A 72089-nucleotide genomic window follows, 5' to 3' on the forward strand; every position below is an offset into this window, starting at 1 on the left:
ATTGGTCTGAGGAGTGTCTCTTTGGGAATGTTCTGACTGGAAATAATCTGATGGAGGAATGTTATTGAATGGAATAGCCTGGAAAGCAATGTTCTGAATTGAAACAGATTCCTCCAAATATGGCAAAAACAATAGCATTTTAGCTCAGAAAAGAGAAGTTAACTTCCACCACTCAAAAAATGCAAAGTCACAAGTAAAATCCAGAGTTTTTTTGTCAGCAGTAAAATGTTGCCTTGACTTTTGATAAAAGGATGCACCCATTTAGAGAAAATGGTCTGGATCCCACCACGAATGTGAAGGCAAACATTTATGATTCAAAATAACCCTCTGAGGTCATTGAAATGCAAACATGGACAATGAAAACCATCTGATCCTAAATACAAATTGAGCAAGGTATTGTTCATGATGTTTAGTAGAATGATGCTACAAATGTAAAGTTTACCAGATGACTCCATGTCAGGAAGGGAATGATCCAGCCAATTCTAATTTAGTAATCGTTTTCCACAAAGGAAACCATCTGGACTAAAGTAGCAGATTGCTGTGTTTTAAATAAAAGTGCACTCGTATAGAGCAGTTTTCCTGGTGACATGTAGTCATCTGTTAGTCTAAATAAGAGCAGAGGCATGAGAAGTCCTAAAGAAGAATACACAGTAGAGTAAGGAGTTATAAACATTTTCTTGAAGAAACTGCTCAGGGTAGGAGACTGAAGGGACTGGTTAAGAGAACTATATTTTAAAATAGTGAACACAACTTTCCAAAAAACATTACACAGCTCTTACTGGTAAATTCGCAGTAAAAAATCTCAAACAGTTAGAGAGAATATTATCACTGTCCATGGACGCATTCTCTGTTGAGAGGGTATAAGGAAATTTTCAGCACATTGGGAGACTCCTCTGGTGGTTCCCATAGTGAATAACCACTTTTAGTCAGTCTAGGTAAACTTAGAACCATCTCTGTAAATCCTTAAAATTCTGCTGTGTCCCTGGAGCTTTTGCTTTTTTTGATCCAAATTCAACCTCTGACGGTCTTCAATACTATTACATATGGACCAAAGCAAAATGATTTCTATTGCAATAGTATTCTGTATCACTTTACACCGTCTACTGACTAAGGTAACAGGTAGGAAAGGGGTAATGGAGAGAGGGGTTGAGACACAGAGGTCTTAGAGGGGATTCAGGAAGAAGGGAAAGGGCAAGACAAGATATAGAGAAATGGTGAATTAGGTTTAAAGGGGATGGGGAAAGTAGTCAAAGGAAGGTCATAAATATACAAGGTGGAAAAAGAAGGGCTAAGAGGAAGGAGGAAAGAGGCAAGCGCCAGAGGCTAAAGGAAGAAGGAGGTAGAAAAGAAAAGAGGAGAAGTGGTGCAAGAATTTAAGGGGCATATTCACAAGGAGCTATTGCTGAACCACCGTCACTTCATCACAGCCAAAGTCGTGATAAAAATACCTCCCCATTCACAAGCTGGTGTAAACAGCCCACAGCACCAGTTTACCCTCGATAGCAGCCACAAAAAAACATCGCCACAGAGGCCCCTGCAACTATCTCCAATGAGATGCAGAGTGGGTGTTCCCATGCCAAAAGCTGCGACAACATCACACCTCAACATTCTCAACGACCAGACAGAACTTGGACCACCACAGACACAGCGCAGACAAAGACAGCGGTCCCCCATGACACGTACCATCCGCACAGACCCAACCTCTGACAATGTCACTGTCCCCCACAGGCTGAAACGGACAACCACCCCATACATCCCGACTATCATCGCCCAACAGGCCTACGGCACCAACACAGCGGACAACCAACATCCCACATAACACCAAGCTGCTTGCTTGACTGCACCTGTTGGCCCCTGGCATTCCCCAACCAACACCAGCCAGAGTTGGAGGAATCTCACTGCCAGCCACATCCAAGTCCCTCACACCTGTCCTGGACATCACCATCACCCTGGTACCCCAGTCCCCATACATCCAACACAATGCGCAGGTCACGCTGGAGACCAAGCAAGGATCATACACCATAGCAGGATACACGCACGTGTTGGGGGCATTCCACAGCACACAGGTCCCACCGGTGCCCCCTGGTGACACAGCACACAATCACCGCAACAGAAAGCACACATCCCACCCCAATGTACAAGCATCAACAGAACACTGTGGAACCTCCAACAATGTCGCCTTCAAATACACAGCCAGTGTGTATGATTCCTCCATCCTCCGACATTCCATCAGCAACCAGCGTTCCCAGGATGGCACCAAGGGAAATGCACAGCCCCTTGGCAAGTTCCAAATGAACACCCCACTCACCTCAACTCCACAACCATGCAAATCACAACTCTGGCAATGCACACGTCACAAAATCACAAGCAGCATGCTCAACAACATGCCCACCCACCAGATACAACAGAACAACTCACAATGGTTACCTGGCCAAACCGTGAACATGAGCCATCAACAGCATGGCACCTCAGCAACACAACAGCCGAATGTGGGGAGAGGTGGCAAACAGGCATGTGGGAAGGATGCATTAGTACCATGATTACCGTGTCACACCTCGGCTGCCCCTATTAACTTCTGGTGGGGACCCTCCTTTGTAAGCGCCAGGATACCCGTCGGGTGATAGAGCGCTATATAAGCACCTCATTACATTTCATTACATAACATTACATTAGGAAAGTACACAATGCCAAGAGTGGCGGATATGTGCTGGACAGACCGCAGTATGCAGCACACACCGAAACCCATGGCGACATATACCTCTGGTGTATGGAGTGTAGTGAACAGTTGACGCAACCATGTCACCACAGCCAGTGGGGGACCTCACGGAAATCTTGCCTGTTACATCCCCCGCTAAGCGTGACCAGAGTGGGATGGCCTGGCATATGTCATGCCAGCGAAGGGGTGTAAATAAGTAGCACGTAGCCCTGGCCGTGGTCCTCTTCTGGAAAGCCCAACGTCTCTGCCAGGGCGGTGCCTCTCATCCTGCCATGAGGCCGAAGCCGTCCTCTAGAGCAGAGTTGCCTGCGACGCTGTGTGCCTGCCGGACCACGAACCCGTCAGGCCCACCCCTGTGAAGCCAGGCCTCACTGATCACCTGCCGACACCGGCGTGTGTTAAGGAGGGCCCACCACGTTCCAGCTCAAGCTCCAGGTCTGAGTCCTGCGACCTTGGCAGCCTCCTCAGACCATCACGGCCTCCACGCCATGGGCCCGCTTTAGTCCTTTTTCATTGATGTACTTTACTGCCGCCTCAGGCGTACTCCTCGGCCCAGTACACCCCATGTCTGAAACTGTGTCCTGAGTCATGAATGGCAGTGACCCCAAATCGGGGCCACCGGCAACAGCACCAGACTCCCTTAGATCAGTGAGGCATAGTTTTATATAGGCTTCTTGCGACACGTGGTGCCACTAACCCTGTTCAATGCCAGCCTGTGACACGTGGTGCCACTAACCCTGTTCAATTCCAGCTGGCGACACGTGGTGCCACTAACCCTGTTCAATATCAGGCAGGCTTAAAATGTCAGCAAATGTGCCACCAGAATTATGGAAAAATACATAGAAAATAAATCTTATCCCCAGGGAAAAAAGTATAATTGCTGGATCTTTGTGCAGGGATCCCTCAAAACATCCTGACCACCTCACCTCAAGGAATCAGTGCCATTTCCTGGAAGTCATGCCATTAACTAAACATTCTAGAAATAAGGATCACTGAAAAGTACCCCCAAAATTAACAGACATTTGAGATATGACAATTCCCTAACATCAAGGTCTGAAATCTAAACATTACAAATAGAATACGACACTTCAACCACAGAGGAGCACAGGGGCCTTAAACTGCATTCAGAATCCACCCTCACCCAGAAAAAAGTTTCACTGATTAAGGTAGACTTTGCGAGATGATTAGAAGTCACCGACACATGATCAATACTGGTTACCATTAGCAGTGGGTAAACATAGAAATTCTCCTTTTAGGTTTGACAAAGTTTTCAAAAGTGGCACTTCACAAAGACTCGATTTGTACATTTTATATTACTTTACTTGCAAACAAATTATAAAAGAGATTTGATGCAAAACGTTTTTAAGAGAACATGTTTCCACTCGATGTGTGAATTTGCTAATATTTTATTATGTAAGAACTAGTTTTGAAAGTGAGACTCAACAACATTCTTGACTTGATGGTTGCAAAGCATGCAGGTTTCAAAAACCTCCATTGTCTGACTATACTGTTCACTTGATTAGCCCTTCACTCCTTCTTTTATTTCTTCTGTCTCTTCCTCCACGCCGAATGGCAAGCCATAGATTATCAGTGTACAAATAAATGGTAAAAGACAGTAGCATAAAAAGAAAAGGTTTTAATCAAGCAGCGAAAAATCAAGGTACAGTTCATCAAGTTTATCTAATAAATGATTTCCAATTAACTTTACTTTCCTCGTGTTTGTAAGAGCTTCTAATTTAGTATTCAGTACAGTTAACCCAGAGGTCACAGCAACACAGCATTTTTCTCTTCCTTTCAATTTACACTGCCAATAAAGTTTAAATTAAGCATCTCTTACTCTTTAGAAACAATGTGATTCATTGCCTAAGAAGATGTAATTGAAAATAATTGTTTAATTCACATCACGAGAGGAAGGTCAATGTAACAGCTTTTTAAAAGAATGAACGAGAAGACATGTTCCGAAAAATATTCAACTTTAAACCAAAAGTGATTCAATAATAATGGAATTCCTTTTTCAATGTAGGTGTTAAGGCATTGGGGTCGATTTCGATTTAAAATAAAAAGAAGTGATTTTTTTATTATTAATCTGTATTGAATTACGCAAGAATCATGAATACATATAATTCAATTTCGTTCTGGCAATGAACAGTTATCAGGAGGATTTGTAATCCATTTTTCAAAAAAAGGTTCAGTAGCCCTGTAGAGCCACCCAATAAACATATTTAAAGTCACGCAGTTTCAAACGTCCTTTTGAAACTGTTGGTCATTCCTATTTTTTGCCATTGCAAACTCTTTTACTAGAGTAGACGAAATACGAATTTGGTTATTTTCTTTTTCTCACGACCGTAACATATTTCTCACAAAACTATGAAAAATACTCACATGTCATGAAGTTCTTTGCGAGGCAGTCTTTTGAGTTACAAACATCTACCCTCAGTCGTGATGTGAAGCAAAAGAAAACTATGCAAAGTAAAGAAATCAAGCACCACACACAGGTGCATAGGTACAAGCCCCTATCGCCACCACAATGTCACCTATAGTGATGTTGTGGTGGCGATAGGGGCTGCCCCTTATGTACAAGGCAGCATTAAGCCACTTAATGTTGCTGAATGCTGCCTTGTACATAAGGCCCCCTTTCACGCTATGCTTAGTTTGAAAGGGGTGGGTAGTGGGTGTTGCGGTGGGCGTTCCACCTCAGCACCCATTGTTTTTGATGCTGCCACCTATGTACAAGGGTGTACATAGGAGGCAGCGCCAAAAATAAGACCAGGTAAAAACTACTCTTAAGATGGCGAAACGAGGAGAAATGCAGTATTTCTCATTTTCCCTTTTTCAATGTGTGCTGCCTTGTGTAGCAAACATGGAAAAAGCAAAATGCCATTGTTTGTTTATGTGTAGGAAGGTGTCCCTTCCTGTACATAAACAAACTTTTTTTTAAAATCACATTTTATGACATTTCTAGGATTGTTTATGTGCAGGACATGTACACATAAACAAACAATGGCATTTTGCTTTTTTCATGTGTTCAATTTGTGAATGCAGTACTCTTTCACGCAGGTGTCTGCATGAAAGGGGCGTGCATTGGGTATTGCTGTGGGCGTTCCACCGCAACACCCACTGCTTTTTTACGCTGTCCGCTGGATGTGTAAATCTGAGGCAGCGCCAAAACTAATGCGGGTGTTAGAATGGCACAATGAAGAGCAATATTTTTATTTCTCCTTGTTTTTCCTTTTTCTATGTGTGCTGCATTCTGCAGCACACATAGAAAGAGCAACATGCCATTAATAATTGTTAATGTGCAGGAAGGTGTCCCTGTCACATCAACAATCATTGCAGCACACATAGAAGCAAAAAATCACCAATATTTATGGGACACCTTCCTGCACATGAACAACAATTCCTAGCTAAGCAGGCACCCTTGCACTATGGTGCAAGGGTGTCTGCATTGGCGCTAGGCAGCTGTTTTTAAGGCCATAGCTAGGGAAAACACAGGGGTGTTCCATATTGTTGTAAATACAGCACATCCCTGTGTTTTGGAAATGGTGGAGCGTGGCGCTGTAAAATTTGCAGCAGATCTACCCTCCATCATTTCCTTATGAATATGGCCCTTAGTAACTCTAAAGGCACTTAAAACTGTGTGTATGAATACACCTCAGTAGTACCCAAAATCAGTTAAAAAAATTGCCTTACAGTTGAAATGTTCATCATAATAATCCTTTCAAATACTTATTTATACCTTTCCAGTCTCCCTCAGATAGAGGTTTGTATCACATAAGGGGCAGTCATAATTTAAGGCCAATATAACCTGATAGTAGGCACTAATCTTAATTTATAAATAATATGTAAACAAAACAAATGTTCATTGTTCATTAGCAAGGTTACTATATGCGGTATGTGTCTTGTCCTTATTTAGCGTATAGCTTTATTGGTGCTAAAGTATTTTACTGCTGTAAAACAACCTCACATGATATTGATAAACACTATACAACTGTCCTCTTTATATTACAAATAATAATATGAGAAAGTATAGATCACCCTCAAGCAGTGTTTTCTAACCTTTTGACTTCTGTGAACCCCCACTTAATCATTAATGAAAACAGAGAATGCACACTGAATTATCTGAAAGTCAGAAACCCCCAGTCATTACTCGAAATTGAGAACCCCAGCCTAAACATTTTTGATTATTTAAACTGCAAAACAATACAAATAAAACACAGAAATAAGCATTCATTTAACCAATACACACATGAAGAAATATTTTAGTTAATTATGTTAGAAATGGGGCGTCTGGTTGGAAGTGGGTTGCACCCTTTCCAAGTAGGAACCCTTATTCTAGACAGGATAAGGGAGTCACACAGCTACGATAACCCCAGCTCACCCCTTGGTAGCTTGGCACGAGCAGTCAGGCTTTTCTCAGAGGCAATGTGTAAAGTATTTGTACATACACACACACAGTAACAGTGAAAACACTACAAAAGGAGTCCACACCAGTTTAGAAAAATAGTCAAAATTTATCTGAATAAAACAAGACCAAAATGACAAAAATCATACACAAGGCAAAATATCACTGTTAAAAGATTAAGCAAGTTTAGTCCAAAGAAATCAATAGATGTGATTGTTTAGCACAAAGTACCTTGGATGTATCAAAAATCAAAGATGATGCAAAGCGCAGAGGAAGTGAGGTGCTGGAAAAGCAAAGTGTTGCAATAGTTCATTACTACACAGGGGAGGTGATGCATTAGTTCCTTACTGGCAGAGGAGGTTATGCATCAGTTCCTTACTGCTAGGAAAGAGGAGGCGATGCGTCGGTTCCTTACTGGCAGTGGAGGTGATGTGTGGGGGATGCTCCCTCAGTTCCTTACTGCTGTGTGATGAGCAATCGGCACCCAGGGACGATGTGTTGAAAATCCAGTGGCAATGCAGGTGCTGCGTCCATTTCTCAGCCATAAAGCAGGTACTGCATCGGAGTCGGAGTGGATGCTAAGGACATCAGTTAAATGGTGATCGAGACTCACGCTGAGGTGATTTTTAATGACAAGCAGCGACAGCGAGCTGGGACCTGTGATGAAAGATGTGGTCAATGAATTGAGTGGGAACCACGCATCGGGGCAAGCAGGAGCGATGTGTTGATCTTTTACAGTGGTGCATCGAAAAAAACAGTCGCTGGGAGTTGATGTGTGGATTTTCTCCTTAAGATCACCAGGTTACACTTCCAAGGGCCCAGAATTAGGATTTGGCACCACTTGGCAAGTCAGGACTCTAAGTAGAAGAGCACTGGAAGGGAAAGTGGTTGATGGCCCTGAGACTTCTCAACAGGAAGCAAGCACACAGAAGTCCTTGGAGAACCTTGGAAGCAAGGTACAGAAAGCCAACTGCAGTCCTTTCACCACTCTCAGGCAGAAGCATGAAGTAGCAGGCCAGCACAACAAAGCAACAGGATGAGTGGCAGTGCCCTCTACAGCATCCAGCTATTCTTCCTGGCAGAATGTCCTCAGTCCAGAAGTGTTCTGATTTTGTAGGGGTTTAGAGGTCCAATACTTATACCCCTTTCTGAAATTGAAGTAGGTCAACTTCAAATGAAAGCCTTTGTAGTGCAGAAGACCCTGCCTATCCCTGACCTGGCTCCAGACACACTACAGGGGTGTTGAGACAGCTTTGTGTGAGGACAGGCAAGGCTTCATTCAGGTGCCAGTTTCACTCCTCCCACCACTCTAACTGAGGAATGCCCATCAGCCTGGTCATGGGCCATCAAGATATGCAAGGCACACCTCACCTCCCTTTGTGTGACTGTCTAGAGTGAATACACAAGAGCCCGACTGTCAGCCAACCCAGATGTACATTTTTACAGATTTTTAAACATGCAATTTAAAAACCAACTTCCCTAAAATATGTATTTTTAAATTCTGAGTTCAGAGATCCCAAACTCCAAATCTATATCTGCTCCCAATGGGAAATTACACTTGAAAGATATTTCAAGGCAATCCCAATGTTACCCTATGGGAAACATACGCCTTGCGGTAGTGAAGAACAAAATTAGCAGGATTTCAATATTGGGACATCTAAAGCACACCAGTACATGTCCTACATTTTAAATATACTGTACCCTTCCCATGAGGCTGCCTTCGATCTACCTTAGGGGTGCCTTACACATACTAAAAGGGAAATGCTGGGCGTGGCAAGTGGGTGTATTTGGCAGGTGAAAAAGGCACTATAAAACTGCACTCACAAACACTGCAGTGGCAGGCCTGAGACATATCGACCTACTCATGAGGGTGGCACTCTCAGTGCTACAGGCCCACTAGTAGCATTTGATTTACAGGCCTTGGGCACACCTGGTGCAATTAACTAGGGACTTATTAGTAAATAAAATATACCAATCACCAATACAATTACTTTAGCACTGGTTAGCGGTGGTGAAGTGCCCAGAATCCTAAAGCCAACAAAAAAAAGTTAGAAAAATAGGAGGAAGTCAAAAATTCTTGGAATAACTGTGCAAAAAGGGCCAGGTCCTACACAACTCCCTTTCATCCCAAATCCAGGGGAGACTAATGAATACCTCGATGGGCTTCCTTGCTGAGGGCAATAGATCATGGACCCTGGCCAGCAAAATTAGCGGTACATTCCAGTTCTACACCTTTCTGAACGCTGTTGGATCCTTTTGTCCATACTGGCCCATTAAGCTACCCCATGGGGAATCCTTCTCCTCACCTGTGGGTCCCATCTGTGCAGTACCTAACCATTCTCTGCTCACAGAAGTATCCCAGTAGGCAGACAGTTCCACCATGGCCAACACAGTGGTGTGGCCCATTCCACCCCTGGGGTGTGACTCCAAGCCCCAACCCAAGGGCAACTCTGTCCACAATGAAGCAACCCAGAGTGGCTACTGACAGCTGTCAGTGGCAAGAGCCAGGCCTGAAGATGTCTAGGGCTTTCTAACCTCAGGTGACTTGCACCCTTTGTCCACTCTCCCGCCCACCAGTTCAGGGATGGGATCCTGAGACTGGTTCACCAGCTAGGGTCTTTACCCTTAAGCTGGGCAGGGATGAGCCCTTCCTCCACCTCCCCTCATTCTCAGGGTTCTGTATCCTCCTTTTGGGAGTGGTACCACCTAGAAATAATAGTGGAAGCTAAAATCTCTGATTTATTTGTCAGAGATTGGGATTTCATCCATGAACAGAGACAGGTATTGAGGAAACCAGCATGCTGTTTACCAAATTAGCGGCAGATTTACAAGTTCCTTGCAACACTTTAGCGCTGCTGTTGTGTCACTTTTGTGATGCAGTGGCAGCGTAAACAATGCAGCCACTTTACAACATGATGCATCTAGGGAGATGCGTCACGTTGTAAAGCCCTGCGTCACTTTATACCTGCATCAGGTATAATGTATGCAGGGTGGACGTTCCCGTGCAGGAAAGTCTCGTAAAAGTGACGCAGTGAAATTTACAAGATATCACTACACCACTTCTAGGACACCACTGCATCAACACCTTACGCTTACTTTACTGCTTAAAGCAGGTGTAAGGAGTGATGCAGTACAATAAATATAGGCCTCAACATGCACTGCTGGAGATGCGTTGTGCTTGCGACGTGACTCCAGCAATGCATGACTTTTGGGCCAACAGATGCATCAGAATTTCTGACGCATCTGTCAACCATTGCATAATGGCTCGCCGTATTGTGATACAGTGGATTCATAGTGGCGCAAAGGTATCGCAGGCAAGCGCAGGGAAACTGACGCCTCTCTACAGATGCATCAGTTTATTGTAAATCTGCTCCTCAGAATCTAGTTTTTGAGAAGAAGTAGTGTATTACACTATATGAAAAAATCAATTACTGGTCGTTGCACTCTACAGAGTGCATTATCGACTGTTAATTGCCTATTTTGCAATTAAGTACATTTGAAGAAGGAGAGGATGCATTTTCAGAAGGAAGGTGAATTACCATCTGTTAGAGAGAACCCAGAATTTTTCTTGCAAGCAACTGGAAGATTATTTCAGCTCTGAATCTTTTCCCACAAATATAGAACACACATTTCTCAGTGAAATGCCTTTTATTCATATATCTAATGTTTTTTACATGTTCCTTTGTCGTAAATACAGTTATTAGCAAGCGAGGTATATTTTACACAAACAAAGGAAACACTAGAAAGTGCCACTTCTCTTTAAACTAAGCCTGTCCTTAAAACAATTGCGTGCACACAGTATCCGGGAGTCCATTTTAAGCGTCCTGATTATATGTGTCAGAATAAATTGTTAGTCTTAGTTTTCCGTTTTCTGTGCATTTAAGAAAGGCCTGCTGTTTCCTTTTCATTCTTGTATATCATCTCCCAACAGTTGGCAGACCAAAGGCCACGGTGTCAAATGCTGTGAAATGATTACCCTTGGAAGTTTTGAATACAATTACTAAAGTCACTGTTTGTCAAGGTAACCGCGCAGCCACTGCAGGAGAAAACAAGATACAGGGAGCCAAAAAACACCACTTTCGAAAGCAGAGCTGAAAACATGGCTTAGGAAAGAATTTGTTTAACACAATTTTGTAGTTTTTCCATGCGGTGTTACATTTATAACTATTTAAAATTAAATGTTTTTTGTCTCTTGCACATAAATGAATTAAGAAAGTTTACTTTGATTAGACATTGGACCAGATGCTGCCTCATGTACAGTGAAACCATGCATGCCTTTACCATGCAGACTTTACAATGCATATACTGTCCACCTAAGTCTTTACCATGCATGCCTTTACCATGAACATACATAGGATGAAATTAAAGTAGCTATTACAACGCATGCCTTTCCCACGCATACCTTTACCAAGCAAACCTGTACCACACTTTATATAAATGGTAAAAATGACAATTTATTGGATAAAAAATAATGTTATGTATTTAGCCAAATGTATTTAAATATACAGAAAAATATTTTACATACATAAAAAGTGCTGTTGTGCTTTACTAATGTGTGCATCAGGAAACAACACAATCCAAAACAAAGCAAAACATCACAACAGTACGCAAATAAAAGTAGTATGTTTTTTATTTCTACACAGTGTGTAGCTCTGTCGCCAGCCAAGGCGGTGGACAAAGTCTCTGAAGATAGTCAAATACATATTTTAAAAAAAACTTACAAAATATTTATACTTTTTAGTCATCTATATGTTCACCAAAAATCGCAGATTACAACAATTATTTTCCTGAAAATAGTAGCGAAGCCTTACTAAACATATAAAACTGGCGTCCACCATTTTGTGATCAGTGGTACACTGCCTTCTGAAGGGACCCCATGCACGGGAAAAAGCAAGACTACTACAGAATCACTATTCAAAACACTGCCATCCAGCTGTCATAGTAAGTATAATTATACTAGTACACGTTAAAGCACAAATACATATTAAAGCTAATGATTTTTTTTGGGGCCATTTTCTGAATTTATTAGCTATGAAGTTCATCACCCGTAAGAACATTTTGATTTGTCAATGTGTAGAAATTTGTTATAAATAAGTTAAAATAGTTTTTTAAATTAGATTTGAAATAGCAAAATGAAAACTTCCAATGTACTTAAAATAAAAAATAAAAATTTCTATTATTTTTTCACAAACATACTGTATTAAAAAAGAAACCATGTAGGAATTGTGTGAACCAATTACGTGTTACCTCAGGAAAGGTGCTGGACAGTGTCTGGGCAGATTTACTATTGTAACGCTACCAGCTACTTACCTCTGAGAAGCTGCTGTACAGTGTCTGGGGGGCTGATTAACCTTTCTAAATCCGCCAAGTACTTACCTCAGGGAAGGTGCTGGACTGTGTCTGGGGGCATATTTACTATTGCAACACCACCAACTACTTACTTCTTAGAAGCTGATGTACAGTGTCTTGGGGCAAATTTACTATTCTAATTCCACCAAGTACTTACCTCAGGGACGGTGCTGGACAGTGTTTGGGGGCAGATTGACTATTCTAACTCTGCCAGGTACTTACCTTATGGAAGGTGATGGATAGTGTCTGTGGGTCAGATTTACTATTCTAACTCCACCAAGTACTTACATAAGGGAAGGTGCTGAACAGTGTCTGGGGTAGATTTGCTATTCTAACTCCACCAAATACAAACCTCAGGAAAGGTGCTGGACAGTGACTTGGGGGCAGACTTGCTATTCTAGCTCCATCAAGTACTTACCTCGGGCAAGTTGCTAGACAGTGCAAACACAAGGAGATGATGGACGAAGCGCTGAAAGTTTTCAGACTTTCACTCCCAGACACAGATCTGGGTTGAATCCATCATCGTTCTTTAGCTCACTTCGCCACCCCAGTTCAGACCCAGCTATATGCAAATCAGTCTTGACCCTGTGCCTCATAGGAACAGTCCAGCCCAAACTTCCAAGCCAATTTGCTAGGCAGTGCCTGTGACCAGATTTACTACTAACTCCACTGAGTACTGGGAAGGTGCTGGACAGTGTCTCGGGGGTAGATTTGTAATTCTAATTCCACCAAGTTCTTTCCAAACGGAAGGTGCGGACAGTGTCTGTGGCAGATTTGCAATTCTAACCCTGCCAAGTACTTACCTCAGGGAAGGCGCTCAACAGGGCCTGGGGCAAATGTACTATTCTAACTCTGCCAAGTACTTACTTGTGGGAAGGTGCTCAACAGTGTCTGGGGCAGAGTTATGTGCTTTCCAACAAGCATAAAATATAAATAAAAACGAGGTAGTTTTAGCTGGGACCTAGTTTCCATAGGAAAAGCGTTTTTTCTTTTGCCAATATCTTTGGCGCCGTTTGACGAATCTTTGCGAAATTTTCAAAACTAATGGTTCACTCAGATCAGCTCCGGTCTTAAAAGTTTTGGGGTTATTTATCAAGCAGGGGCCAAGAAAAAAGGGGTGTCCCAAAATGTGTTTTCTCCATGTCTAATTTCAATAGGAAACTTTAGACACGGCTGCAGACCAAACTGCTGATCAGGATTACACCAAATTTGGCAGAGAAATAGCTGTTGGTCCAGAAAGCAGGCTTTTCTTTAAATGGTGTAAATCCATTCAGTAGTTTTACAGATATTTAAAGATTTACAGAAATGGATATTTGAGAATTGTGAAATTTGATTGGCTGAGCCGTTCCGAGCATCAGCTTGCCTCTGATTGGCTGCCAACAGTTCAAACTAGGAAATCTTGGCAGCCATCTTGTTACTCGGTTGAAAAGAGTAGGGGGAAAAAGTATAAGAGGGCAGGGTAGGAACGCTATGACCTCCCTTGGGTGCTCATTTAACTAAGCCCCCGGGTGGGGCAGTTCCCGGGAGCAATTTTTAGTTAGATATGATGCGGGGTTTACTTCTATCATGGTTACAGCCACTTCCTCACAGCAAATATTAGGATATGGGGGTATGCGTTTTCCCTCCCCCTCCGCTCCGAAGAGCAGCACGTTTTAGGAGGTATACGTAAAATGCAGGTGTCATACATGAATTAAAATGCGGGGGTCCATTGTAGACTGCTGGCCCCAGGGAAGACAATGTTCACGGGCCTTTAAATTGGATGGAGGCATAGTGTCCAATTTCCCTTGAAGAGCTTTCCATGGTCCTGGGTATTGTTATCGCCTAGGGCCGGTTTCAACAATGACCCATGGTGGTTACCTCTGGGACATTGTAGTTTGGTATTGCAGGGTGGGATCTATGCAGAGTTGCCGCTCTATCTTAGCAAACCTCTGCTTCGCTTCATGGAAGTGAGAGGAGGAGCGAAGAAGATTTGCTTTTGGACAAAGGGAGTTTGCATGGAGCAGCTGGCTTTGTCTAAAAGGAATTCCGGCCACTGCAGGAGGCGGGGAGGTGGCAGGGAGTGTGGGGGATTGGGGCTCCTTGACCGGTTCCCAAACATTGTGGCCAGGATCATAGGGACACGGTTCCCTGGGCCTAAAATGACGTGGCAGAGTTTTGAGTTATAGGGTGATTCTAAAAAGAGCCCTTGTTTTCATTATGAGTTTGTTGGAGCTAAATGTAAGTGCAGATGAACAGCTTCAGGTTGTTGAGAAAAACTATGTTTCCTTGATCTGTGAATTGAACTCCATCACCTCTGTATATGTCACCCATATCAAAACGTAGATTGTTGTTGTAGATGGACCCCATTCTATGATCTATGAGGTATGCAGACACAGGTTTATTGACATTCTTCCTAGCTTTCTCAATCTGAGGACAGAATTGATTTGACCATTTCCACTTCTGGCTTTGTCATATATTGGAGTATACAAAGACAGCTTGGGGCAAAAGAAACATCAATTGTGCAAAGGTATACTTCATGAGCATTTCCAGGCCCACCCCAGTCAATGTGCCTAGATCATTGCCACCACAGTGCACAATCATGAGGTCAGGTTGTTGGAGATGCAAAGATGTTTTAACCAAAGGCAACAATTGGTGCCACTTTAATCCTCTCTGTGGAAACCATTTAACGTCCACATTTTGTAAACCTAGGTCCTTGTCATAAAGTCTGTGTTTAGCATACCTTTTGCACCAGAAAACATAGCTGTGTCCTACGATCCATACTAACATTTTGAAGGTATGGATGGAGAGATTTAAAAGATGTCTGTAGCTCATGTAGTCCATTGGTAGAATGAGAGATATGTTGAAAGGTGGAGAAAAAGCTTTTTTTTTAGAAAACGATAACTGATTGTCTGATGAAGAACATGGTGCAGTGAAAACTAGGATGCATGTTAGTTTCCTGAAAAAGTATGTTTCTGATTGGTTAATAAAAAATTTTGAAACATACACTACATAGGATACGATCAGACGTGCAGAACTCAACCACACCTGCTACTTGCATTTGGAAGGTACTGTTCTGAACTTTAAAGTTGCAAAAACTGCTGGGAATGATGTATGGTGAACTTGCGATTTGCACCTGCCGTTGAATGTGGCAGAACCTGTTGAGATGAAATACGGTAAACGTTTGACCTGCACCTGCCGTTGAATGTTGCAGAAACTGTTGGTATGGCAACAAGGTGATTGTGGGAGGAGTAGAAATAACTGTGGTATTAAAATATGAAATGCAAATTTATTACAACTGATAAGCTATTAAGGTTAGTTTTTCACAAATGAGTAGTAGGTCTAGAAGAAGTGTGTTGTTCAAAATTTGCAGTACTATTTTTAGAAATAGGCTTCTGAATTGTTGTAAGGGTTCAGGGCTGTATGGCGATGCAGCAGTGTGGGGGAGTCTCCAAACCACAAAATAAGAGAACCAGTTTGGGTCGTTTTAGAAGAGAGTTAGAAAGGGTTAATATGAGTAACCAATAGAAATTTGTTTTGCAATTTGAAATGATAAAGGTAGGATTTTGATTTGCTATTTACATCTATTTCTGTGCGGAAAGAGAGGGACATTTTGCCATTACTGGTTCTATTCTTGATGAGAGTCTTGAATTACATTTACTGTGTGAGAAAGAAAATATTGCTTGCGTTTGTGAAATTTGAAATCTGCATACCAAGAACAGAGGTGAGTTACAAATTAATAAGGTGTGTTATACATTGTGTAGCAGTGGTTAAATCTTTGAGGCGATATTTTTAAGTTAGAACAAATATATATTTTTTAAATAACATAGTGTTACCGAAGGGCCCTGTTTCACATTTGTTTCAAAATGTGCCTAGAGTGTGAGTAGTTGCTGAATAACTACCCCATATACATTTAGGTGTCTTTCAGAAAGAAGAAGTGTAGTTTGTCATGTTCAAAGGAGTGTATGGTTTTGAAAGTGAGGTACAGGGTTAATTTGGGTTCTAAAATCGACCTGGGCAACATAAAGGAAATGTCCCGCGTTTGCAGATTGTGTCTTGTCAAAAAATTACTGGGGGGGGGGGGTTTAGATGAGGCATGTTTTATTAACTTGAGGGAGAATAAAAAAAATTGAAATGTTGCATCCAGACATTGTGCTTGGACTCTCGACACTAATGAGCTATGTTTGAATATAAGTGAAGGGAACTGTGAGACTCCCTGGCCATGCAGAATGTGCAGACATTAAAAGACCGGCAGATCGAGAGACTAAGAATGACACATCCATTTCTACATGTATTTTTACATGTGTTATGCATCGGAAGATGCCATACCTATAAAACACTGATATATATCTATTTGTATGTTTCTTTTAAGTATGTGCTAGTAGGAAAAGGCACAACCAGATGTACGCATGCTTTCGGTAATATGGTGAGACATTCAACTGTGATATGGAAAGGGTTGCTGCTTTGCATTTGGGTAGAGTCAACACTGTTAGTAGTTGCTGAGTAGTGAAGATGCAAAAGACTGATGTGGTCAAAGACATGCTGGTAAAGAGTTTAGTGATTATGATACTCCGTATGAGACTTTGAGAGGTATTGTTAAAGTTGTCGTATATATTTAAATGTCTTCGTGAAATGAGGAATGCAGTCTTTTGTGGTGAAAGGACTGCATGGTGTTGTGACTAAGGTACAGGGTTTAATTAAGATCGAACATCGACCCGGTAAATGTAAGAGATTGTGGATTGTGCCTTGTCAGAAAATACAGGGGGGGCGTTTCTATAGAAGAGATATGTTTTATGAACGTCTGGGAGATAAAAAAGTAATGGAAATGTACCCTGCATATTTTGTGTACGGATTTGTTCACACTGGTGAAGTACATGTGAAGATAAGTCTGTGGTTCCCAAACTGTGCGCCATGGCTCCTGGGGAGCCGTCAAATCTAGCATGGGGAGCCACGCACCAAGCACTTTAATGCATTTAACGTTGAAGGGTCTGTTGGTTTCAGTTAAACAAATTAGACTTAAACGCATGATGTTGAAGATTTGTAAGTGACATGCCTAAAGCTGTAAATGTAGTGATTAATTGATGGCATGTCGAAGATGACCTCCATATTTCACTGGATCCCATGTTGACACATTGACTCTCCAAAGTGGCACTGAAAACGCTCTCACTACCACTATGGAGAGTCAATGTGTCAATTTTCAACAAAGTGGATATCCAGTTTTTATCTTGACTAAAGCTGCGGTAGGAATCAACAAACCTGCGAAGGGAGGACCTTCTTTTAACCAATCCTAAGTCATCTCAGAGCCACATGGTCTTCGTTTCTAAATATTCCACCAGATCTGTGGCAATAAAGAAAATTATCAAGTAAAGATGGGAGATTTTAAACACAGAACCTGACTTCAATGGGTTGTTTGCGCATCAACTATTGTTTGCCCACATGAGGAATCGTAACCTCAAAGAGATGTTGACCCAGGTCAAATCAGCCAATAATAACACAGAAACTGGAATGCATAGATGTCATAATTGTGTCAATTGCAACAACGTGATGCTAGGAATACAATCAATTATCTGCATTCTGGCAAACAGATTCACCTCAGGTATTCTGGTGATTGTAACTGTGGCTCACCTTACGTAGGGAAAGCTGAGCGAAAAAAATAAATCAGAATCACAGAACACAAGAGTACAATAAGAACCAAAAGCATGAAATCTCACTTGGTAACACATTGGTTAGACAATCAGCACACCATTGCACAGTTTTTTTTTTTAACCTTTTATTTAGTAATTTTCACTTGGAACACCACATGACAGTTTACAATCACCATACAGTAATTTACATTTCTCGAACATTGTACCCTCCCATACCTCTTCACAACATCAGCACAGTGAATGGTACATCCTTATCAAATATTTAGGCATAGCCAAGTACATAATCAAATCTTAGATAATGATGGCACCTGTGGAACATTATTGGTACAGTATAGCACATATATAACAACATCCCGGTCGTACGACCCCAGATATGGCAGTTCTCAGAGAAGCAACAAACATTGTGTCTTTCCGTTTTCTCTGTTGTTCTGTTTCTCATAAGCAGCAGTGATCATAGGGAGCACCTCTCCAGTAGTCTTTACCCGTCAGTGCATGGCGGGACACAGTTCTACAGTATACAAGTGGTATAATTTCGTGACAGAGATAGCTATCAGGTGTCATGTCACAATGGGGGTGCCTCCGGCTCATCTGTGTTACGGCTGAGTACGTATGTCTAAAGTGGCCCCCATATATCCTTCGGCCGAGAGGCCCGGGGAAGTGTCTCAGCATAAGCAGTTAGCTGTTCTTGGCAATAAAGTAAGTCTGCCAACCAATCCTTGATCTTCGGGGCCCTCCCCCTACCCCACCTGCAAGCCACCTGTCGCTTAGCCAACAGAAGTGAAAGTGCGACCAATTTCCGATAGGTTTTAGGTACCTGTGCTGTATAGCCCAGAAGTGCAACTAGAGGGGTCTCCTCCAGTGTGCCATTTATCATTGCTTTGAGCGCCCCAAATGTTTTTTCCCAAAACTCCTGTACTTTTGGGCAGTCCCATGCTAAATGTAAGAATCCTGCTCCCGCCCTCCCACATCTCTCACAGCTATCATTGTCAGATAGCTTAAATCTATATTTTTTGACAGGCGTGTAGTACAACCGATGAAGAAATTTGTAGTGGAGAACCTGTAATCTACAACTGGCAGAGACTTGCGAAGTTTGAAGGCAACAATATGTCCATTGTTCATCAGTTAACTCCCACCCCAAATCCCCATTCCATTGTGTGTGAGCTGGACTACTAACATCTACTAGTTGCGCCAAATGCACCGGTAGAGTCCTGATACTAAGTGCTTCCCGTCTTTGGAATTCAGCATCTGATGCAGCGGGGCTAGTTTTACGGGTTCCCTCGGGAATTCAGGGAGACTCGCCCGAAGCCCCTGTCGCAAGCGAACATACAGAAAAATATCTAGATGTGAAGTTTGTATACCCTGAAAGAGGTGGTCCGATGAACAAAATGAACCTTCATGGAAGAGGTCCCCCCATGTGACAACATGAATGCGTTGACACAACTCATGAAAGCCCCGCTCTTGCAGTAGCGGCATGGCTGGGTGATATGATGAGGGAAGCTGCGGAGCATATTAAAACGAATAATTAAGCTGGCCCGCAATGCAATTCCAGGTGTCAACCGTACTTGTGACCGTGGTAGGCGGGGTCGCCCGCGGTCTGATTGGGCCATGTATAATACCATTCAACGGTATTGGATCCGCGAGCCAATCCTCCGTTGCCACCTGTGGCATATATTTAGGTGGCTTGATCCAATAGTAGGCATAATGTGCCTGCACGCTGAGATAATAGAGTTTGAAATCGGGTATATCCAGCCCGCCCTGAGGATATGGTCTTGTGAGCATTGACCACCGGAGCCTCGGTTGTTTTCCTCCCCATAACAACCTAGTTAGTTCAGCGCGCAATGTTTAAAAAAAAAAAGAACCAGGATTATAGGGGATATTAAGGGACAGGTAAAGAAACTGTGGAAGAATGACCATTTTTATGAGTGATGCCCGACCAGCAAATGAGAGAGGCAGGGATATCCACCGTGTGATATTACTGGTTAGCCTGGTCATAGCCGTGCCATAATTAAGCCGTAGGGTGTGTTCCCTGTTTCCGGTCACTTGTATTCCCAGATAGCGCAGATCCCCGTCACACCATTCAAGTGGAAAGTCAAGGGCATATTTAGAAACCGCAGGCGTAAGAGGAAACACCTGAGACTTCCCCCAATTGATGACAACTCTGGATAATCTTCCAAACACTATAAACTCCCACAGCAACGGGTTGATATTCTGCTGCGGGTCCTGAACATATAAAGTCATATCATCTGCGTATAATGAAATCAGAACTTGCCGTAGGCAACAGCGAAACGCCTTGTCTTGATGGTGTTGACACAGTCGAGAGGCTAATTGCTCAAGAGCTATAGCGAAGAGTAGCGGGGAGAGCGGACATCCCTGCCGCGTGCTTCTTGAGATGGAGAACCCGGGGGAAATGTGACCATTAATTACCACCCTGGCGGTGGGTTGTTGGTACAATAGGCTGATCCAGAACAAGAATAACGGAGGAAATCCCATTTGCCGCAGCACACCAAAAAGCTAATCCCACTCCACTGAATCAAATGCCTTTGTGGCATCCAAGAAGACTGCAGCCAGCGGGAATTCAGGTGCTACATTTTCGAGCAGCGAAAACAGGGTGCGGAGGTTGTGAGTGGTGGCTCGCCCAGGAATAAATCCCGATTGAGCTTTTCCATTAAGAGAGTAAGCCTATTAGCAAGCACTTTAGCCAATATTTTCATGTCACAATTTATAAGCGACAACGGTCTGAAGGAGTCACAGGAACTAGCATCCTTGCCAGGCTTTAGAAGGGACGTGATCAATGCCTCCCTCATCGAGGGTGGAAGTGTCCCAACCTCTAAGGACTCCTCATATACTTCCTTAAGAACGGGTACCATGATGTCTATATAGCTCTTATAGAATTCAGCGGGAAGGCCGTCCAATCCTGTCGCCTTTCTGTTTTGCAGTTGCATTATTGCCTCTCTAATTTCATCTAAATCGAACGGCAAGCATAAAAAAACCCTCTGAGTATCGCTGAGCCACCCTAGGACCACATCCCCCAGAAAGCTGTCCAGATCCACCTGCCCAGACTGCTGTGTAGTGTATAGCGCTTTGTAATGCGTAATGAAGGTGTCCATTGTAGTGGCCGTATCTCGCTGCCTTGTCCCGTCTGATCCCATAATTTCTAATATCTGAGTAGAAAAGCGAGGGCAGCGGGCTACCTCAGCTAACGCCCTTCCAGGCCTCTCCCCCTCCCCATACCTGCGGGCTATCCAATATCGTCCCTTAAACTTTACCTCCCTTGCCGCTCTTTCTTCGTATTCTGTCAACTTCCCCCTGAACTCCTGTTGCAGCCGACCCGTGTCCCCTCGACTCATCTGTATCTCAAGCCCTTTCAGCTCTTGTTCCAACTTCCTGAGCGTTCTCTGGATATCTCGCAACACACCAAAACTTTTGGAAATACAGAACCCTCTAATAGTAGCTTTAAATGCCTCCCAGATCACCTCCACGCTGTCCACAGACCCCTTATTCCTCAGAAAGAAGTCCCTTATCTCCTCCCCAAGTTCATGTTGAAACACCGTATCTAACAAAGCAGTAGGGTGCAACCTCCAAGTAGTTGCTTGTCATATCCCGGTGGTATAAGTGAGAGCTTCACAGGAGGACAATGATCAGAGAACGTTCCGGCAAGGTGCACCACATTCTGAATTGATACACCTAACCTCCTGGATAGCAAGACATAGTCTATACGGGCCCATGTCCCTGTGTATGATGTGAAATGGGTCCCCTCCGTATCCTGGGGATGTGTGTAGCACCAGCTGTCTATAGCCCCCCCTCTTCCATTATTCCCTGTAATTGCGTTATAATGAGACGCAGCCGTGTTAGATATATCCATAGCTGAGTTTAGAGCCACATTAAGATCACCTCCCCATATTATATGAGTGGATCCTACAGTCATGATTTTCCCCCATATGTTAGTACAAAATTCTGGTGCATCTATATTCGGCCCGTAACAGTTAGCCCAGTCGCCCCATATTATCACGTACCTTTCCTGGGGATCTTCCAGCGACCCCGCCATCACGAAGGGTGTCTGCTTTTTAATTAGTATAGCTGTCCCTCGAGCGTAGGAGGAATAAGAGGAAAAGACTCTGCGACTCACCCACCTACCTCTGCTTTTGTTTGACAGGAAGAAATTTGCGCCGCTCCTCCTGGACAGTGAAGTCGGAATACATGGTGAGGGGCAGCCCCTCAAAGTGAAGTTGCTTTTTCTCTCTCGCTACCCTTAGAGCCACGTCTCTGTCCCTATAATTCAATAAGCGTGCAATAATAGGTCGGGGCTCGCTCCCTGGAGGTGGTTTTGGCCCTAAGGAATGATGAGCCCTTTCAACAATGAAGTGAGGAGAGAGTAGTTCCGTCCCCACCACCTCTTTCAGCAGCCCTTCTATGTACGCCTCCATCTTACCTGTGTTGGCGCTCTCTGGTATTCCTAGGATGCGTATGTTATTACGACGGCTTCTCGCCTCCATGTCCTGGCTTTTTGCAGCTATAATCTTTAGTAACTTATCTATCCGTGTGACCGTGGCCTGAATTTGTGCTGAGTTATCCTCCGCCTCCGATATTCGCTGCTCAGTGTCCTTTATACGGGCCTCGTGTCCCTCAATTTTGCGGACTATGGAATCCATGCACGTGGTCAAGGTGTCCATTTTGTCTGCAATAGTCACAAAGCCCTGACGCACCTCCAGGAGGATTGATTTCATATCATCACCTGAGGAGGCTTGAGGTTCCAATTGCATCCCGTCCATGCCAGTATGCGACTCCGCCACCTGTTGCCCTGTCATTCTTCTTTGTGTCAAAGGTAAGGCGCGATTGACGCGCATCGGTTTTACCCATCGTATGTCGCACAGTGGGCCCCTAACCACAGTACGCGATAGAGAGCAGAAGCAATATTCAACTAATGATGCCTTTAATCACCCGCCCAAACGCTGCAGACCTTCCTGTACAGTGTACAGCCGCACCACTCTCATCTACTTAGTGCTTCCAATTGCGCTCTACTGCAGTTACCAATAAGTACTATGCAGCACACCTCCCCGCTTCAGAATGGGGCTCGTCTCATGTTTCCTGCCGCGTTAATACTAGGCCTGGGCTAAAAAAAAATTCCGTTCGCAGAAATTGCGGTAATTTGAAATTTTCGCGTTCCGCGGAAAGCGCGAAAATGTCAAAATTTCCGCATTCCACAGCTTTGCGATAATTTGGTTTTTGATCGCGCTGTAAAATAATACATTCTCGCGTGCGCGCGATCGCCTTACCTGAATCCCTGCGTTCGCCGACAAGTTTTCTTGATCCGGTCGCGTTCTCCATGAGATGTTGTATTGTTTTTAGCCATTTGCGCTGTCTCACGACAGTTCGCGCCCGCAGTGACGTCATGCGTCACGCGATCACGTCTTTCTTCTCGCGATCATGCACCGCGAGACAACTTAAAACAAGATGGCCGCGCCCGCGAGCAACCGCATGGGTAAGTTGGCAAGCCGCAACCATGCAGAAAATCTTGCGAACATGCAGGAAAAAAACTTCCGCATCTTCGCGATATTTCCGCGTGTTTGCGATAATTTTGAACATTTTCGCGATAATTTGCGAAAGTGGATTTCGCAAATTCCGCCCACCCCTAGTTAATACATAGTTCATGGCAAGCCGTTGGGCTGTGCACAACTCTCCTCCAGCCGAATCTTGCCAAGTGTTCAGGGGGCCCCAGCGCCTGTTCCTCTGCGCACCGCGCACTGGCCACGGGGTGCCCTTTCACTTTCCTTCTTCCTTGTTTTGGCTGGTCTTGGTGGTATATTAATGTATGCCTTTAATGTTCTGGGCGCTTCTTGCTGCTGCAGCCTAGCTTTGCTTGCTTTATGCCCATGCTAGGCGCCAGCCTCCACCATTTCTGCCGGGTCTCTGATGCTGCCCTACAGCCAGTCCGCCATGCACACCCGTAGCGTCGATGCAAACCCCTGCGCTCCTTTCACCATCCGATGTGGCTAGCACGGCCTCCAACGACCATTACCTGTTTCTTGCAGGTGGCGCCGCCAGTCGATGTGCAGCCTCCGTACTTCTAGGTCCGCCGCTCCTCGCCCGCCGCCATTGCGGGCCGCCGGCCCTTAAACCATGTGTGAGCCGCGGTGCTCGCGCAGGCACCTTGCCCCCGCCACAGCTCCAGGCCACGTCAGCGCTCAGCTCGGTCGGGTCCGCGTCTCAGCTGCAGCAGTCGCTCACGCCTTTATTCCTTTTAAAATTGGACAGGCGCGCTCCTCAGGTGTTGCGCTTCTTCATGCTTCAATATGTTGCCGTCATTCCTCGCCGGGACAGGATAATCGCAGGGTCTTTACGCCGGACAGCGGCAGCCTCACACAGTGGCGGCCATTCCGCTTGTGCACCACGTAGCGCCCCCACCATTGCACAGTTGAGATTCACCATCCTAGAAGTGTTGCAGCTTAAACCTAGTAGAGACAATGGGAAATTGCGATCTCAACGAGGAGTGTGCTGGATTAAGTCACTCCAGACCATGACTCCTGCAGGTTTAAATGATAACATTGACATCTCTTGCTTCCTATAATGAAATTGTTCACCACGCATGTCACTTCTGTACATGTTGTTATTTTGCAACAGGATGTTCTGCTCATGGCATTTCAGGGCTTATGTCATGGCACATTTTGTACAATGTGCCTACTCATGGCAATTTAATACAATTTCTTTCTTTACTTCATTCTTAATTTCTGGGATTCTATGTTTTTCTACATTCCACTCTATTCATGCTTTTTACTTACTGTTTGTCTTTTTACTTTCTTTCCAGTACTTTTTCAGGATGCAGGCCAGTATGGCATTGTTTTCTTTTTCTGTATTCAGTTCCAGGCCTTTATGGTGTATAGGTCATATTTTCAGTAACCGGATCATTTGGGGTCTTTGGTGTTTTTTACACCAGTCTCACATTTTTGCACTCTCGTCAGATTCTAGTGTCTGTTTTTATTGAGGGCTATTAAGAGTCGCACGTTGTGCGCTTGCATCATCACTTTGTTATAGTACCAAGGTCAATATGTTCTACTTGCCCGTTCCACCATGGCGCTTCTTTTGCATCAGTCGCGTTGAGTCCGTTTTTGATGTTCATAATTGTTCCGCATTCAAAACAGGCCGTCAGGCTTTACGTTGGTTGCTGAGTTCTTGGTTCAAGTTAGTTGACGTGAAATACGGTTCTTTCCGACATCGGTGAGTACTTGGCAGACGTTTGATCATTTTTTTCACAGTTTAGGTATTATGATATTTAGCATTTATGTTCTGCCTGTGTGTCTTTTTAGCACTTTGTTCACTTGGAGGCGATCAATATAACAGAGGTTGTTCCAGCGTTTTTTCCATTTGGGCTGCAAGTTTGAACTGTTTGCACCGAGGTTTCCACATAGACGCTTCCAGGTAACGAGTAGGCGTTTTCAGAGTGTTCATTTAGCCACACTTATGTGTATTTATCTTACGGTGTTCATTTGCTCAATTTTACATTATGGGCTTCATTTTCGCCACATCACGTGGTCGGAAGATTATTGTTCAACTGAGGGATTCAGTAACCAGTGCTGCGTTTGGTTTACACGCCCAGAGAGGTAAGGGTTTTCTTTTGTTAGAATTCCCTGTATCTGCATCAACCCATCTCAGTGCTTGAATAGAGAACTTAATTTGTCCTCTTCATAGATTGTGTTACTGGCTGTACATTGCCTATTGAGGATCATTTACCATTCTCACCATGTAAGTTACATATTAGAATTCTTGGGATATGTGAGGCATTTTTCTGGTAGTGTCCTGGTGTGTGGTGTAGCAGCATTTAATCACTTGTTTTTTAATCGGTGGGTGACCTGGATCCTGCTGTTCTATTTACTTAGGATGACTTCTGTGGTGTTGCACTTCAGTCTGCACATCTTTTTTCTCTAGGGAATTTTTGGGTGCACTATTTTTCATATTGCTTGGTTGTAACTCCTCATTGCCATGCGTTGGCGCATTATTGTTCCCTATATGTTGTACTACTGTTTATGGTTTGCTATCAACATTATCAGTTTTTCATGTAAGATTTAAATTTTTTAGTGTGGTCCCTAAAGATGGGATTCTTTAATCCCGAAATGCATTGGGCAAATCTTCAAATGAAGACTTCACATTTGTTGACCTCAATATAATTGTCATGTTCCTATGTTTTCTTGGTTATTGTAAATACTGACTGTGAGTTGTATCTTTAGATGTATTGGTAAAATGAGCCAAAAAGAGGCCATAACTTCAGTAGTGCAATCCATAGATTCCTGTGTGTAATCTTTTTGAGATTACTTACTGGTAATTGTGGATTTTCTTAATGGATTATGTGAAATATTGCCTTCAAAGCTGTGCATCCAGAATTCAAGTGAACAGTCACTTGGCATATTTTTGTCCCTTGACCCATTGGCCATTGCCCGTGGCTCCCCACTGTTACTTTTTTTGGAGGGTAGGGTGGATGTAAGGCCGGCCTCTGGAAACTTGCATTTTTCTCCCTGAAAATAATTGGGATGAAGCTGACGAAGGTAATATAATCATATATGCAGGGTGTTTTGTATTACTAAGGCGGTGCATTTAATAAACAAAACTCCTATTTATACTTCTTTCCCCATGCCTTTTTTAGAGTAACATCTCAAACTTTTTTATCACACTTACTATGCTAGATAACACCCCTATGCATGTAGGCCCCATTGCCAGTGTTTCTGCACTTGAAGAATATTTGCATGCACTTCCATTACTACCCATGTCATACGTGCCAACACACCTTTCTCAGCAGGGTGACTCACGATTTTTTAAACAACATACAGCTTTAATTTTGGGGTCTCCTCCCTAAAATTGGCTCCAAATCAATGCAAGTAAAATTAATTCCTCTGATTATTTTTTTTTATACGTCCCTCTTTCTTGCTTCCAAATCTTGCCATTATGCCGTATATGCTGTTTTACTTCCCTGTACTCAAGGAGAGAGCAGGCCTGTCTGGAAATGTGTGTGTACTGAAACAAATGTGTATTAGAAGTACCTATGATTCGAGTACAAATGTCAATACTTAATGATACTTAGTGTGTTTAATAGACAGGACAACTGTACTTTCCTGATAACTTACATTGGTGTAAAATGCATTTGGTAAAAACTCAAAACTATTAACGAGTCTAACAAAATAATTCAGGCATCTTCCGCTTAATTTGAGAGTGTTGAAACGTGGGTAACCAGTGAAATATGGAGGTCATCTTCTTCGACATGCCATCAATTAAGCACTACATTTACATCTTTAGGCATGTCGCTTACAAATCATCAAGATCATGCATTTAAGTCTAATTAGTTTAACTGAAACCAACAGAAACTTCAACATTAAATGCATTAAAGTGCTTGGTGGGTGGCTCCCCTGGCTAGATTTGACAGCTCCCCAGGGAGTCACAGCGCACAGTTTGGGAACCACAGATTTAAGTGAAGTTAATTGTCAGGCTCTCTCCCTATGCTGAATGTGCGTATATTAGAGGGCCTGCAGATCAAGAATATGAGACGTTCCTTGACTCCTCCCCCCATTTTCTCCCCCCAACAGTTTCTCCCTCTCCTCTTTCTAAAAATAAAGTAACAGAGGCCTATCTACTGTGAAAAATAGTATTTAGACCTTCACTGGCCCGTTGGTGGCATCTGTAGAGCACAAAGAAAGTCATCATCGGTTTCAATTCTACACGAGTGCAGTGTATCATGTTGGAAGGACTACATGGTGTTGTGACTAAGGTACAGGGATGAATTGGGGTCCAACGACAGCCAGAGAAATGTAAAAGGAATCACCTTCTGCAGATTTAACCTAGTGAGAAATACTGTGTGGGCCTTTAACAGGGATATGCTTTATTACCTTCACGGTGCTGAAAAAAATGAAATGCTACCTGCACACTTGGTGGATGGGTTTGCGCACACTCATGAAGCATACGTGAATATAAGTTAAGGTAATTGTGAGGCTTCCTGCTCATGGTGAAGCTGCGTACATCACAGCGGCAAATCGAGAGACTGGGGATGACACGTCCCTTAACCCCCCACCTTCCTCCCGCTCTCTAAGGGTTCATCTCCCGTTGTTTGTAAAAGGAAGGTAACAGAGGCCCATCTACCGTGAAAAATAGCACTTAGACCTTCACTGGCCTGTTGGTGGCATCTGTACAGCAGAGAAGAGTGCAGTGTGTCATTTTGCAAGGACTACATTGTCTTGTGACTAAGGTACAGGGATGAATTACGGCTTAAAGTCAGCTCGGGAAATGTAAAAAAATTGGCCTTCTGGAGATTGAACCTGGTGGGAAAATACTGGGGGGACTTTAACCGGGACATGCTTTATTAACTTCAGGGAGATGAAAAAGATAAGATGTTGCATGCACACTTAGTGCACGGGTTTGCTCACATAGGTGAAGCACATGTGAATATAAGATAAGGTATTTGTCAGGCTTCCTGCTTATGCTGAAGCTGCCTACTTTACAGGGGCGGCAGATCGAGAGACTGGGAGTGGCACGTCCCTTGACCTCCCCCTCCTTCCTCCCACTCTCTAACGGCTCCACTTCCCTCGTTTGTAACAGGAAGGTAACAGAGGCCCATCTGTGTTGACCCTTACTGGACTGCTGGGGGCATCTGACGAGCACAGAGAAAGTCGTAATTGACTTCTATGCTATACAAAGAAATGCACACAGTTGCAATGTACATATCGCCCCAATTTAGGTTACTCGTTGATTCGTCTCAATAGTTTAACTTTGCTGAGGTATGTCTATGCTTCACCATTTATTTTCACAGGAGTTATGTATCGGAAGATCTGATACCTATAAAACACAGGAATAGATCTATCTGTATGTTTGCTTTAAGTATGATGCCTCTAGGAAAAGGCAGAGGGAGATGCATGAATCCTTTCAGTAATATGGTGAGACTTTCAACTGTAACATGTAAAGGGTTTCTGGTTTGCATTTGGGTAGGCCCAACATTGTTAGTAGTTGCTGAGTAGTGAAGATGCAACAGGGGAATGAGGTTAATGACATGGTGGCAAAGGAATTAGTGATTTTGGTACTTTGTATGAGTGTTTAGGAAGGAATTGTTGAAGTACGCACTATATATATATAAGTGGAATGAGTAGTGTTTGATATTTGAAATCAAGAAAATAGTAATGTAAATAATGTCTTGGTAGTTAATATCAGTAATCATATGTAATTATTTTAAAATATTGAATAGATGTTAGAAACTATTGAAATTGTGCTTTTTTTTCAGAAAATTGTTTTTTTTGGATCACAAATTCAAGATGCGAGGAAAAGATGAAAAGAGAACGAAACAAACAAAGAGATCTACTTAAAGAAAAGTAAAAAAACTGTGTTACAAACAAATGAGAATATTGCTAAGGATAACGTTTGGTAGGTAGGAGCACCAAACACTTTCTTAAAAGAGTTGTGGAGAAATTACATGAACAGAATAGGAACAAAAAGAAAAAGAAGAGTTTTTCAACTAAGGAGAAGGAGAACGACACTTCAAATGGAAAAAAATTGTTTTTGGGAAAACAACACATGTTAAACAAAGACAAAAACAATTTCAACAGATTCAACAATGACTGTTTCGAAGTAGAGTAATTCAGAATTTATTGAATCATTGTAAGAAGTATAAAAGAAGATTACTAGCCTATAAACAAAATCAGCAAATTGAAACTGTAGTAGATACTACTTTTAATTTGAAACAAAAATTATTTATTTTAATATTGAAGGGGATGAAATCATTGGATACAATTATAAAGTTTCTGAAAGACAAAAGCAAAAAAAAAGGGTAAATAGCGTTTAGTTCGCAAGCGGAACAACGCATGCCATAATAACATGGTTGTTACAATGACCACGTTGTTATTTCGCATACTGTTACAACACAAGTTGGAAAAACGACTTGCGTTAAGGGGGAAGAAGGTGTTGGATTTAAAATCCAACACCTTCTCTAGTGTCCGCACAGACTGGAGTTGGAATAGTAAATGATACTATTCCAACATCCAGCACCCCCTACAGCATGTAAAGGTTCCGACTTGCATTGTAACTGTATGCAAAATAACAACGCGGTCATTGTAATGACCGCGTTATCATGGAATGCGTTGTAAACTCATGTGAAAAAAAGGTATATATTCAAGAAGAAGTCTTGTTAATAGAAGTAACTTTTGTAAAAGTTTCAGTGGTGAATGGAAACACACTTCTACTATTAATCCTTTCTTTAATGAAGAAAGCTACTTTCAACAGATTACATTAGTGTTTGCAGTTGATACTCGAGGTCACTGTTACAAATTTTGGAATGGTTGTCCCATTCCAAAAGAAGAAATAGTTGTTAGGAGTGCAGAAGAATTAATAGCTGAAGAAGTACAAGGGAATCACGCACAAGCTCCTGTATATAAGTGGGATTGTAGCAGTAGTTGCAGTATTCGACAGGAATCTATTGACATAATGCTAAATATTTTATGACAATACAAAAGGAAATTGTTAAAAAGAAGATTAGGTTGTTACAAGGACTAAATCCCTGTAAGGTAAGACAATATACTGGGTTGCACGTACATCCTCTGGCTTATCTTTCAGGAAAAGTGTGTAAAAATACTTTCCATCACTTAAGAATGTTAGCAGTACACCACTCAGGAATGCGGACATTTGTAAGGAAAGTGTAGTATGTAAAAACTCCTGCATTATGTTTAAGTGAATTGAACAGAGCTCTTTTATACGGTTGTTTATCAAATGTAGAAAAAATGTCTGAGGAAATTGAGTTTAATTTTTTGGGTTCAGAACAGCAGTGTGTAGAAAGTGAGAGCTTGACAAGTGCAGATGTTGAAGAATAAGGGAAAGAGATTAGCATTGATCAGTTTGTAGAAGAAATTAGAAAGTTTAAGACAGTGTGTTCTGAAAAACCAAACTATGTTTGTATTTGTTGTCGACGTACTCATTATAAAAGTCAAACTAGGAATGTTAATTTATATTTAAAAAGTGAAAAGGAGAACAATGATAGGTGGCAGCAATTTGGAGCTTACTTGTTGGTGGAAGGTCGATTTGAGTTGGGTACTGATCAACTTATTTGTAAATATTGTTACAACAAATTAGAAGAGAACAACATGCCAGTTAGTGTACATAATGACTTAGGATTAGTAGCTATTCCAGAGGAACTGGCAGATTTGAATACATATGTGTCAGTTCTTATTCAATCTGTTCACCCATTTCAAGCTATAATTCGTATGGAGGCTAAAACAGGTAAACTGCCACCAACATATTTACAAAGAGGTTTGAAAGAAGTGTTGTGTACTTACCTTTAGATTTTAAGAAAAATATTGAAACTGTTGGTGGAGACAGAGAGGAAAATGAGCCAGTATTTATTCTAGTAAAAGGTGTGCCAACAAAGAGTCAGAAAATATGGCAAGAGTTTGTAGATGTTAATAAACTTCAAAAGGCTACGTTATATCTTGTAGAGAATAATATTTATTATAAAACTGTAAATGTTGATGAACAGGTAATATGTTTAGAAGATGAATCAGAAATTTCAAGTGGTCAAATAGATAAAGTGGACAAGGAATGCTCCAAGATTTGGAATGGATACTGATGAAACAGTATTGTCTTTCATCAAACAGTATGTTACCTGTGAGATTCCAAGAGAAGGAAGAGAAAAGAGCTTGAGACAACAAGATTTACGTTTCCAAAGTCACTGTTGATGAAAATACAAGTCTAAAGGAAAATATTATACCAAGTGTCGGTTTGGATTCCCGAGTCCAGTAATTTCTAAATGAAGAGTAAATTCTTTTTTGTCTGCTGTAAGACATAAAATAACTCGAAGTCTTTGAAGAATAGGTACAACTTAAAAAGAACAGAACAGTCAAAGTATATGAATGACTACAATCCAGTTATTTTGAAACTGTGGAATGCAAACATGGGCATTCAATATGTAGCAGATAACTCAATTGCTGTTGCACGCTATGTTGTATCATTTATAATGTAATCAGAAAAGACAGAGATAAAAGAAATGTGGGAAGACATTTCACAAACAATTGTACAGCTTTAGCTTGAAAATGCTTTCCTACAGAGAAATTGGATCCTTTGAATGTTCGGATCGCTTGTGCTCTTCCAGTTTATATTCAAAGTCACGAGGAATCAAACATTAGAAGAAATTTAATACTTAGCAGTGAATGAAACAGAAAGTACAGAAATTCTTAAAACTAATATGTTGGATACATACTAATCCAAAAGGAGTTCTCATCTGGAAGAGATATGTCTGTATGAAATACATCAACATTACAGCTTTAAAAAAAAGTTACACCTAATATAAATCAAGGAAAATATGCAGTAATTGGATGTGATGGTTGCTTTGTAAAACAAGCCAAAGGAAATCTTATTAACCACAGAAAACACAGTTGCGAAACTCCAGATAAGAGAGAATTTTTCTATTTAGCACTTCTGCAACTGTTCAAGCCATGGCATAGTGAAACTGAATTACTTGGGCATTTGGACTGTTATGAAGATTCTTCTATTGCATGTAAAGATATAATTGCATGTATAATTTTCCCTACATATCTACAAATGGTAAATTATGAAATTGACAAGGAAAATACTATTGCAGCTGACAAAGCTAACAACATTTCTCAAGATAGTCAAAGTTCTGGTCCACCTAGTCAAGATCCACCAATAATCGAAAATGAAGTAGCAATAGCAATGAATGAAGTAGAAATTGCAATGCAACAAGCATGACAGGAGAATACTATGTTGGGAAACTTAGAACAACAACTAAATATTGAACAGAAAGAAATAGATCTACAAGTGACAGAACAGACACAACATGGTTTGTTGCATGAAAAAAATGAATGTCTATGTTCATCATTTAAGCCTATTCCTATGTACATCAGTGGTCAAGCTGGAACAGGTACAAGATTTTAAATTAAAGTTTTGACCAGTTATCTACAAAAAACAACAGATTTACATTTACCTTGTGTTGTAACAGCTCCGACTGTATTAGCAGCGCACAATATTAAAGGAATTACTTTACATAGATTACTTATGCTACCAGTTGAACATGATGATAAATTGGAATATCAGAAGCTGTCTAGAGATGCTTGTTATGAAGTGTCAAGAGTGCTGAAGAAAATGAAACTTCTAATCATTGATGAGGTGAGTATGGTCTCAAACTCAATGCTTGCCTTTGTACACTTGAGAATGCAAGAGGTTTTAAATACAGATTACGATGTTCTGTTTAGAGGAAAACATTTAATTGTATTTGGAGATCTACTACGACTAACTCCTGTAAAATGACAAGCAGTTTTTAGAACACTTGTGCATGAAGACACTAGGAAATGTGGGAAGTATTGGAAATGTGAACTTGTGGTTAAAATTTGAGTATAAATAACGTATAAACAATATGCAACAAGCAAGTGATGAAGATTATGGGAATATTCTCAAAGATATAAGAATTGGTGTCCTAACGAAACATGGTAAACAGGCTTTAGAAAGTTGGCTACTAAGGAACTTGTTTACAACTGAAAACACAGCAGCTGAACTAATGTACAAGAAGATTGAAGAAAATAAGTCTATACTTTCCCTAATGCCTACACTGCAAGAGTGTTGTACATTTAATCAAGAGCTTCTGAAAATGGAAAAATAAGAAATAGTTCACATTGAAGCTAGTGATATTGTTGAGCACCAGGGAGTGACCATTATTCTTTCAGAGAAACTACGGATCAAATGTTACTCTTTGGAAAAGTCTGTATCTAAAACTGCTGGCTTGGAAAAAACTTTCGATATATGTATAAACTGTCTGGTAATTATGTGGCATAATTTGAATGTAGGAGAAGGTTTAGTAAATGGAGCAATGGGGAACGTTGTTGATTTTGTAAAGTATAAGAACATAGATGGAATAGACTTGTTGAAAATAAATATAATCAGATTACAGAGGTAAAACAGATTGGGCCTTGCGCTGCATGTTTTTTTCTCGTAAAAGACTTGTATGTTCGCAGAAAACAGTTTCCTTTGTCTTTAGCATATGCAGTAACTATTCATAAATCTCAAGGTTTAAGTATAGACAGTGCTTTTGTAAATATTGGAAGTACTGTTTTCAAAGAGGGAATGGCATATGTTGTATTATCTTGAGTAAGAACATTGTCTGTTTTGGATTTGATTGATTTCAATGACAACAAGATTAGTGCTGATATAAATTGTTTTAGAGAATATAATCATTTAAGAAGCCTTCATACACCAAATTTAGGTGAATATCTCATTAATGAGAACCGTGTTGTGTGTTCAAAATGAAAATATGTTAAAGAATCAAGTGTGGATGAAAAAAAGAAAAAAATTGAAGAGAAAGGAAAAGGTGTAAAGAAACAGAAAATGGAAAGTGTTGATCATGTTGTCGGACACCAATTGGAAAATAGTTCAGGTATGAACTGTTACGGTAATGTAATTCTGAATGTTGTATTTTATCTACAAAATCTTTATCATGAAATCATAGGAAATCATAAAAAAAGATTATGTTCTGCAGTACATTATGTATTTCAACAATTGAAGTAAAATCCTTACTGCTTGTGGTATTCGCCAATTCTTGGATATCTGTACTGATTCTTTGACCTTCAGGCCTAATATAAAACAAGATGCACAAGAATTTCTAATGTTATGCTAGGAGTATTAGAATATGAAGGAATACAGATTGAAAACTTATTTGGATTAAGTTACAAATGGTATCATAAAGGTGAACAGTGTTCATTAACTCCATGCACTGAAGTCAACAGACAAAGATTTGTATACTTAACAATTCCAGACTTCAAATCTGTAGCTTTTAACAAATTAGTAAAAGCGTCAAATTATAATATGAAATGTTCTCATTGTAAATCAGAGATGTTATCTACATTACACATAGAAAGATATGGAAAATATCTTATTTTAATGCTACAATGTTGCAGAGCAAATGGAAGAAAATTGAAAACCACAATTAAAAGTTTTGTTGCCAGTCAAATATCTATTTCCGGAAGAACTTTTACAACAGTGGCTATTATTTTCCATGCTGGACCTACTACAACATCTGGACACTATACTGTGTATTTAAAGTGTAATAAAGGATGGACACATTGTAATGATGCACACTTGGAAATAAAACTCAGATTGCCTTACTAATTACCAAATTCATATTTTATATTTTTGAAGCCAAAGTTTTGAATGATCATTCAGCCTATTGGGAAGATGTAAACATGCTTTAACAAACTCATATTGGATATTTTGCAAACCAAAGTTTTGAATACGTTATTCAGCTAAATGGGAAGATGTGAAAAAATAGTAGAGAGCACTGGAAACAATTACTAATTATAACTAGTGTTGGGACTATTATTTGTGCTTATTGGTATTACATTTGGAAAAAATGCATTGAATTGCAAACAGTTTACATATTTGTTCTGTATATTGTAGGAGCTGTAAATAAGTGTTTATTGTGAAAATGTTCTTGAGATAAATGAAAGACACCTGTAGTAGGAGGATGTAATGAAAAAATTGTAAGGAGGAACACATATAGGTACAGATATTGGAAAGAATGTTGTATGCTGTTTTTTTTTTTTCAACAATCTAGGTGATTGTTTTTTTCCCCGCTGTTTCATGATGATATTATATCGACATCACTGTATATAGTGAAGTTAAGTGGAATCTGAGAACAGTAAAAAAGGGAAAATTAAATGTTATGTAAATCTTAAATTATGTTGTAGTCTTAAACAAATGACAGTGTAATTTGTGTAATATATTACATTACATAACAGTTTTTGGGTTTATTTGATTGTATGGAATGGAAAATTTTGAAAAGAGTTTTGATGATAAATAGCACAATAGTACTTTGAAATTTACTGTAAAAAACATAGGTTTCAGGGATGTTATAGTTAGGAATTGGCATTTGAAAAACCTTTGAAATTCACTGAAATAAACATAGGTTTCAGGGATTTTATAGTTGGAAATTAGCATTTAAAAAACCTATGAAATTCAAAGAAAAAAACATAGGTTTCGGGGACTTTATAGTTAGAAATTAGCATTTAAAAAAACCTTTCAAATTCAATTAAAAAAACATAGGTTTCGGGGACGTTATAGTTAGAAATTAGCATTTCAAAAACCTTTGAAATTCACTGAAAAAAACATAGGTTTCAGAGACGTTATAGTTAGAAATTAGCATTTAGAATACCTTTGAAATTCACTGAATAAACCATAGGTTTCAGGGATGTTATAGTTAGAAATTAGCATTTAAAAAGCCTTGGAAATTCATTGACGTTATAGTTAGTTGGACATTTCACTCATACAAAACCAGAGAAATTCAGCCGTTATAGTTAGGTGAGCTAACTATAACTTGCGCCCCCGCAATGCACTGCTGATGACATCACATATTACATCATTCATGACATGGTCAGTGATATCGCTGATGACATCACTGATGACATCTCAAATGACATCACTGATTACATCATCCAGTGACTGTGTGTTTGTTTTAAAGTTTAAATAGGTTTTATATATATGCCAAGGTGTATTGAAGAATGAGTGGGTGTATAAGTGTCTGGATGGAGGATTTATTAGGTGCGTGACTGACTGTATAAGTGAGTGAATAAATGTATCTTACTGAATGCATGGGTTAGTGACCAAACTGTGTGAATGTCTGTATCAGTCTGTCTGTTGTTGTGTAAGCTGCTGCATGGGTTGGTCAATATCTACATGAGTGTCTATATGGGTTACAGATTGGTTGCCAGAGTATTTGCATGGGAGACTGAGTGTGTGTGTGGGTGGGTGGGAGGTGTGTGACTCTGTGCATAGATGTGTGAGTGGTTGATTCACTGGGTGGATGGGTTCAAGAGTGCATGTGGAAACAGTTGTATGGGTGGGTGAGTGTGTGCATGGGTGTTTTGGTGAGTGAATGGATGTCTTAGTGGTACATGTCCAAGTAACTACATATGTAAAAGCAGTGTATGTTTGAGTTGGAGTATGTAAATGACTATACGTGAGAGTCAGTGATTGTGAGAGTGGCTGTATGGATGAGTGCGTACTTGTATCATTGATTATATAAGAGAGTAAGAATGTGTTAGTGTCTGTATGAATAAGTGAGGTTGTGTGTGTATAACTGTATAGGTGAGTAAATGGGAGTGTGATTGATTCTTTGCATGACTGACTAGGTGTGTGAGTAACTCCGTGGATGAGTGGTGGTGTGTGAGTGTCTGTATAGATGTATGAGTGCATATGATAGTGTTGTATTGATGAGTGGCTGCACATATGAGTGATTGGATGGGTGAATGACTGGATGTGTGTGTAGACCTAGGAATCCATGAGTATGTAGTAACTGGTATTGGTGTGTCGATGGTTTCGAAAATGGTAGTCTGTAGTTTACAGTGGATATATTAGAGTGTGAGGAGGTGCATCAGATTTTCATGTGGATGATGTCATCAGTGATGTCATTTGAGATGTCATCAGTGATGTCATCAGTGATGTAACTGACCTTGTCATGAATGATATAATATGTGACGTCATCAGCAGTGCATTGTTGGGGCGGGAGATAGAGTTAGCTGAACTAACTATAATGGTGAAATTTCTCTGGTTTTGTACGAGTGAAATGTCCAACTAACTATAATGTGCCTGAAACCTATGGTTTTTTGATTGAATTTCAATGTTTTTTAAATGCTAACGTCTCACTATAACGTCCTTCAAACCTATGTTTTTTTCAGTGAATTTCAATGGTCTTCAAATATATATATTACCTACTGGTGGTCCATAGGAAATCTGCAATATTCTATTCACAATAAGTCTGGCGCCGATTGATGAATCTTCGTGAAATTTTCCAAACTTTTGGCCAGCTCTGGTCCGCTCCTATCCTGAAGGTCTCAGGGTGATTCGTCAAGTGGGGGCCGAGAAAAAAGGGGGGGTCCCAAAACGCATTTTCCCAATGCAGTCCTCAGTTCAGACTTGTGCCTTTTGCTTAAATGGTGTTAATCTGTTGAGTAGTTTCTGAGAAAATTACAGTTAAAAGTACATATATATCTATGGCCTCGGAGGATCACTATGCGCAACCTGAGCGTACCCTCTGCGCACCATGCGCGCACCCTCCCGATCACGCGCTGAATGCTAATTGGCTGTCAAGTGGTTGTCAACATTCGAAACCAGGAACTGTTGGCAGCCATTTTGTGCCTCAGTAGAAGCGAGGTTGAAGAAGTAAGGGGAATAAGTGTGTAAAACATATAAAAGGGGGAAGGGAAGAAATACTCTGACCCTCTAGACTTGCTTAGGAGGTCCCAGAAGGACTTCCAGGACCCCATTTATTTATTTTTTTTTAAACGGCAAAATGCGCGCAGGGCGCGCGGATCTGGCCATAAAAAAAAATAAAACGAAGCACAGGCTTTCGCGCTTCCTTAATATTTAGCCCCGGGGGGCCAAATCCCGGGGGCAAACACTGTGCCATTTATTGGGGGGCCAAGGGGTGCCAGCCAGCCCCGGGGACCGCTACCCCCAGGGCTAGAAAATAAATAGGGTGGGGGGGCTGAACGCCCCCCCCCCCCAAGCCCTAGGGACCACCATTTTTGTAGAAATAGAATCCATTTATTGTTTATGTGTTTGTAAAATGAGTCAGGTTTATACACTAATGAGCAGTAGTAAAATAAGTTTTTGTAAAATTCAAGGGATTTTGTTTGTTTTCTAGAACCCCACTGTGAGTCTGTGTGCATTTAGAAACTGTAGTAAGAGAAGGATTTGGGTATTTTATGTGTTTGCAGATATATAACTGGTTAAAAACCTATCTTATTCTCATACTTTGGTAGAATAAGAAAACAATCATTGGTTAGGTATTTATAAAATAGTCAGGGTTCTACAATTAAGTGTAGTAGTACAATATGTGGATTGTGTGTACTCTGTTTACCAATTTCGGAAAAGAAAATGTGATTTGGTAATATGTATGGGATAGTGTTTGTCTGTATGTATTTAGGAACAATTTAGAGATAATATTTTGGGTACTTTATGTCTTTGCATACATATAAGTACTTAAAAAACTCTAATCATTTAGTCAGTACCAAAGTACTCCTACACTGAGCCAGGCCTTAGCTCATGGACTGTTTCAAATGCCTATCCACTATGCATCCAGGCCTCTAATCACCTACACACTTGTCTTTCACTCCTTCAATTAACTAGTCAGTATCTATATACTTCAATAAACACCCTGTCACTCATCTTGCACACCTCCAATGACTGATCCAGTACCATGTACTAATCTATTCACTGCGAAAAAACGACCCAGACACTCTCCTAGCAGTAGTCGAATGATTCAGTCAGTACCCAGGTACTCATGCAGTGAACCATGCATTACCACAAGGACTGCTTCAAATGTCTATCGACTATGCATGCAGGATTGTAACCTACTATACACTTGTCTTTAACACCTTGAATTCCCCAGTCAGTATCCATATACTTCCAGCAAACACCCTGTCACTCCCCTTGCACTCCCCTTGCACTCCTCCAGTGACTCATTCAGCACCATGTAGTAATCCATTCACTGCGCCAAAACCCAAACACTTATAAATTCACCCTTGCACTCTCCTTACAATACTGTAAACATTCCGTTAATATCCAAGTACTAATGGAGTGAGGCAGGCCTTGGCACATGGATTGATTCAAAGGCCTAGCCACTATGCATGGAGGCCTCTAACCACCTACACAATTGTCTTTCAGACCTTCAATTTCCGAGTCAGTATCTATAAATTCCAATAAACTCCCTGTCACTCCACTTGTACACCTCCACTGACTCATTCTTCACTATGTACTATCTATTCACTGTGCAAAAACCCCAAAACGTAAAAAGATTCACCCTGGCACTCTCCTTGCAGTACTCTAATGATTCAGTTAGTACCCAGGTAGTCATGCAGTGACCCAGGCCTTAGCCCATGGACAGTTTCAAACTTCTATCCACTATGCATGCAGGCCTCTAGCCACCTACACACTTGTCTTTCACACCATAAATATTCCAGTCAGTATCCATACAGTTCTTGCAAACACCTTGTCACTCCCTTTGCACTTCTCCAGTGATTTATTCAGTACCATGAAGTAATCCATTAACTGTGCCAAAAAACAAACACTTATAAATTCATGCATTCACTCTCCTTGCAATACTCTAAACATTCAGTCAGTACCCAAGTACTAATGGAGTGAGGCAGGCCTGAGCACATGGATTGATTCAAACGCCTATCCGCTATGCATGTTGGACTCATCCGGCACCATGTGCTAATCTTCACTGCAAAAAAACCCAAACCCTTAAAAGATTCATTCAGGTACTCTCCTTGCATTACTCTAATGTTTCAGTCTGTATCCAGGTACTCATGCAGTGAAGCATGCCTTTTCACAAAGACTGTTTGAAATAACTATCCACTATGTATGTAGTGGTCTAACCAGTTTCACACTTGTGCATCAGGCCTACATTTCCACAGTCACTATGCATACACTCCAGCAAACACACTGTGACTGCTGTTGCAAACCCATAGTGAGTCTTTCAGTAGCATGTAGTGATCTATTCAATAAACTAAAATTCAAACAACTGTGAATTCACCCAGTGTCTCTCCTTATAGTACTGTAATCATTCAGTCAGTAAGCATGTAGTCTTTCAGTGAGGCAGGCTTTAGGCCATGAATTGCTTCAAAGTAATATGCACTATGCCTGTAGTGGTTTAACCACCGTCACACTTGTGCTTCAGGCCTATAAGTTCTTAGTCAGTATTCATATAAAATGTGTTTGTATAGTAATAGAAAAGTATAATTTATAAAGATATTAATATACATTTATTTGTGATTAATTTTTACAGATACTGTTTATCACCATTAAAATAGAGAAATCATGCCGGACTAAGTAAGAAAAAGAAAAGAACAGAAAAAGGACAGTTGCTTGAAGAAAAATCAACCAAAAGTATTGAATGAACAACATAATGTGGCTAAAAAGAAAAAATCTTCTGGTAGGATCACAAAGCAATTTATTGAAAATATTTGTAGGACCAGACAGAATGTACAGAATGCTTCAACTAGAAAAAATATTCAAAATATTAGGAAAAGTAAAAAAGCAAATGGACAGTCAAAGGAGACGAAGTATGGTAAAAGAAGGCAAAATCAGTATACAGAAATACGCAAAAAAATATTTTACAAGAGAGTAGTACATAATTTGCTGAAAGATGTGAAGAAATATAAAAAGAGAGCTCTATTTTATAAAAAGAAGAAGCACATTGAAACCATTGTTGAAAAGGCTTTTGAAGTAAAAAGGAAACTAGTCATGTTAGTATTAAAGAGAATTTGATCACTAGATAAACCAAACCATTTAATGAAGGCCAAAAGTAGGAGGAAAAGAGTAATTAACAGAACAAATTTGTGTGATGTTTTTTTAGGAGAATGGAAACACAGTTCAAGTTCAGAGCCTTTCTTTAATGAAGAGTGTTATTTACAGAGCAATAATTTATTGCATGCAGTTGACAACAGTGGTCGAGGTTATGAGGTTAGAAATGGTTGTCCAATTGACAAAGAGAAAATGATTGAAAAAAATGCAGAAGAAGTGATAGCTGATGAAGTTCTAGGGAGACGTCCTAAACACCCAGTGTACACTTGGGATTGCAATAGTATTTGTAGTGTACAACAAGAATCTATTGATAAATTATGTAGTTTCTTACGAGCATATAGTAAAAAAAGTGTTAAACAAAAGATTAAGGTGTTGCAAGGACTAGACCCTTGCAGAGTGAGAAAAAATACTGGTTTGCAAGGTCATTCTCTGGCTTGTCTTTCTAGGAAAGTTTGTCAAAGTGTTTTTTACCATTTCAGGATGTTGGCAGTACATCATACTCAAATGCTGAAGTTAGTGAGAAGATTGTATTATGCAAAAAGTCCAGCATTAAATTTAAATGAGTTGAACAGTGCTCTTTTGTGTGGGTCAGTATCAGATGTGAAGAAGGTTTGTGATGATATTGAGTTTTGTACCTTTGGTCCTCAGCAAGAGAGAGCAGAAACTCACATATTAGTAGAACAAAATGTTGAAGACAATGTAGAACCCATGATTACAAAAACTTTTGAAGATCAAATCACAAAGTTAAAGGTAATTTCAGGGGAAAGACCAAATGTTTCTTGTATTTGTTGTTGGCAAACTCACTATAAAAATCAGACTAGGATTGTCAATCTGTATTTAAAAAGTAAAACAGAAAATAATGATAAGTGGAAGAAATTTGCAACTTATTTGTTGGTCGAGGATTGTTTTGATTTGGGATCTGAGCAGCGTATTTGCAAATATTGTTACAACAAATTACATGAGAATAAAATGCCTGCTAGAGCTGTTCATAATAATCTAGAGTTGGTTGCTATTTCTCCAGAGCTGATAGATTTAAATACTTATGAGTCTATTCTCATTCAATGTGTGCACCCGTGTCAGGCTATTGTTCGTATGGAGCCTAAAACAGGTAAATTACCTCCATCAGACTTACAAAGAGGATTGAAAGGAAGAGTTGTGTATTTACTGTTAGCTTTAAAGAAAAACATTGAAACTATTGGTGTAGACCATGCAGAAAATGAACCACTAGTCATTCTAGTTAATTGTGTTCCTACTAAGAATAAGAAAATCTGGCAAGAGTTAGTGGATGTTAGAAAAGTGCAAAAAGCAACATTGTATCTGATAAAAAATAATGAGTACTATAGAAATGTGTTTGTAGGAGCAGAAGAAATAGATTTAGCAGAAGATACTGAAACATTAAGTGGACAAATTGGAAAAGTGGACATGTCCGGATGTGAAGAAATCTATGAACATTACAGTGTAGATCCACTTCATTCCAAAGAAGTGATGGGGAATACGATTGAGTTGTTCCAAATGAAAAAAGCAAGAGGAAGTCCCATGAGTGTGTGGGAAGAGAGCTTGGAAGCTCGTTGTTTCCCGCAGTTGTTTCCAACAGGAAAAGGTGGACGATATGATGAACTTCCTGTGCAGATTCCTGCATCTGAATATCGTACAACAAGATTATATGCAGAAGATCCAAGATTTCGACAATGTCTCCCTTATATGTTTCATCTTCTGTTTGAAAGTGACTTGTCTGGACTTTCATATGCAGTAAATCACATTTTTAAAACTGGAATGCATCTGCAAAATGTAACTGCAAAGGATTTTATGGATAAAGTGCATCAGAAAGATGATCATTTAGAATCTCAGTTGATTAATCTGATGGCATGTTAGCGTGGAACTAATGACTATTGGTACCGTCGTCATGGAGAACTGAAATGTATGCTACGGAACTTAGGAACTCCTACATGGTTCGTTACACTAAGCTGCGCTGAGTATGCTTGGGATGATTTACTTGAATTTCTTCGAGAGGGAAATTCCAATATAAAAAATATTGAATACAAGACACCTGGAGAATTGTGCTCTTTGGATCATGTTAATGTATGCAGATATTTCAATCATAAATTTGAAGCTATGATGTCTTTCATCTGCAATAAAAAGAATCTTCCTCTTGGAGAAGTTGTGGATTTCTTTTGGAGAAAGGAGTATCAAGCAAGAGGTGCTCCTCATGTACATATGTTGTTATAGATCAAGGACGTCCCCAAATTTGGAACAGATTCAGATGATACTGTTTTGTCTTTCATTGAAGATTATGCCACATGTGCTGTTCCTAATAGCAGAGAAGGTAAAAACTTAAAACTACAAGTCTTACAATTCCAAAGCCATAGATGTGGAAAATACTGTCGACGAAAGTACAAGTCTAAGGATAAGTGCTATACCAAATGTTGTTTTGGATTTCCACGTCCTGTATTATCCAAAGGAAGAGTGAACAGTTTTATGTCAGCTATGCGACATACCATCACAAGAAAGTCTCCGAAAAATACCTACAACTTAAGAAGAAGCGAATAGTCAAAATACATAAATGACTACAATCCAGTTATTTTATCCATGTGGAACGCTAACATGGATATTCAGTATGTTGCGAACAATTCCATTGCTGTTGCTCGATATGTATTATACAGTTTCAGTTTGAAGATGTTATCGCATCATGAAATTGGAGCATATGAATGCTCAGATCGGTTTTCATCTGCAAGTCTATACTCCAAAAGTAGAAGAATCATTTGGGTGAGTCTAGGTCTTGCAGCAATGCGAAATCGGGTACTGAAATCTGTTCAAGAAATTGAATATTTAGCAGAAAAAGAACCAGAAAGTACAGATATTTTGAAAACGAATATGTTGGACACATATTACCCAAACGGAAGTCATCATCTTGAGAACATGTGTCTCTATGAAGTGCTTCAAAACTACACTTTGAAACGGAATACTACAGAGAACATAAATGATGGAAAATATGCAGTGATTGGTTGAAAATAGCTCTGGTGTCAACTGCTACGCTAATGTAGTGCTGAATGTTGTATTTTATCTTGAAAGTTTGCAAGAGCAGATAATAGTAAATCAGGGAAAAAGATTCTGTTCTGTGCTGAGTCTCCTTTTTGAAAAGCTGAGTATTGATAAAACTAAAATAGAAAGTGCTACTGAAATTAGAAAACTTTTAGATGTATGTTCAGGATGTACACAGTTTTCTCAAAATGTACAGCAAGATGCACAGGAATTCTTGATGTATTTTCTTCAGGTACTGGAAGAAGAAGGGGTACAAATACAAAATATGTTTGGTCTCTCTTATAAATGGGAACATAGTTGTGAAAACTGTTTCAATACATGTGGCTCTAATGTTGATTCTGAAAGGTTTATTTATTTAACATTGCCAGAGAGTAAATCAGTCACTTTTGCTAAATTAGTTAAAGATGCTAATCATAGCATGGAATGCGGTGAGTGTAAATCTGACATGTTTTCAACGTTAATTTTAAAGGAATACGGACAGTATGTAATTTTAATGATGCAACGATGTAGAGCTGATGGTTCAAAATTGGATACTTTAATAAAGAAGTTTACATGACAGCAATTATCAATTTCAGGAAAAACTTTTGTAACAGTTGCAATAATTTTCCATGATGGACCTACTGTAACTTCTGGTCATTACACAGTTTATCTAAAATGTAAAAAAAGGCTGGACAATGTGTAATGATTGTCAATTGGTTTTTAAGCAACGTTTGCCTTTTGATTTAGCAAATTCCTATCTAATCTTCCTGAAACCAAAATTTTAGAGAGAATTGGCAACATCTGTACAAATCAATTTTACCATTTTATTGGATTACCATTGGAATTTTCTAATAAAAAGATTTTTAAAATTACCATTTGGCCTAAAGGAAAGGTAACCAATTGTATTGTGGACTAATTTAAATCCTAATTAATCTTTCGGAAACCAAAATTTTAGAGAGAATTGGTAACATCTGTACAAATCAAATTTTGGAATTTTATTGGATTACCATTGGAAATTTAATCAAAAAAGAATGTAAAAATTACCATTTGGCCTAAAGGAAAGGTAACCAGATGTTTTGTGGAGTTATTTGAGATATATTATTTTTGTGATTATGCTTCTGTAACAAAATTGTCAGACGGTATTTTTTAGAAATAGTTATTGTTATTAGATGAAATTTTTTTTGAATATTTTGCATTTCTATAATGTTATGTTTAAGTGAGAAGAGATTCTGGGCTTTTTTAAAACAATCTTTGAGATTGTTATTTTTTTTTTGCCCGCTGTTAAGTGATGAATGCAATTGCTTTCACGATTAATAGTGAAATGCAATATATTCTGAAAACAGCAAAAAAATGGCAAAAAATTGTTTTTTGAAAATATGTAAATACGTGTACTGTATTATAAAATGTTTTATTAAATATTAATACTTTTTTCTTTTTTTTTCAGATTGAGAAAGAAAATTTTCAAAAAATAAAACCATTTTTCTAGCAATTTAAATAAAATTTAAATTGATATTTAATTTTTTGGGTGGGTCAGGTAAGTCAGAAATTTTATGGTCCTTTTTTTCCACTTCTCCTCAATCAGATTTTCACTTTTTCGTGATTAATCCCTCAAGGACCTTGTAATGTGGTAATTGTTTTTTAGTGTTTAAAAAAAAAATATACGTTTACCGTACGCGTAAGGTAAAAAAAAAAAAAGTTTTTAAGAAAATTTTTTTTAAAAGTTGAAAGGTAAGGTTGGCTCTTAAAAGAGCCGTTGTGTTCATACAGGGACAGAGGAAAGAAAGAATGGGAATATTAGCTGGTAGGACAAATGTGCTGGTCTATTCTGTTGTTAATTAGGGGAACACTGGTCTCCCCACAAACAATTAGACCATGGCAATTTGAGCACCGCATTGTAACCCTCGCAAATCGATGGTTAGTTTCCAGAGGACCAGAAAAAGGTGATTCTCCCCCCACAGATGAAGGGCTCAGCTGAGCTGCCGAAGATGGACTCGGCTGAGCTGCTGTGGATGTGCTTGGTCGACTTACTGAAGGGTTTGCTCCAGTATGTCGAGCATTTGTCCTAGGGTGTACATCCTCAAGGTGTCTTAACATAGTGTGATTCCCGAAGGAATACTTCTTGTTAGGATTACCTCTAGAAAGTACACGCTGGCAAAGCTTGCAAGTCACTAAAGCAGCATTTACTTTTTTCTGGCCCTCAGGAAACGTAAAATACTCCCATATAAAAGAGCTCTTTTGTTTCCTCCTTCTCTGCCTGATGGTGGTGCTGCTAGCCTCACTCTCAGAAGAGGAGTGCTGGTCTGCCATCGTATCCCAAAGACAACTCAGCTCCTTCTCCTAAGGGATCACAAGCAGAAATGAGGGGAATGGGTGTGGTGTAGGAGAGTTCTAGAACTGAAAGTATTTTAAACCAATCAAAAGTGTTGTTTCTTGATCACATGACCCACCGTGCACGTACGTTACGCTTACGGAGCGCTTACGGAACGCTTACGGTAAAAGTACGCATGCGCGTATAAAAGACACACGCACGTGCGCATGCACATAACAGGCACGCCCCAACACTTCCGCGTAACGCGCGCGTGTAACGTATGCGCTTACGCGCCGCGTACGCAGTACGCACGTCTATGTAAATTGCGTAACCATACGCAAAAAGCGTAGAAATATTACGTACATAAAGCAAAACGTGCGCTTACGGGAAGCTTACCGTACGCGCACGGGAAAAAAAAGGTGAAAAAAATATATATTGCAGAATTTTTAAAATTTTACCATAGTGTTTAAAGAGAATATAAAGTAAAAATAAAAAGATGTAAAAAACCTTGCAAAAAAAAAAAAAAAAAAAACACGTTAAATATAGGAATTAGCATTTAAAAAACCATACAAATTCACTGAAAAAACCATGGGTTTCACACACGTTATAGTTAGGAATTAGCATTTTAAAAACCTTGCTAATTCAGTGAAAAAACCATAGGTTTCACAGACGTTATAGTTAGGTGGACATTTCACTTGTAAAAAACCATTGAAATTTCCCCGTTATAGTTAGTTCAGCTAACTATAACTCGCGCGCCCGCAATCCACTGCTGATGACGTCACATATAACATCACTCATGACATGGTCACTGACATCACTCATGACATCACTGATGACATCTCAAATGACATCACTGATGACATCATCCTTGTGAAAAAGTGGCAGAACTCCTCTTACCCTAATATAACCTTTGATACACACATTAAAAAATAGAGACTAAAAAATAAAAAATTAATGGAAATTCCAATACTAGTTTCAACAAACTCTTCTGTAATTCTAAGAACCACATACACATCGACTCATTTACCAACAGTCCTATACAGTCACTCATACATGTACTCACTCATATGTACTTATACACCTGTACATCCTATTACACAATGCCACTCATCCATAGAGTTACTCACACACATAGTCACTCATGCTAATAAAGAATCAAACATCCATTTACCTTCATATACAGTTATACACACACCACCACACTTACTTCTACGGAAACTTACACATACTTGGTCTTTTAAACAATCACTTATAGAAACACATACTTATTGATACAGGAACTCTTTCAATTTCTCACTATCACATATACTCACTTATATACACCAATAGTCACATATATTAGTTTTAAACATATGTAGTTACTCATAAAGACACTATTGAGACAGTCATTCACTCACTAACACACTCATACACACACTCATACACCCATACAGTCCTGCACACATGCTGTCTTCAACACATACAGTGAGTCACTCATTCATGCACCTATGCACTACGTAATTTCTTCCTCCAAACCATGCAGACACTCAGACTGATACTCAAAAAACCAACTAATAACCTATATAGACACCCATGTAGCTACTCACCAACGCATGCAGCCACTTATACACAAAGTGAGAGACTGATACAGATATTTACATATTAAAACATTACTCACTAAGCCATGTATTCACTTTCATACACTTTATCAGTCAGTTACAAAATATATTTTTCAAAAAAAATCATTTAGACACTTATATACCCATTTATTCTTCCATCGACCTTGAGATATACATATATAAAACATATTTAATTTTCAAAAAAACACACATTCACTGGATGATGTCATCAGTGATGTAATCAGTGATGTCATTTCAGATGTCATCAGTGATGTCATGAGTGATGTCAGTGACCATGTCATGAGTGATGTTATATGTGACGTCATCAGCAGTGGATTGCGGGCGCGCGAGTTATAGTTAGCTGAACTAACTATAACGGGGGAATTTCAATGGTTTTTTTACGAGTGAAATGTCCACCTAACTATAACGTCTGTGAAACCTATGGTTTTTTCACTGAATATATATATATATATATATTCACTGAAAAAACCATGGGTTTCACACACGTTATAGTTAGGAATTAGCATTTAAAAAACCTTAGAAATTCAATGAAAAAACCAAAGGTTTCACACATGTTATAGTTAGCATCTACGCTCTCTATCACTATGGGTCTGCACGCGTATGCGTACCCGTAGTGGTACGGACCGTACACTCGCATCTACGCTCACTATCACTATGGGTCTGCACGCGTATGCGTACCCGTAGTGGTACGGACCGTACACTCGCATCTACGCTCACTATCACTATGGGTCTGCACGCGTATGCGTACCCGTAGTGGTACGGACCGTACACTCGCATCTACGCTCACTATCACTATGGGTCTGCACGCGTATGCGTACCCGTAGTGGTACGGACCGTACACTCGCATCTACGCTCACTATCACTATGGGTCTGCACGCGTATGCGTACCCGTAGTGGTACGGACCGTACACTCGCATCTACGCTCGCCATCACGATGGGTACACATACGGCAGCACTCCCACAGTGATTTGGGAACATGCACAGGCCCTCTCAGCAGCAGTACGGCGGATTTTACACATCACTGTGGTGATAGGCGACACACATGTCGGAATAGGGCGGACATACTTGTCCATGGATGGACATACTTGTCCAGGAATGGACACCAAGGCATCGTCTGTGCATTACCACATGTGTGGGGCACAGGTGTCACAGGCTGTGATGTGGAACATGCCTCCTGAGTGGAGAAGGCACCAGATGTATGATGAGATGTGTACATGTGTACTGTGTGAGGGTGCAATGTGTGCCAGGCATGCCCTTGACTCCTTTGACATGTGTGCATGTGGGACTGCGCACTTGGGGTGAGCGTCACTGGCATGGCACGGACACCAACACACGGAAGTGTCCCATGATGCCCGGTACAGGGGTCATGACACATGACTCATCACTACCCACAGTGCACAATGTGACTATGCCATATATGTGTCCGGGATTTACATCGGGTTGATGTTGTAGCACCCTCAAAAGCTGCAGCCGTTGCAGCAACCAACATGTGGCTGTGTGTAGATTGTCATTGCACACTGTTCCCAACACCATGCCACATGTGTTACCGGATGTGAGGTGCACATGTATGCAAGGGACACGGAGTAGCGTGACAAGGCCATGTCAGCAAACTCACAAGGAATGTGTGGGGAGTCATGACATGTGCACCTTCATGGCAAGGTGTGTGGGCTGGACTAGTGTAATGTCATGTGACCTGTGGCTCAAGTGTTCCGCTGCCAGTCTCTGCAATCAGCATCACACTTCTGCTGATGTGTGGGTGTATGTCACTCCTGTCTTGCGTCGGGCAGTGCACTTGCACTGGGACACAGCTATTCCCATGGCGTGGCATGGGGAGGTTCTCAATCACCGTGTGTAGCTGGGTCTTGGAAGGAGTGTCACCTTGCATCCATACGTGTCCTGGGCATGTAGCACATGCCTGACTCCCTATGTGGCATGTGTGTATTGCCAGATTTACATGTGCTCAGTAGACATGAGTTGTTCTCGTAGTGCACTCACTCTTCCTTGTCACTTCCAAATTACTGCAGAGCGCCTCCTGTTGCCCGAAGAATTCCAGACTTGGCCACCATGCAGGAGAATGACAGGATCCGGCTCTACCGCTTCACCCAACCGTTGATTCTGGAGCTGACGGCGAGACTGGCACCACACCTGCAACCGCAGCACAGGTATCCTACGGCACTGACACCCCAGCTGAAGGTAATGGCTGCCCTACATTTCCTTGCCACGGGTACCTTCCAATATACCATAGCTCATGTTGGTGGCATGTCCCAGAGCATGTTCAGCGGTGTGCTGCATGATTTCTTGGAGGCCATGTGGATTCACCTGGATGACTTCATCAAGTTCCCAACCCCTGAACAGATGACTGAGGTCAAGCGTGGTTTCTATGCCCTGGGAGGGATGCCCCATGTCATTGGGTCCATAGATGGGACACATGTAGGTTTGGTACCACCACACGCACGGGAGGTGGCGTACCGCAATCGGAAGCACTACCACTCCATCAATGCCCTTGTGGTGTGTCTGTCCAACATGGTGATTTCACATGTCTGTGCTCGTTTTCCAGGATCAGCACACGATGCCTACATCATGAGGCGTAGCGGGATGCCTGATATGATGATGCAGCTGCGCAACGAACGGGCATGTGTTGTTGGTGGGTACAGTCTGTCTGTCCTGTATTCTGTTTGGCCGAGCAGCACTACCGCTTCGCCAGTTCTAACGATATCCATGTGCTTTCCATTTAGGGGACGCTGGCTATCCCAACATGCCTTGGCTGCTGACACCTCTCCGCAACCCCATCACGCCGGCCCAGCTCCGCTACAACACCGCCCATGGCCGGACAAGGCGAGTGATAGAGAGGACGTTTGGCATGCTGAAGAGCCGATTCCGGTGCCTCCACAAGACCGGCGGCGCACTCCCATATGCCCCGGCGAAGGTCTGCAAGATCTTCATGGTCTTCTGCATGCTGCACAACATGGCAGTTGAAAGAGCTGTGCCCCTCATCCTGGATCAAGATGACGAGGACCATCCACCCGTGGAGGACGAAGGGCTTGGCAATGGGGCTAGTGATGTGGAGGATGTGGAGCCGCAAGAGGACATCCGGACTCGGCTCATACGCGACTTCTTTGCTTAGTGGTGAGTACCAGGGTCTGAGTGTGCACGCATTGGTCCCCGTGTGGCATGCGTTGTGATGTGTGTCTCCACCTGCATGTATGGCACGTGGGTCAGAGGTGTGTGTGGGTGTGTCACTGGAGTGATGGTGGCAGTGATGGTAGTATTTCCCCAGGCATAATTGTGACCTAGCATGTTGTCATACATACATGTGTCGAGTAAATGCACATGCAAGTGGCTGTGCTTCTTGTGGCTGACTTCTTGTGTGTCTCTCTTCCCCAGGTACCTGCGCATGCCGTTTGCTGGTTGCATTGTTGTGGCACTGCTATTCCTCATGGACATGGCATCGTGGGCTGACTCAGCGTTACAGGCACGGACACGTTTGGAAGTCTCCATGGGGTAAGGGATGCATCTGGGGTGTATTGGGTGTGGCAGTTGTTCACGATGTGTGCACACTGCCCCGGTCGGGGTTTGGGTCCTCTGCAGACATGTGGCATCCCCATGGGACACGACATGCAGCTGGGTACACCTGAATAGATGGGCTGCCTGGTTGTCAGTCATCAGTGATGGGATAGTGGATTGTGATGAAGGCATCAATGTGTGTGACACTGCCCTCGGACACATACGGTTAACATTGTCTTGACATGGCGTGGGACTTCCACATCAGTGGATGTATGGTGTATGGCAGTCTCTCCGTGAGCAGCTGTGGGTATTTAGCTGTTATCCGACACTTGTGTGCCAGTTCCATGGCTATCACGCATTTGTGCTGCAGAAGGGGGGTGCCAGTGTTGGAGCCACATGTTACTCCACATGATGTGTTCATGTGTACTTCAAGTTGCCTCTGCAATCCCAAACACATGACTATTAAAGGTGTCCCTATGCCTCCAAGGTGCCTCTTCTCAGTCAATGCTGGTGTGTTGGCACGGTGCATCCTGCATGTCTGGCATGGTATTCCCTGATTGTGGCTATGTGTCAATGTGTCGAGTGGCAAGATGCAAGCTGTGTGTGTGTGCTGAGACTGTGTAATGGGCATGATGTCCATGACTGTGTGGGTATTGTGACATGTGCCATCCCCATGCATCCAACGTTGTCCATGACCCCATTCTCTGCATCCACCGGACTCAAGCTTGCAGGACATGGTTCTGCCACCTGTCTACACGTACCTGGGTGCCCCCCCGGACACGGGCCAGGATCCCTGACCTCTGCGCATGACTGTTGCTGTACTCAATGTGTCTGTCAGCACGGTTGTTCGGCCACCCCCTCAGCTGGTTCTGACCATCACGGGTGTGTATGGTGCTCCATGTCTGTCTTGCCTAGAAAACTGTGACCCATGTGTCCTGTGCCAGACTCAGGCCCCAGGGTGTGGATGGTTGAAGTGAACAGATGACTCAGGCATGTTTAGACTGTACAAGACACATGTTAGGTAATAATGCTACCAGCAGGCATCTACTCTTAATAGTGTGATTTATTATTGGGGGGGGGGGGGCCAAGTGAGGGCCTTTCCGGGATTAGGGAATCCAAAGTTCAGTAGGGGAGTTGGTGTCCTTGCCATTGGAAATCCTCAGAGTCCATGCCACAGTCTTTGTCAACATTGGTCAGCCAGTGACCAGCAGGGCCATGTGGCAGAGAATGTCTCTTGATGCTGTGATGCTGTTGCTCCAGTGGGCCAGGTGCCAAGCCAGGTGCCCTGGGAGATGGTGATGTAGCAGCCACCCTCACGGTCCTTTCCGTGGACGACCCGGCTTCCTGCGGGGAACCTCAGCAGCAGGCCGTGACGACGTCTGGGATGCTCCGTCGGATGTTTCCTCCTCCTCCTCATGATCCCTCCCTGTGGGTGGTGATGTTCTCCGCCTTCTGGCACAGGGAGGGTCGGCCATGGTGTCGGCCATCCGACGGAGTTCAGCGTGAATCCCCTGGGACGCCGTCACTTGCTGAGCCTGTCTGTCCTCCATCCTCCGTTGGTGTAGCTGTAGACAGGCTATTAGCTCCGCATGTTGCTGGGCCTGCTGGACCTTGATCCCCTCGAGGATGGACACAACCTGGGCCATGCCCGTGGTGTCCTGCCGGTATGAGTCCAGGATGTTACGGACATGGGAAAATACCGGATCCCCAGCCAACTGGTCAGGCTCGCGCCTCCGCCGTTCTCCACTCCCACCACCCCTGCCCACTTGCGTCTGGCCTGCACTTGTGGGCACATGGGGTCTCCGGGACCCCTGAGGGGTGGCATTGGCGTTGTCGCCTGCCTCCTCCTGGGTGCCCGGGACACCGTGTCCCTCCTGGCGAGCCTGGCTGCATTGTGGTGTTGGGGCAGGGATCCTGGGTGTCTCCTGGGATGTGGCAGGAGTGGGGGTGGTGGTTGGCACGGTTGTACCTGACGCAGGTGCTGCAGGTGGTTGGACACCAGAGGGGCCAGGTCGGTCGGGGTCGTCCGCAGAGTGGTGAGAGTGGTCGCTGCCGGTGGGATCGGTCTCCTGCAGATCCGGGTCCTGTGAGTGTTCCCCCCCAGTGTTGGGGGGTGCAGCACGACGTTGACCTGTGTGTGAGAGAGACAATGTTAATTTTGATCCATGCAACATCCATGTTTCATCCGTTACAAAGTTGGCACATTTCCTCTTGGAATTAGGATCTGTCTTGCATTCCACTCACAGTGCACTTGTGCATGTGTGTGTCCCTTGGGCACCAATTTGGCCCCTTTAACTATGTGTGGCACAGTCTTACTTGCTGCGTCAAGTGTGACTGCAGTCAGCAGTGGAGTGTGCATGTGTGCCGAGCTATGCATTTGCGCCTTCCTTGTAGCACTGTACATGTGCACATGGAGTGGATCCACACACTCATATGATGCAGGTGGCTGTCCTTGTGCTCGTGTACAGGTTGTAACATGGCCCTGCGTTTTGCCATGATGAAGAGGGGGGGTTCTGGCACTGGCCACCCTTGTCTACATGCACGCAGTCCACCTGCTGACGAGCAGACATTCCCACACACCAAAGGACTGATTTGCTCTCCCTGTGTCTCCCTCCTTCTCTGTCCCCCTCTCCCTCCCTCTCTGTCCCCCTCTCCCTCCCTCTGTGTCCCCCTCTCCCTCCCTCCGTGTGTCACCCTCTGTCACCTTGGCCCAGCTTCCTGGGCACACACTGTTAGCAGATCTTTGAGTGGCCCTTGGCCTGTTGATGTGAGTTTGTTTCTGATCTCCAGGCACCCATTTTGTCTGCTGTGTGTCTGTGCGCTGCTGCTGTGGTGGTGTGTGCTGCCACTCTTTCACACTGTTGGCTGTTCATTAGCTGCTGGCATGTGCAAAACAGTGCCTTCACCCCCATGTGTTGATGCAAGGCGTCCGCCATTTGCTGGCAAGTCATTCCTGTGTTGGGACACAGTGTTTGTCTGGCTGTGACCTAGGCCATATGGGCAGAGGGCATTGTTGTCTGCTTTGGAGTCGCACTATGTGATTCTTGGTGCCCAGCCTCCCGCCATCCGGGTTACCGTGTCATGTGTTGTTGTCTTCTGTGGCCTGTGACTTGACATTGTCCAGCTGGGTGCATGGGGCATGGTGGCAGCAGTGGCATGTGCCTGCTCATGGAGTGTGGTTGAGTAATGCGATGGCTTGTGGTGGTTGCGTGCCTGTTATTAATTTTGGTTGTGGTTGCAGTTCCCCCCATGTGAGGTGCGTTGTTTGTGTACTCACCCGGGTCTCGGAGTCCTTCTACTCCTTCAACTGCCTCCACCGGCAGTATGGCCATCACCCTCTCCTCCCAGGGATGGTACTGTACGGCTCTGCGGGAGGGCCCTCCTCCGGTGGCGTTGGCCTGGTCGTGTTCCTCCTGCCTCTTGGCTCTGACCCTCCTCCGCAGATCGTACCACCTGTTCTGGCAATCCTGCTTGGTCCTCCTGGTGTCCGCAACAGCATTCACAGCATCGACGACGGTCTGCCACATGGCTGTTTTGGCTGCCTGGCTGGTGCTTCTGACCAATGTTCCAAAGATCTGTGGCTCGACTCTGAGGATTTGATCAACAAGGACCTCCAACTCTCGGTGACTGAACTTTGGATTCTTGGTAGTGGGCATGGTGAGGGGTGTGGGTGGGGATGGTGTGGGTGTGGGGGGGGGGTGTGGATGTTGGGGGGGGGTGTGGATGGTTGTGTGTGTGTGTGAATGTGATGAGAGGGTGTTTGTGAGGGTGGTCGTTTGAAGGTGTGCAAGTGTAAGGTGTGGTGTAGCTTGTAGTCTGGTTCTGTGGTGTCTGGCAGCAGTGAGTCTGTTGGAAAGGCTCATGGTTTGTGTGTGTGGGCCCTTTTTATTGGTCCATGGGTGGGTGTGGCAGTTTTTGAATTTTGGGTGGGTGTGTTATAAGGAGTGGTGGTGTATTGGGCCTCTGTTTGTTTTTGGCAGTTGCAGGTCAGTGATTGTGTTATTTAAGTGGTTGTTGGCCATGTTTAGTGGCTGTGTGCCTTTCGACTGGTGTATTCTTGTGTTGTTTTATTTTGTCCTGGTTGTGTACGTGCGTTTTGAGCGTGTGTACGGTGTGTACATGGGCCATTTGGTTGTACGATTTTGTCCTTGTGTGTGGCTTTGTAAGACTCGTACATGCGGTTGTGATGTCGGGGCATGGGGTGCGCTCCGTACTTAGGAGGTTGTGTTGGGGGTGCGCCAGGAACGTACTGGGGTGGGGGTACGACTGGAACGTACTGGGGTGTAGGTTCACGGTGGTACGACACGTCCAGGGGTGGGGGTACGACTGGAACGTACTGGGGTGTAGGTACACGGGGGGTACGACACGTCCAGGGGTGGGGTGTGTACATTGACGGTGGTACGACACGTACTGGGGTGGGGGGTGTACATTGACGGTGGTACGACACGTACTGGGGTGGGGGTACGACTGGAACGTACTGGGGTGTAGGTACACGGGGGGTACGACACGTCCAGGGGTGGGGGTACGACTGGAACGTACTTGGGTGTAGGTACACGGGGGGTACGACACGTACAGGGGTGGGGGTACGACTGGAACGTACTTGGGTGTAGGTACACGGGGGGTACGACACGTACAGGGGTGGGGGGTGTACATTGACGGTGGTACGACACGTACTGGGGTGGGGTGTGTACATTGACGGTGGTACGACACGTCCTGGGGTGGGGGTACGACTCGAACGTACTGGGGTGTAGGTTCACGGTGGTACGACACGTCCAGGGGTGGGGGTACGACTGGAACGTACTTGGGTGTAGGTACACGGGGGGTACGACACGTCCAGGGGTGGGGGTACGACTAGAACGTACTTGGGTGTAGGTACACGGGGGGTACGACACGTACTGGGGTGTGGGTACACGGGGGGTACGACACGTACAGGGGTGGGGGGTGTACATTGACGGTGGTACGACACGTACTGGGGTGGGGGGGTGTACATTGATGGTGGTACGACACGTCCTGGGGTGGGGGTACGACTCGAACGTACTTGGGTGTAGGTACACGGGGGGTACGACACGTACAGGGGTGGGGGGTGTACATTGACGGTGGTACGACACGTACTGGGGTGGGGGTACGACTGGAACGTACTGGGGTGTAGGTACACGGGGGGTACGACACGTCCAGGGGTGGGGGTACGACTGGAACGTACTTGGGTGTAGGTACACGGGGGGTACGACACGTACAGGGGTGGGGGGTGTACATTGACAGTGGTACGACACGTACTGGGTGGGGGGGTGTACATTGACGGTGGTACGACACGTCCTGGGGTGGGGGTACGACTCGAACGTACTTGGGTGTAGGTACACGGGGGTACGACACGTACAGGGGTGGGGGGTGTACATTGACGGTGGTACGACACGTACTGGGGTGGGGGTACGACTGGAACGTACTGGGGTGTAGGTACACGGGGGGTACGACACGTCCAGGGGTGGGGGTACGACTGGAACGTACTTGGGTGTAGGTACACGGGGGGTACGACACGTACAGGGGTGGGGGGGTGTACATTGACGGTGGTACGACACGTCCTGGGGTGGGGGTACGACTCGAACGTACTTGGGTGTAGGTACACGGGGGGTACGACACGTACAGGGGTGGGGGGTGTACATTGACGGTGGTACGACACGTACTGGGGTGGGGGTACGACTGGAACGTACTGGGGTGTAGGTACACGGGGGGTACGACACGTCCAGGGGTGGGGGTACGACTGGAACGTACTTGGGTGTAGGTACACGGGGGGTACGACACGTACTGGGGTGGGGGGGTGTACATTGACGGTGGTACGACACGTACAGGGGTGGGGGGTGTACATTGACGGTGGTACGACACGTACTGGGGTGGGGGTACGACTGGAACGTACTGGGGTGTACCTAGACGGGTGGGGGTATACATACACGGGGGGTACGTGTCGGACGTACGGGGGCTGGGGGGAGTGTTGGGCGCGTATGCGGGCACATGTCTCCATGGTTGCTATGGGTGTTCGGTGCGGACGGTGTTTTTTCCATACGGTTGTACGCTCGGACGCACGGGATGGATCGTGATTCCTCGGTCGGACTTGGCTTTTCACGTTTGTAAGGTAAATCGTCCGAGGACGTGTCGGACACATTTTCCGACCCGAGGACGTATGGGGAATGATTCCCAGTGCGGTTCGTATGGACTTTTTACCATGCGAATCGTGATTGCCAGTTCGTACGGCACTTGTACGATTCGTACGGTAAAAAGACCCGATACGAGTCGCACGGGGGAATTTTTTACCGGATTGTGATCGGCACCTAAGTATGTGTAAGTTTCCGTAGAAGTAAGTGTGGTGGTGTGTGTATAACTGTATATGCAAGTAAATGTATGTTTGATTCTTTATTAGCATGAGTGACTATGTGTGTGAGTAACTCTATGGATGAGTGGCATTGTGTAACAGGATGTATAGGTGCATGAGTACATATGATGAGTGAGTACATGTATGAGTGACTGTATAGGACTGTTGGTGAATGAGTGGATGTGTATGTGGATCTTAGAATTACTGAAGAGGTTGTTGTAACTGGTATTGGTATGTCCATTGTTTTGAAAATGTTAGTCTCTATTTTTGAATGTGTGTATCAAAGGTTATATTAGGGTGAGAGGAGGTCTGCCACTCTATCACAAGGATGATGTCATCAGTGATGTCATCAGTGATGTCATTTGAGATGTCATCAGTGATGTCATGAGTGATGTCACTGACCATGTCATGAGTGATGTAATATGTGACGTCATCAGCAGTGCATTGCGGGCGCGCGAGTTATAGTTAGCTGAACTAACTATAACGGGGGAATTTCAATGGTTTTTTACGAGTGAAATGTCCAGCTAACTATAACATGTGTGAAACCTTTGGTTTTTTCATTGAATTTCTAAGGTTTTTTAAATGCTAATTCCTAACTATAACGTGTGTAAAACCCATGGTTTTTTCAGTGAATTTGCAAGGTTTTTTAAATGCTAATTTCTAACTATGCCTACAGAGATAGGACATGTGAAGAAAGAAGAAAAAATGCACAGAAAGAAACAAAAGAAGTGCAGAAAGAAGCAACAGAAGTCCTCAAATACGAAGATAAGTGCAGGAAGAAGGATAACGTGCAGAAAGAACAAAAAGAAGAGCAGAAAGAAGCCTTGTTGCAAAATCATCCTGTACCCTCAACTTTTTCAGACGGATACTGGTGGTAACTGAGTCTGACTAGCCAGTGCTATGTTAAAAGACACTTAGAATACAGTGAAAACACCTACATACACTAGGGAACATTATGCGTTGGGGTCCCCCTGTGATTAGCATGACCTCCTCTGTAAGCCCCTAGTACATAATAGGGCATGGGGATTAAAACTACCTCTTAAAACAGGCCACAGGGCGTTTTTGCACACGTTAACTCAGGCCCCGTCCCCTCCCTTCACCACTGTGTAAACACGCCCTGTGTCCATTTTTAGTTGGGAGATTAAGTTCATTTGAATCCTGAGGGTCCCTAGGGTCCAACTAGCCCACTAGGTACCTCCAGTAAATGCCACAGAGCTGTGTTGCAGAGAGGTGTAAAAAGTGGCACGGCCTGGACCACCTCCTTGCAATGCAGCTCAGTGGCGCTTACTGGAAGCACTTGGTGGGCTAGTTAGCCCCCAGGGGCCCTCAGTATTGAAGGGAAATTATATCCCCAATTTAAAACGTGCCATAGTGCGTATTTGCACACGTCACCTCAGGCCCCGTCCCCTCCCTTCACCACTGTGTAAACGCGCCCTGTGGCTGTTCTAAGATGAGAGATTAAGTCCCCTTGAATCCTAAGGGTCCCTAGGGTCAAACTAGACCACTAGGTACCTCCAGTAAGCGCCACAGAGCCGCGTTTGCAGAGTGCTGCACGGAGGGGGCATGGCCTCCGGCACGATGCCAGTCTTTTATTTATTTTAATTTTTTAAGAAGGGGGGCTGTGTGGTTCCCCTTCTTATTCTAATTTATTGGCCCTGATGACCCCATCCCCCAGGGCCTGTCTCCTAATTATATTTTTTTGACCCCAATCCCTAGGGCCGGCCACTGTTTTTTATTATTTTAAAAAAATATTTATTTATAGACACACCTAGGACATGCTGGACAAACCGTACGTACCTATCACCATGACGATTTGCGGGATATTCATTAAAAGGCGACTATGCATGCAATAAATCCACGTGGAATGTATTTACACTACTAGTGAAGCTCTGACATGTCTGATGCCCTACCGTGCCTAATCCCGGTAGACACCCTTGTCGTTTATTTATACAAACATGGGTAGCTATTGACGGGCACATTTATTACACATGCACACCAAGCCATTCAAAGGGGATTCGACAAAAATTCGACCAAAACTATGCAAGAAACCCCCCTCACGGTTAATAAAACACACATCCACTGCCGGATGTGTAATACTTTTTATTTTACTCTCTGGAAAGGGGATGAACATCACTTGAGAGTCACAGCGCGCTCCTGACAGAGCCCAATGCTGTGTTACACCCACCATTGCCTGCCGAGTGCCACACACCTCTGTGTTGTATTCCACTAGCTAGTGCATATGCTATGACACTCTCTAGCCCATGTGCACTGTAACACCACCCCGTGAATATGTCATGCCACACTTGTCTTCGCACGGGTTATATTGCCCCATCTAACGTGCCTTCCTCGATGCCTATGTTATAACGCACAGTGCTATGCCATACATATTACAATCTGCGATCCATATCTGTGTCACAGTGCATATGCAACGTTACACTCCCCAGCACATATTTTATATTACAACTTTAGAGACTAGTTAGGTTACACAACACTGCCCTGTGCATATTACACTCCAAGGCGCATATCGCATAGCACGCGCTAGTGCCTGTGCTATCTCGCGCTCTCCAATGAATCTGTCATTGCGCACAATGTATTGCATATTATATTTCACGCCCGGTTCATCTTATATCACACTTTTTGGTGCATAGTTTATACCATACACTATATCTAGTTTTCATTTTCAATCGTGCTCTCAGGACTATGTTCTATATAACACTGTGTTCACCTACCCTTTTCACGGGCATTACATTTTGCGATAGGGGGTGGAGGGTCAGGGGGTGTTTCTGCCAAGTGAGCCCGGAGTCACAGTCACAAACGTCCTCTTCTTCCTGAATAAAAGTGAGATTATGCTGCATACTTGTTCATATTTTAAGTAGTTCGCACAGACTCAATGTTTTAAAAACAATAAAGTTCCTAATACCCGCCTTCTCTGAACAGTTAGCTTGCTGCCCCATCCCCCTCCTCCCTATCCTCTGTTGTGTGAATCCATGGAATAGCCTCCTCCCTCCTGCCATGCATGGTCTGATGTGCTGCCACTGCCCTCAATTTAGTATGATGTACCAGTCCACTCCTCCTGCCCTCCATTGCCCAATTCTATGCCCCATCATTGACCTCCTGCTTAAACTCTGTGCTTAGCTTGCTGCCCCTATTCTCCTTCCCCCTGCCCTCCGAAGTCTTTGTGCATGCCCCTGCTCCATCCTTTTTGCCCACCATGTCCCATGGACCTGCCACTCCTATCTACTCTGAGTGTTCTGTTGAGCTGCCACTCCCCTCCCACCTGCCTAGCATTGTCAGATGACTGTAACCTGTCCCTGCCTCCTCCACCCTGCCTGTCCACATGCCATGCCCCTATCCTCTTCCTCCTGTCCTACATGGTCCATTGTACTGCCACACCCTTCTGCCCTCCCTGGTCTGTTGTGCTGCAACTGCTCCTCCTGCGTGCCCCGTGTGGTCTGTTGTGAGGTCCCTTCCCCTGAACTTTCTTGTCTGTGCACAGGTCCTGACCCTCCCTTCTATCCTCCATCGTCCTTTGTGCATGCCCCTGCACCCTCCTTCTTGCCCATCATAGCCATTGGTCTTCTGTGCTGCCATGGCCCCTCCCACCTTCCCTGTGTGGTCAGTTAGCTGCCCCTGACCCCCTCCCACCTTCCCTCCATGGTCTGTGTGTATGCCATCACAGTCTCACTGTTGCTCTTCATGGTGTGTCTTGCTTCTAGTGCCCATCCTGCCTGACCTCCATGGCTATCTTGCTGCTCCTGCCCTGCCCCCTTGCCCCCAGCCCTCTGTTTACATGTGAAGACCCCTACTCCCTCCCTCCTGGCTTGTCTGTTCCATTGTAATGCCCCTGATCCGTCCCTACTGCCCTTTATGGTCTGTAATGCTGCAGCTTTCTCTCCTGTCTGTCCATTATGGTCAGCTAGCTACCATTGCCTCTTGCCCCTCTGTTCTCTGTTGTCCATGTGCATGGTCCTGTCCCCTCCCTCTTGCTTTCTATGGATTGTTGTGCTGCACTCCCGTCCTGCATGCCCTGTGTGGTGTATTGTGCTGCTGCAAACCCTGATGCCTGCCCTGCAGGGTCAGTTTGGTGCACCTCTCCATGCCCCTCTTGTCCTCTGTTATCCAAGTCCATGTCCCTATCCCATTTCCTTCCATGATCCAATGTACCATACTTGCGAACATTTTGAACTTGGTAAGAGGGAGATTTTGAAAAAAAACTGGGGTATTGATTTTCCCCTTTGAGTTACATTGAAAAAGAGGATATTGTAGACAGGAGACAGATCAAATAAAGCCCATTTGAGCTTAAAAACATTGGACGTTTCCTGGCTGAATCGGGTCTGTTGGCATGTATGGTTGTACTACCATTGCCTCTTCCTTCTGCCCACAATGGTCTATTACATTGCCACAGCCTTGAAGGAGGGTAGATTTTGTATCACAGGGGGCCCCTGGCCCGTTCTGTCCACACCTGAAGTATGAGACCCTTGTCCTTGCCCTGCCAGCCGCATTTGTAGGCCGTATTAAATTGACCAGCGGGTCCTGTGTTGCTATATAATTATCCTGAGACATCCTTACCACTCAGCCAGCATAAAACCCCTGTGTAAGCCCTTCTGTTCAATATGTAGGCCTCTTTGTTAAATTGACCATAGCTCTGCAATTTTAGTGTATAGCAGTCTGAAGGCAGGTCTGCGAGGCCTTCTGCTCCAAACTAGTAGCCCCCACCCTACCCGAGTGCTCCGTGCTCGGTATCAAAGTTCAACATCCCACTGAAGCTGTCGACATACAGTAGGCTGCATCCTGGACTGGTACTTGCTTCCTGGGCAGGTTTCCCGCTTTTAAGGAAGTGGCAACCGCAGAGCGTCAAGTTAGGAGAACTGAGGAGATTTTGTACATGAATATATTGAATTCCCGTACAATACCCATTATTTTCTGCTTGCTCTATGGAACTTACGATAAGCGATTGGCCTGAGAGACTGACCTTTTCACCCAGTCCATTGTCAGCATTAAGTGGGTAAATGACGAAATGTCTGGTAAAATCTGCAGACGAAGCTTTTGGGTAGCATACGTAGGTAGATGTAGCGTGCAAAGGAGCCCACAAAATGATATAAAAAGGGAGCACCCACAGATATCGACGGACTACCTCGCCGTCTGTATGTAGGTTAACAGGCTGTGCAGGTTTTCCCCAAGAGCTGGGAGCTCTTGTCTTCCTTTGCTTAAAATGTCTTTCTCTGCTTTGCTTGAAGTATCTTATTCTATTTTACCTATATGAAATGTCATGTTATGTTTAACCATTGTTCTCTTTACTTTTGCATTTAAAAGATTTTGTATTGTAATTGCAGGAATGCTTGCTCTAAGAGTAAACGTGAGTGTTCCTAGGTAACATTTTCCTTGGTGTAACTTGTTTCTCATGATGCATTTATAGATGTGTTTTCTCTCTCTCTCTGTCAGTACATTAATTAAGATACAGAGAATATCATGACAGCTGTATGATTATCTGGATTCTGTATTTTGTACTTTATGTCTCTATTCTGCGGTTTCTTTGAAGTTGTATCTTCTCATTAAACTGCCATTGTATTCTGCCACCAATTCCATGTCTCATATGTCTGTTTTCTTCATTTTTGGAGCAAGCGTTCCTAGGCACCCCGGCTCAAATTAAGGTGCCCCTTTTGTCCCTGACTCACTCTCCTGCTCAGTTCTGTGGTGGCTCCCGGGGCTCTGGGGACCGCCTCTAGCTTCCTTGACCCGTAATAGATCTTCCCTCCAACAGCCTCTCTTGCAAGTCCTGTATTGTTGGTTTGTTGCCCCTGCCCCCCTTTCCACTGCCCTCCATAGTCTGTTGTGCTTCCACGGCCCTTCCTGCCTGCTCAGTGTGGTTAAATTGTTGCCTTTGCACTCTCCTACCTGCCTTCAATTTTCAGAGTCCGTGCCCCTGGCCTTTGCCTCTCAACAGTATCCCAATGAACAACTAGATTGCTAACATTCTATATTTATTACAAAAGTGTGGAACGCCTGACATCATCTTGATGTAATCAAAACTGTAATACCTAGAGCATTTCCTTTAGAAATTACATATATGAGAGGGTCTTATTGGCATCAAAATTATGGTTAGTGCTCTAAAAGACTAAAATAAGGACATTTTGTCTGAGTTTTCAAATAGCGACAAAGCACTTTGAAATTATTTGTTATCTTTATGTTTTTTTTATCCAGTTGACCACTTGATTAAATGTTGCACTTAGGGGAGAGGATGTGGTGTTACTTCCAGAACTGCAGACTTTGCAACTGGGGAACCAGGTTGAAGTTTCTGCTTCAGCTCGACATTCTGTGATTCTGGTCAAATCACTTAGTCTCCCCATGTCTACAACCAAAATGAATTTGTGCTTGTGTGATGTAACCAATGCTCATGTAAAGCACTCCAATACCTGACAAGTCTGCACTATATAACACTGCAAAAACACTAAATAATAAGTGTTTTGCACACTTCTGTCATTGGGCTATATTTGGGCTACATCTGGGTGATTTTGGGCTACATTTGGGCTCTTTTGTCTCCGGTGGCCATCTTGGGAGATTTATTTGTTATGAAGTTTTCTAATTTCCTCATGTACTGCAGTCTCCTCAGTAGGAAATGCTTTCAGTTTTTTACGTTGATTCCATCATGAAGGTATTCAGATATGTCACACATTTGCCATAAATTCTGAATGTTAGCACTCTAGTTGCTCATTATATCACTGTAGTAAAACTACTGTTCACCATGGAAGTCTGCTCCTGGTATTAAAAGTGCATGTTTCAGTCTGCATGTCAGAATTTTTTAATGAAATAGAAGAGGATTTGAGAAGTCACTCAAAATGTGCCCTCATTTTCTTTCTTCAGCATTAATGATAATTTCTATGGCAAAATGAACCCCCTCATTGTGTTCCTTTTTAAATTAAATGTTTTAAGTGTTACCAGTTTATTCCAATCAAGATGGCTTCAGGTGTGCCATACTTTTGTCATAATGAAGACAGTAAGCGCTCTAGTTGTTTTTAAGAACATTCTGGGACATTCTATCATTGGGCTATACTTGGGCTACATCTGGGTGATATTTGGGCTACATTTGGGCTCTTTTGTCTCTGGTGGCCATCTTGGGAGACTTATTTGTTATGAAGTTTCCTAATTTCCTCATTTACTGCAGTCTCCTCAGTAGGAAATACTTTCAGTTTTTTACTTTGATTCCATCAAGAAGGCATTCAGATGTGTCACACATTTGCCATAAATTCAGAATGTTAGCACTCTTTTTGCTCATTAGATCACTGTAGTAAAGCTACTGCTCACCAGGGAAAACTGCTGCTGGTATTGAAAGTGCATGTTTCAGTCTGCATGTCAGAATTTTTTAATGAAATAGAAGAGGATTTGAGAAGTCACTCAAAATGTGCCCTAATTTTTCTTTCTGCAGCACTAATCATACTTTTTATGGAAAAATGAACCCCCTCATTTTGTTCCTTTTGAAATTAAATGTTTTAAGAGTTACCACTTTATTCCAAGCAAGATGGCTTCAGGTGTGCCATACGTTTATCATAGGTAGGACTGTTAGCGCTCTAGTAGTTCTTTGGAACACTCTGGGAAGCTGCAGTAGAACACAAAGGAATCAACTGACAGTCTCTGCCCTTGTTGGATGTACATGTTTTACTGAGAATGTCAGACTTCATTCTCACATGACTGAGAAAGATAATGTGAAGTTACAGAAAATAAGCTCTCAGTTTAGTTTATAGATCACCTTCCAAACCTCTGTGGTAAAAGCATGAGAAAATATTTTTCTCTCAATCATGATATCCCAGCAGAAGGCTTTTTCACATGGTGAAATCACCTTAGAACATACCACAAGTCCTAAAATGAGTATGGTACCATCAACAAATGATTTATAATGTAACTAAAGTCTTAAAACCTTCTATTAACTGCAATGCTTTTTAATGAGGTGCTATCATGTATATTGGTCCCAAGATGGCTGCCAACACTTCTTGGATGAAGTGCTGACAGCCAATCAGATCTCAGGATGAGATGTGTGGTTAGGCTCCGCCCACATATATATATGCTTTTAAATGCTATTTTCTCAGGAAATACAGAACAGATTTACACCAGACCTGCAAAAGGCACTTCCTTGACCTTATGGCTACCTCTCTGCCAAATTTCAAGTAATTCTGTTCAGCCGTTCGGGCTGTAGCTGTGTCTAAAGGTCCTATGGAAAAATGCATGGGAAAAACGCGTTTTGGGACCCCCCTTTTATCTCAGCCCCCGCTTGACGAATCCCCCCGAGACTTTCAGGGTAGGAGCGGAGCGTAGCGCCCCACCTATTTTGAAAAATTCGCGAGGATTCGTCGACCGGCGCCAAAGTTATTCAAAATAGAATGTTGCGGATTTCCTATGGAAACGTGGTCCTAACTATAACTACCTACTGGCGACCGCCAGTAGGTAATATATATATATATATATATATATATATATATATATATATATATATATATATTACCTACTGGCGGTCGCCAGTAGGTAGTTATAGTTAGGACCACTTTTCCATAGGAAATCCGCAACATTCTATTTGGAATAACTTTTGCGCCGGGTGACGAATCCTCGCGAATTTTTCAAAATAGGTGGGGCGCTACGCTCCGCTCCTACCCTGAAAGTCTCGGGGGGATTTGTCAAGCGGGGGCTGAGATAAAAGGGGGGTCCCAAAACGCGTTTTTCCCATGCATTTTTCCATAGGACCTTTAGACACAGCTACAGCCCGAACGGCTGAACAGAATTACTTGAAATTTGGCAGAGAGGTAGTCCTCAGGTCAAGGAAGTGCCTTTTGTAGGTTTGGTGTAAATCTGTTCAGTAGATTCTGAGAAAATATCCTTTAAATCAATATATATATCTGAGCCAGCTTACGGTGCGCTTACGGTACGCTTACCGTACGCGTACGGTGGCATGCGCGAGCGCGATTCTGATTGGCTCTTAGATCTTAGTAAACATTCGAATCGGTCGAAACCAGGAAGCGGCGGCCGCCATTTCGTGTGTTTCACTCAGAAAAAAAAAGAGTGATATCTTGAAAAGGGGGCAAGGAGGAGAGTTACAGACCCCCTTACATTTGTAAGGGGGTCAAAGAAGGACAGAAAAGTACAAAGACAACATTTATTGATTTTAAAAAAAATCACGGGGTACACGTACGGTAAGCTTACCCTAAGCGTACGGTAGAAAAAAAAATAAAAAAATAAATGAAATTCAGATTTAAGTGTTTAGATATTAGGGGGCTCTAAAAAGAGCCGTTGTGTTTATGAAATGATTTTTTAGTGGTACCTACAAGTAAGTACCGATGCAGAGTCTAAGGTTCAAGAGGAAGACTCTGTTCCCTTCATCATTGAAGTGCACACCATCTCCTCTATAAATGTCTTGCATGTCGTAACGCAAGTTGTTGTGGTAAATGGAACCCATACCATAGTCACGGAGGAAAGCAGAAACAGATTTGTTGACGTGCTTTCTTGCTTTGTCAATCTGCGGACAGAAATGATTGGACCAGTTCCATTTTTGCCTTTGGCATATGTTAGAAAACACAAAGGCAGTTTTAGGGAAAAGTGAAAACAGTTGTGCAAAGGTGTCCTTCATAAGCATTTCCAGACCTACCCCAGTCAAAGTGCCTAGGCCATTGCCACCACAGTGCACTATTATGAGGTCAGGGTGTTGGATGTGCATGAAGGATTTCACCAATGGCATCAATTGGTGCCACTTTAACCCTCTCTGACCAATCCATTTAATGTCTACATTTGGCAAAGCAAGGTCTCTCACCATATCTGTTTTCTCTGCATACTTTTCACTCCAGAAGACATAGCTGTGCCCTACAATCCACACTGTGAACATCTTCAAAGGAGAACTGGATGCACTCAGGAGGTGTCTTTCAGTAGAATGGCAATATGAAAAGAAAGACAGTTTGGAAATGGAGGCATACATATTTTTTTCATAAAAAAAAGAACTGATTGGCTGTTTCATACCATTCTACAATAAAAACTAGCCTGTATGTGTAAATTAACAGAAGCATGTTTTGTATTGGTACAGAAAAATGTATTACCAAAGAACAGTACTATGGATTTGCTGTTAGGTTTGAAAAGTCAAGCACTCTTGCTCTGTGGAATTGAAACATTGTTTGGTGAACTTCTGACCTAACTCCACACAGCAGTGTTCCATGAGCTGTTGCTATGGTAGCAGGCAGAAGTCAAGTTGGGGTAAGGGTACTAGGCAGAAGTCAAGTTGGGGGAAGTGTACTTTTGGAAAAGGGTTGGTTTTCAACCAATAGAAATGTGTGATTACATTTGAAAAAAAGGGGGAAACACTGAGATTTGAAACTAACATGTATATGTGTGGAAAAAGATAGGGAAAGTTTGCCATTATCTGGTTCTGCTGAGAGGAGAGAGGTGTAAAGAACAGAGATCCTGGCTCTGATAATCTGCTGTTTGAGTGCCACATTTCTTTCACAACTAACTAATTTTAAAGGTGAGTTTAGAGTTTGAGAGGGGATGTATATGGTAAATTAGGAAATGAATAATAGAAATGGGATTCCTGTTGTTGAAGTTGTGTTTATTATTTTCTGTTTTGGGAGAAATTTAAATGTGAAGAACATGTAAAATAATATGGACTATGTTTTCACCATAAATTAAGGTGTACTGGTAAAAATAAAGAATACTTTAAGGGTTTGAGGTTTCAGTCAGTAATGCAAATACATTCAGCATCACTAAGGCTGGTTGCCCTTGCTGGAGTGTAGGCAGACAACCAGGTTACACATGGTGCTGGTCTGAAAAAGCAGTTTGGACATGTGCTTTTTTAAGAATCTGAAAGTGGATTCATAATGTGTCAGTCTGTAAAAGTGTTTATCACTTGCCAAAAAAAAAGAGTAGTAAGTGTGCTTTCAAATTGGCAAAGAAATTTCGTTTTGTGACTAATATGAAAACATGACTCTGTTTGCACACGTCACCTCAGGCCCCGTCCCCTCCCTTCACCACTGTGTAAACACGCCCTGTGGCCGTTCTAAGTTGAGAGATTAAGTCCCCTTGAATCCTAAGGGTCCCTAGGGTCAAAGTAGACCACTAGGTACCTCCAATAAGCGCCACAGAGCGGCGTTGCAGAGAGGTGTAAAAAGGGACGTGGCCTCTGAACACCTGTCTGCAACGCAGCTCACTGGCGCATGCTGGAGATACCTGTTGGGCTATTTGGCCCTCAGGGACCCTCAGTATTGAAAGTGAATTAATTCCCCAACTTAAAACGCGCCACAGGGTGTGTTTGCACAGTGGTGATGGAAGGAGGCATAGCCTGAGGTGACATGTCTGCAAATATGCACTGTGGCGCGTTTTAAGTTAGAGAATTAATTCCTCCTCACTCCTGTGGGTCCCTGGGGGCCAACTAGCCCACCAGGTACCTCCTGTATGCGCCAGGGGGCCACGTGGCCCCCCTCCCGAGGCCATAATCGGCCCCGGGGACCCAATCCCCCGGGGCATGGCCCTTTTTTAAAATTGTTTTTTATATAGGAGCGGGGCTGCCTTGCCCCCCTCCTTAGGCCATTTATGGCCCCGGGGACACCATCCCCCGGGGCCGGACTTTTTTTTAATTTTAATTTTTTTAATTTACATTTTGGGGAGGGGGGCACGTGGCCCCCCTCCCGGGCCACTTGTAGCCCCGGGGACCCCATCCCCCAGGGCTGATCCTCTCCGTTGGGGACCGTGGAGGGGTCATCAGTGATATCATTTGAGATGTCATCAGTGATGTCACTGACCATGTCATGAATGATGTAATATGTGACATCATCAGCAGTGCATGGCGGGGGCGTGAGTTATAGTTAACTCAACTAACTATAACAGGGGAATTTCTATGGTTTTCTATGAGTGAAATGTCCAACTAACTATAACATCCCTGAAACCTATGGTTTTTTCAGTGAATTTCAAAGGTTTTTTACATGCTAATTTCTAACTATAACGTGCCTGAAACCTATGTTTTTTCAGTGAATTTCAAAGGGTTTTTAAATGCTAATTTCTAAGTATAATGTGCCTGAAACCTATGGTTTTTTCTGTGAATTTCTAAGGTTTTTTAAACGCTAATTTCTAACTATAACATGCCTGAAACCTATGTTTTTTCAGTGAATTTCAAAGGTTTTTTAAATGCTAATTTCTAATTATAATGTTCATTAAACCTATCATTTTTTCTATGTTTTTTAATTATCATCCCATACTCAACTTGGTGAAAACTGCAAATCTCACCACTCTTCCATCGATACCTTACGCCAACAAAATCGCCACAAACGAGAGCCACAACTAACGCTAATGAAATGCAAAGTAGGCGTTTCCATGCAAAAAAGAAAAACATGAAAACACCACTTCCCCATATTTTCAACGACCAGCCAAATCTGCAATGCGATCCAAAAGAAGGCGATAAGCCGAGTTAGCAGTAAAAAATTAACATCAACCTTTAACTGGTGTAAGGAGGTCCACTATCTACTCCATGAATTGGACCCAACTCACAGCCACATCTAAAGACCAACACGTGATAGACCTACTGATCATGAAGCTCCGACACCCAACAAGGTCACAACACCCAGCGCCACCACCACCACTAGAACCTCCCCCCCTCACCACCCCCTGTACTACCACTGAGGCAGCGCAAAACAGGACAACGGGCCTTCCCAAAACGCCATGCCCCTCAGCCACACAATAGCTGAATGTTGGCAGATTTGGCAACCAACTATACATGAAGGAGGCAAGTCACCCATCAACAATAAAGCACACAATGCCAAGTGTAATGCTGATGTGCTGCACAGACCTCACTATGAATGAATGAATGAATGAATTTATTTGCAAAGCGCTACGTTCACTCCAAGGAGCATCTTGGCGCTAACAGACCATGAGCAGAAAACAGAACAGTAACGGAAGAGATAAGGAAGTGGATAGACTGTGAGTCCCTGTTGATTATCCTGATAACAGGGAGAACACAGTAATATCAGTAACAGAAAAAATCCACGTTTTTAATAGCTTTCTAAAAAGGCATTCTGATTGGGCCAGTCTCAACTGGAGCGGCAAGCTGTTCCAGGCTTTAGTACCCAAAACAAGGGGTGGGCGGAAATTGCGAAATCCACTTTCGCAAATTATCGCGAAAATGTTTTAAATTATCGCAAACAAGCGGAAATATCGCGAAGATGCAGATTTTTTTTTCCCGCATGTTCGCGAGATTTTCTGCATGGTTGCGGGTCGCCAACTTACCCATGTGGCTGCTCGCGGGCGCGGCCATCTTGTTTTAAGTTGTCTCGCGGTGCATGATCGCGAGAAGAAAGACGTGATCGCGCGACGCATGACGTCACTGCGGGCGCGAACTGTCGTGAGACAGCGCATATGGCTAAAAACAATCCAACATCTCATGGAGAACGTGACCGGATCAAGAAAACTTGTCGGCGAACGCAGGGATTCAGGTAAGTCGATCGCGCGCGCGCGAGAATGTATTATTTTACAGCGCGAGCAAGAAAAAAATTATCGCCAAGCTGCGGAAAGCGGAAATTTTGACATTTTCGCGCTCTCCGCGGAACGCTAAAATGTCAAATTATCGCAATTTCCGCGAACGGAACGAAAGTTTTGCCCAGGCCTACCCAAAACCGCTATGGTAATTCCCCCTTTTGTTTTCAGTCGATAACTGGGGACTGTCAGATAATGTCCTGAGGATGATCGGAGAGAACGCTGTGTGGTATAAGGCCGAATTCTAGTCCTAAAATATGCTTATCTTATCTTATCTTATCTTAGGTGTAATTTGTAAAGCGCACTGTCGCCGAAGCTTCCTGGCGCTGGAAGACAGAGTAAATGAGGGGGAAGAAGAGAGAAGCGGGATTCTAGCTACAA

Source organism: Triturus cristatus, chromosome 1_2 (assembly GCF_964204655.1).
Source record: "Triturus cristatus chromosome 1_2, aTriCri1.1, whole genome shotgun sequence".
NCBI classification, from domain to species: domain Eukaryota; kingdom Metazoa; phylum Chordata; class Amphibia; order Caudata; family Salamandridae; genus Triturus; species Triturus cristatus.